The 62375-nt window shown below is 42.9% G+C and overlaps 1 protein-coding gene and 1 pseudogene across 2 annotated transcripts; both read left to right on the forward strand.

The window, feature by feature from the left end:
- The first annotated feature begins 4202 nt into the window (after window positions 1-4202).
- LOC142433807 (glyceraldehyde-3-phosphate dehydrogenase-like) lies at window positions 4203-5164 on the forward strand (annotated as a pseudogene).
- A 6785-nt stretch (window positions 5165-11949) lies between these two features.
- F9 (coagulation factor IX) lies at window positions 11950-54726 on the forward strand. Of its 2 annotated transcripts, XM_075539099.1 has the most exons (8): window positions 11950-12037; window positions 18694-18857; window positions 19082-19106; window positions 23521-23634; window positions 33591-33719; window positions 36119-36324; window positions 51475-51589; window positions 54179-54726. In XM_075539099.1, the coding sequence occupies exons 1-8, from the start codon at window positions 11950-11952 to the stop codon at window positions 54724-54726; spliced, it is 1389 nt and encodes a 462-aa protein (XP_075395214.1). The 2 variants fall into 2 exon arrangements, with proteins under 2 accessions (XP_075395214.1, XP_075395215.1); XM_075539100.1 differs by lacking the exon at window positions 23521-23634.
- Window positions 54727-62375: the final 7649 nt, after the last annotated feature.

The raw sequence follows: 62375 nt of genomic DNA on the forward strand, positions 1-62375 counted from the left end.
CATCTACAAATATCAAATTACAAGGAAAGAAATCTGTCTCTATATGCATTTGATAAGATCTTATAATATGGAAATGCAAAGGGATCCCAAAAAATCTATTAGAATAACAGCATTGGCAAGATTGCAGAAGACAAGATATGCATACACAAAAAACAGCTGCATTACTGCACACTGGCATAAAATGAAATTAAGAACACAATTCCATTTAAATGACAGAAAAACAAAATAAATCTAAGCAAGAATAAAATATTAGAAACAGATCTTAAATATTGGGAAGAAATCTAACCAAGACGTACACACCGAAAACTACACAACTGTTGAAAGGAATCACTAAATAAATGAAAGCTGTCCCATGTACATGGATCAGAGCACTGCTTAACTCATAAAATGGGATTAGAATTCTAATACCAGGCAGGGAATTGAACCTGGGTCTCCTGAATGGAAGGTGGGAATTCTACCTCTTTATGTTCATTCTGCCTAAGGGCTGGTTAGGGCTGAAAACTAAGGCTGTCACTAGGCAGAAAGAATAAGGAAATATTTACTGAATAGAGGCTATTTTTTCCCTACAGAGTTTGGTGTGTGGGGACAGAGCAACACTATGACCTACTATTTTGCTCCTATACCATAAATTCATCTCATTACAATCACTGCTAAGACCGCTCTCCATGGTTCCATGGGGCTGCTTCTCTTAGAGACCTGCAAAAGGGTGTTTTAGGAGATGCCAACTGAGATAAGATGCTGGAGAGCTTTTTCCTCCCAGCAAGTGAGCAAACCCCAGGGAGAAGTGACAAGGATGAGATGAAATTCTGCCAGCAAAGCCTCTGGAGATCATTCTTGGGGGGAGACTCTGGTCCAGCTGGGCTCAGCCTGGTGCTTTGGGCTCTCGCTTTGTGGGTACTCTACCTTTTTTTGCTAGCCAAGAGGCCATTTCACAGGTATATTGCAACATGAGGGTTATTCATTTTGTGGATGGCTGAGCCAAGTCTGTGAGGATCAATCTAACATTGCTTCTCCCTAATAACTCAGTTTGTCCAATAGCCTTTTCAGAAATTGTTTTCTCAACCTTTAAAATATAGGGCACTTTGTTAATTTATTTTTTTATTCCTTGTACTTTTAATCACTATTCTCATTCCATTGGCTTGAGGGAAGGAAGGTAACCAGAGTTACCACCTGTTCTTCATCAAGAAATCTTCTTTATGCATTGATGAGAGCAGCTTCCCCTCTTGGCCCTCACTCTTCTAGTCTCTCAGTGATTTCTTTTTAAATTTTTTTATTTATTTAATAATTTTATTGGGGGCTCGCACAATTCTTATCACTATCCATATATACATCCATTGTGTCAAACGCATATGTACATTTGTTGCCATCATCATTCTCAACACATTTGCCTTCCACTTGAGCCGTAATAGCTGCTTGTTTTCCCCCTCCCTTCCCACTCCCCCCTACCTCATGAACCCTTCATAATTCATAAATGTTTCTTATTTTGTCATATATTACACTGTCCGACGTCTCTTCCTGCCCTCTTCTCTGCTGTCCATCCCCCAGGGTAGAGGCTATACATAGATTCTTGTAATCAGTTCCCCCTTTCTATTCCACATTCCCTCCACCCTACCAGTATTGCCACTCTTACCACTGGTCCCTAAGGGACTATTTTCCTGGATTCCCTGTGTTTCCAGTTCCTATCTGTGTACCAGGGTACATGCTCTGGTCTAGCCAGATTTGTAAGTTAGAATTGGAATCATGATAGTGGGTGTGGGGGAGAGAGAAAGTATTTAAGAACTAGAGGAAAGTTATGTGTTTCATTGTTGCTACCCTGCACCCTGACTGGCTCATCTCCTCCTCACAACTCTTCAGTAAGGGGGTGTCCGGTTGACTGCCGATGGGCTTTGAGTCTCCACTCTTCATTCACCCATTACCGATGGGCTTTGAGTATCCACTCTGCACTCACACATTTACAATGATATGATTTTTTGTTCCTTGATGCTTGATACCTGGTTCCTTCGACAGCTCGTGGTCACACAGGCTGGTGTTTTTCTTCCATGTGGGCTTTGTTACTTCTGAACTAGATGGCTACTTGTTTATTTTCAAGCCTCCAAGACCCCAGATGCTATATCTTTTGATAGCCAGGAACCATCAGCTTTCTTCACCACATTTGCTTATGCACACATTTGTCTGCATTGATCGCATCAGGAAGGTGGGCACCCACTGATATGATTTTTAGTTCTTTGATGTCTGATAACTGGTCCCTTCTACACCTCGTGGTCAGACAGGCTGGTGTTTTTCTTCCATGTGGGCTTTGATGCTTCTCAGCTAGATGGCCACAAGTTTATCTTCAAGCCTTTAAGACCCCAGATGCTTTATCTTTTGATAGCCGGCCACCATCCGCTGTCTTCACATTTGCTTATGCACACATTTTTCTTCAGCAATCGTGTTGGGAAGGTGTGCATCCTGGAATTCCAATTTAATAAAACAAACTGTTCTTGCATTGAGGAAGTGCTTGACTGGAGGCCCAATGCCCATCTGCTGCCTTAATACTAAACCTATAAATATATGTACATAGATCTGTTTCCCTACACTCTTATATAACTATATTTACATATGTACATTCCAGTCTTAGACCCCTGTGAATACTCTTTGTTGCTTAATTCTTTCCTCTAGTTCTTTAGTCTCTTAGTTATTTCAATTAAGAAATTTCAATGTGGAAATTTCTCGTGTCTACTTTTGGAGAAGTTGTGGGTGGCACACACGGTTTGCACTCAACTACGAACCCAAAGGTTGGGAGTTCAAGCCCATCTGGTGAACCCACAGAAGATAGACCTGGCTATCTGCTTGAGTAAAGATGATGCCCAAAAAAACCTGCTATGAGCCCTAGGCACCTTCTCAGAGCTGGAGCCACCAGAGCCAGATTAATGCATTCATGTTCCTTACATACCGATAACCTATAATGGGCCCCCCCCCCTGCTTGCTCATGTGTTCCAATGGAGTCTGTGTTTCATACCAAGAGCCTTCCAAAAGTTAGTGGAAAATGGCATTGAAAGGCAACAAATATTTCCAGGAATATTTTAACACTCCCTTTTGTGTGTATGTGCGTGTGTGTGTGTGTGTGTGTGTGTGCGCGCGCGCGCTTTCTGGGTATCCGTGATATGTTAACGAGATGGCACTCATCATTCCTTGTGTCCTGTCTGCTTGGCATATACGGGTCTTCACTTTGAACAACTAATGGCCCTCTTTGGGTGATACTCTAAATGCATGCTTACTTTCCGTGAGAGATAATTTCATGTCAACATGAAGATATATAAAAATGTAGGGATGGTATCCAACCTGTCAATCAGGTCACAGCCTAAGGATGCCTCCTTGGGGTTATGACCTTCTCATAACGAGGGCCCTGGGAACCTCCTCCTCTCTCTACCTTTCCCCTCCTGCTTGCTGGCCACCTTGAGAGCTGCCAGAACCCCACCATGTTTCTACTGACCTTGGATCCATGAGACTTTGAACATACCGGCCTGTAATATTCCTGAATTTGGCATCATTGCCTGTGGCTGTGTGCGTCTGAAGAGGTATTTATGGGCTAGTCCTGGGCTTATGGGCTTGAAGTGGTCTGGACTGGGATGTTTGCTTGATATATAATTATTCCTTGATATACAGCTCTGCCTTACACATAGCTGAGAGTCACTGGATATGTTTCTCTAGTCAACCTGGCCTAACACACTCCGTTTATTGGGTAATCCATCGCTGGGACCTACCTTAAATTCTAGACTATACTTGGATCCCAGTTTGCCGCCACACACATCAGAATTGGTGATGGACAAAGACTTAATTAGAGCGATGAATTCTTCCAGTTTTCCACCAATTAATTATATCACTTTGGAGAAAAATGGAATTAATCCATTTGACTGGAAGTTTTTGAGCTTCATTGTAATGTGCAACCACAGCCCAAACTGCTGGAATGGGAACCCTGCAGGGATGTGTAAGCCCTGTGGACATGATTTCTACCAGACAACATGTGGGTGAGGGCAGTCCCAAAATAACCTCATTGATTCCATCTGAAAACTACAAGCAGGTAGGCAGGCTCATAGCATGCAGAAAGCATAGCTTGAGGAGGCTGATAAACATTGAGTCTGGCTCTCAGCTCTTCCTTGAGCGATAGACAGACAACCACCTCTCCCATTCCTGTTTAGTCCCAGCTTCATCCCCAAGACACAATGGTGAAGGTTGGAGTGAACAGATTCAGCTGCATTGGGCACCTGGTCACCAGGGCTTGTTTAATTTCTGGCAAAGTGGATGTTGTTGCCATCAATGACCCCTTCATTGATCTGAACTACATGGTCTACATGTTCCAGTATGATCCTACCCATAGCAAGTTCAATGGCACTGCCAAGGCTGAGGATGGGAAGCTTATGGTCAATGGGAAGGCCATCTCCATATTCCAGGAGCGAGATCCCGAGTATGTCGTGGAGTCCACTGGTGTCTTCACCACCCTAGGGAAGGCTGGGGCTCACTTGAAGGGTGGTGCCAAAAGGGTGGTCATCTCTGCCCCTTCTGCCGATGCCCCCATGTTTGTGATGGGCACGAACCACGAGAAGTATGACAACTCCCTCAAGATTATCGGCAGTGCTTCATGCACTACCAACTGCTTAGTCCCCCTGGCCAAGGTCATCCATGACAATGTTGGCATCGTGGAAGGACTCATGACTACAGTCCATGCCATCACTGCCACCCAGAAGACCGTGGACGGCCCCTCTGGGAAACTCTGGCGTGATGGCCGTGGGGCTGCCCAGAACATCATCCCTGCATCTACTGGCACTGCCAAGGCTGTGGGCAAGGTCATCCTGGAGCAGAATGGGAAACTGACTGGCATGGCCTTCCGTGTCCCCACCCCAATGTGTCCATCGTGGATCTCACCTGCCGTCTGGAGAAAGCTGCCAAGTACAATGACATCAAGAAGGTGGTGAAGCAGGCAGCCAATGGTCCCCTAAAGGGCATCCTGGGCTACACTGAGGACCAGGTTGTCTCCTGTGACTGCAAAAGTGACACCCACTCTTCCACCTTCGATGCTGGGGCTGGCAATGCCCTCCACGACCACTTTGTCAAGCTCATTTCCTGGTATGACAATGAATTCGGCTACATCAACAGAGTGCTGGTCCACATGGCCTCCAAGGAGTGAGAGCTCCCTGGACCAGCAGCCCCAGCAACAGCACTGGAGGGAGAGAGGCCCTCACCTGCTGGGGAGTCTTTGCCCCCAATTCAATCTCCCAACACACTGAGAATATTCCATCCAGACCCCCTGAAGGAAGGGGAGGGGCTTAGAGAGCCCGACCTTGTCATATACCATCAATAAAGTGTACTGTACCCAGCAAAAAAAAAAAAAAGTTGAGTCCAAGTTCTGATACTGCCATTTCCTCACTGTGACTCCATGTGGCCTTCTAGAATGTCAGAATAACAGACTTCCCCACCTGCACGTGCTAAGGCAAACAAGAGATTAAGTATGAAAAACGCATATGTGCCACATTCAATAAATGAGCCCCACTCAGATGGCGACAAATATTAAAGAAGACAGGTCTGATAATAACTCTATGGGGTAGGTGAAAACATAGAAGCTAACCACATGGGTTGTGTTAACAGAAAGGTCTGAATTTGCCTTGTGGCTCCCCATTTAATCAGTGTGGGGCGTTCAAGAGGTTAGGTTCTTGTTAGATACCATCAAGCCAGCCCCCGACTCAAAGGGGACCCTGTGCACAAGAGGTTTGGACTATTGTGATTCATAGAGCTGTCCATGGGCTGATTTGGGGGAAACAGATCATCAAGGCTTCCTACCTAGTCTGTCTTCATCTGAAAGCGCCACTGAAACCTGTTGAGTATCATAGCAACACACAAACTTCTACTGAAAGACAGGTGATGACTGTGTCTGAGGTGCACAGGCCAGTAATGAACCCTGAGAATTGTATCACAGAGGAGCCGATGCCCCACTCGGCAAGCTATGGAATCTCTCTTAGCCATGAAGTATTCACTTGCCATCTATAAGAAAAATAGATTTGCTCTTTCTTGTAAGGATGGAAGGAGGTCGTGTTTGTAATGTCCCTGGTATATAACAACTATTTGATAGTTTTAGAGCAGCATCTTCCCCCTTCATAATTGAATTTGGGCAAATCAATGGGTTTGTATATTCATTACCACTCTGCAAGCCTAAAAAACAAAGGAAGAGCTGTAGGTGCGATGTAGTAGAGAAAAAAGAATGAATAATCAGCCATCATGGAAGAAGTAAGGGGGTGTATACAAAGCTGAAAGATGGATTATCTTGGCTTTTACACTGTGCCCAAAATAGTGCTTTCTTTACTTGAACCTGGTGTTGTTTCTCAAATTATTCACTTGAAAAGTGGCTTCATTTAGTCAGTCTTCATTGGGGTCATGTTTAATAGAAGTAAATGAACTAGGACATTTGATTACACTGATTTTGGAGGCTTCATTTTGGCCAAATATAGCTGCTGTCGATGCCAAGCAAGCCAACTCAGCAACCTTCCTAGTAGTGGCTAAATTCAGCATCATGGTAACAAGCCTCAACTGGTAATTTCCTGAAACTTTCCAACTGGCCTCCTTTCCTCGACGATGTGCCATGACTCCCTACTGCTTCCTCGCTCTGACATCTTTCACCGATGGCCCCTGCCCACTGCAACTTCCAATCATCCCCTCAACTGGACAGATAATGGAGTCCCTCTAGACTTCCACCCTTGCTTTCCCCCCTGGGTTGACTGTGTCGTTCCTCTCCCCACCTGGCCCTTGATGACGGCACTCAGCATAGGAGCTTTCTTGGTACAACCCGACTCCGGAGAAAATGCCTGCTCCTTCACTGCCCCTGCGTGCTGCTTCCCAAATCTGTGAGAGCATGCCATTGTGCACAGACCAGAACTGGCTGACAAAGAGGGAGCAGCAACCCAAAAAACCAAAACCCAAACGTCAACGCTATAGTCACTGAGTCGATTCCAACTCAGAGTGACCATGTCCAGAGTTTCACGGCTGAACATCTTCTAGAGAGAGAGGTGGTTTGAACTGCTACCTTGCAATGTACAGTCTGTAGCAAGCTTGAACTGGAGGGCAACTCCGATTCCTGGAGAATAGACCCTCTTCCTCAAAGGTCTGCCCCTCCGTCTCTCCTTCAGTGTTCTCCCTTGCATTTTCCCACTTCCCATGTCTTTGAAGATCAATCCTCATGATCACCCCAATTTTACCACTCCTCCCTTTTCTTTGCAGCACCTCACCTCACAATTTGGATCAGTTGAAAAGGCAAATAACTGCAGCCAAAGAAATTCCTTTTTCAGCCACTGTTGGACACAGTCAAAAAGAAAAATGCTTTGCAATTTCAGTAGCATTCAAACGAGCCATTAGTTATTCCTACCAAAAGCCTTTTAAGGCATCCTATTATAAGAAAGGATAGGCTGCTTTCCCAAACATAATGTCCATCTCCAGGTACTGGTTTCTCCTGACCACATGTCCAAAATATGTGAGGTGAAGGTTCACCATCCCCTAAAGAAAAGTTGGGCTGTAGTGCTTCCAAGACAATTCAGTTTGTCCTTTCAGCAGTCCGTGCTACTTTCAATATTCTTCTCCAGCACCACAATTCAAATGATCATTGATTCTTCTTTGGTTTTCCTAATTCAATGTCCAACTTTCACCTGGGCAAGGCAATTGAGAATACCATGCTGGCTTTTCGTCAGTTTAAAGAGGTGTTGTGCAGCAGATTTACCTATTGCAAGGCGTCATTTGATTTCTTGACTGCTGCCTCCATGGGTGTCAATTGTGGATCCAAGAAAGATGAAATCCTTAACAACTGTACATTGATTAGTATGGTTAGTACCGTAAAACACCTAGTGAAAGTCTGGAGCACTTGCCATTGGCAAGCCTTATGAGTGGTTGGTGTGAAGGAAGAGAAGTAGGGACAAGAATGATAGTGCCTATAGGAAGTAAGCCAAGCAAGAGAAGCACAAGCATTCTGGGTACTTAGACCAGAAATCTCATCACAGTATCTACAGCAACACATTGCATTATAGGCTGATGGCTTCATGCCAAAGCACAATCCAACCAATGTCCATCTACAAAGAGCCAGAGTGATAGGATCCAGGCAAACAGCTCTCCACACATCTGGCTAATATGAGAAAGAGATTTTAGAAATTTTGTAGAACTGGGTAGGTTGTGATTCTCCATAAATGAGATTCCCACGCCTGAGTTTCACTATTTAGCACTAACAAGCCCCAGGAAATGGGCCCTGACAAGTCAGTAAGGTGGAGCTCTTTTAGGCTACCAGCTCAGCACAGAGCCATACACATTAGAAGTGAATGCAGCAGTGTGATGGATCTACTCCTGAAGGTCATTACAAACCATGCTGACCAGTCACACGACGTCTAATACAGAATAAGCGAACTTCCTGGTATATCTTCAAGATTAAGTGACAACGATGGCTACAAAGACACTCAGGTGGCCTCCATGATGTCCACCTTCTTTCTGGTGTCTTCAGTCTTTGGCAGAACCTGTGACATGTGGCTAACCAATATTGAACCAAATTTCAAAAAGTTTGCAGAAAATGTTCATTACCTTTTCCTTACATTTTTTCTATGTACTTCTGGAAGCTCCTGGTATATGGCACAAGTGATGGGGTACATCGTTCCTGTGGTTAAATGATGTTGTATAAGGCACTCTCTTGCTAGTCGGTGGCTCATTCTGGAACTGCTTCCCAAAGTGGTTGATACAGCCCCTGGAGGATGCTAGAACAATCCAGGGGATTGAAAGAGCAGATACCTACATTTTATCCAAATTATGAGCTATAGTACAAATGTTTGTAATTGTCAGGGGGTGCTGAGTCATTGTTTATTCTTTCTGATATTCTCCTTGCTGACTTGATGGAGCATCAGAGCCATGGCCCTCAGTCCTAAAAACCCAAGAGAAGGAATAGTGAAAGAAAAAAAAGAGAAAACCAAGTGAGCTTGGAAGTATATTCTTCCCTAATTGAGTCTCCAAAGTAATACACAACCTAACTAACTGTTGGCTTGACTGTAAGCCTTGTAAGGCCTTACTCAGCTTAATGCACTGGAATCCTGGCCCACCAAAAATGAGAAGATAAAAGTATTCTTTCAAACCACTAAATTAGTGGTAATTTGTTGTGCAGAAATACATAACCAAAACAAGATAGATGTGCCCTGAAAAAAAATCAGCCAGTTCAAAGGTGGGCACCACCTACCAAAAGTGAAACCTTTCATTTGAAAGCAAAATAGCTATAAATAATCTTTCTAGCTACGAATAGATAGCAGGGCTGGCTGATTATGAAATTCTATCCTGATATCTGCCTATGCAACTATTTTCTCTGCATTGGCGGTGTCCTTGTGATGTGCCAAGTACAATTATAGGCTCTAGGAGAGCAAGAATAAGGATAAAAGCCAAGATCCCATTGCCTGAAAATACTGGCAAGCTGGGCAGGGACACAACACACAGAGGTGTGAAACAACTTAGGAGCCAATGGAAAATAACACCCTCTTGTAGTGGTACAAACGCAAAAAAGATGTAGGGAAATCAATCTGGAAGACAACAGTCACTTTTAAATGTGTTTCAAGTCAACTTTGAATGTTTAGGGTGACGCAGGACCAGAAGTGTTTCCTTCTGGTGTACATATAGTTGCTATGAGTTGGAACCAACTTGACGGCACTTAGCAACATTCTTGCTGCTCTCGGTGTTCACCTCAAAACGAGCAAGTCAACCACAGGATGCCCTGCTCCTCCCCCCTCAACCCACCCTTGCCAGCCCCATTCTCTGACTGAGCACTAGGAAAGGAGGCTCCTTTTGTCCTATCTAATGATGAAAGCTTTGTCTCCTGCATATCTGCTCCGGAGCAGATATGCAGGTAGGTGGGGTAAGGTTAAGGTTAACGAACTTTTCCTCATCTTCAGTACTACTACTGTACCTGAGTACATAAGCTGGAGTATTTTTATTCTTCATTTAAGCAAATTATATGCTCACTACAAAACATAAGGAGATTGTCAACAAGGGAAAAATGGAAATAAAAACATGTATGCCGATCTCAGAAAAATATTTTGAGAATGTTGGGTAAATGTTACTGTACATATTTACAGTTAACATGATAGTCTAAATGTTCTAAGCACTCTAAAAAGAAAAATTAACAGTCCTACAATTAAGAACTGAGTTCAGCATTTAAAAACACAATGACTGATATATCCCAAAACATGAACCATTTTGGAATGCACTTGCCAATACACACATAGGGGCTGTATGATGAAATTTACAAAGTACTGATGAGAGAAATCAGAGGCATAAATCAATAGAGGGATGCTGAGTTTGTACATTGGAACACTGAGCATCGTGAAGATGTCAAATCTCCCCAAATGGACATGCAGGTTAAATTCAACTCCTATCAATCAAACTTCAACAAGATATTTTACAGATGCAGACAAACTTGTTTTTAAATATGCAAGGAAAGGTACATGACCTAAAATAGTTCATTTGATTGAATGAAAGAATAACAAAGTGGGAGAAATCACCCTCCCTGAGCTAAAGGCTTATGTGCATTGGGCTGCAATATCAGCCGTTGGAGCCACCAGCCTCTCCAGAGAAGGCAGCAGCTTCTGTAAAGATTTACAGTTTCCGAAACCCCAGGAGGCCATTCTATTCTGTTCTACAGGGTCACCGTGAGTCAGAATCGATTCAAGGTGGTGGGTTTGGTTTTTGGGTTTATTTATTGACAGCCCACCTAGTGACTCCACAGGAGTCGGCTCCCATGATTTTCTGCATATGAAATCCAGGAAGGATAGGTAAATCTATAGAGACCGTAAATGGATTAATAATTACCCAGGGGCATGGCAGGGGAGCTAACAACAATGAGTACAGCAAGAAGAAAGTGTTCTGAAATTGATTGTGGTGATGACTGCACAACTCATCTTAACATGACTGGACAATTCAGTTGTATGATAGGGGAATTATATGGCAATACAACTATTTTAGATAGAAAAATAACTAAATAAATAACCTTTAGAAAAGTGCATAAAATAATAATAAAAATTATTCTAGCCTAGAAACCCTTTTGGGGCAGTTCTCTTCTGTTCCATGGGGCCACTGTGACGCAAATGTTGACTTGACAACACCTAGCAACAACACCCTGCTGCAGTAGTGGAACAGAGCAAAAATCCCACTAATAGATCCAAACAACAGGTTCCGCTGTGTTTCTTATAAAACTGTGCAAGAAATTCCATGGAGGAACAGTAGTCACCTTTTCAGCAAATGGTGCTGGAGGAAGCAGGAATCCATGCAGCAGCTCAGCTCTCTGCTGCAGAGCAAGTCTTCAGGGTAGAGGGGTTTGCAAGGCTGTCAATATTGATGGGCAGAGCAAACCTCATTGTTCTCCCCTGGAACAGCTGGTGGGTTTGAACGATCAACCTTGAAGTTAACAGCCCATTTCATAACCACTATGCCACCAGAGCTCCTAAATACCATATCTTCTATAAAAATTAACTCAAAATGGATCATAGACATAAATGAAAATCTACATATAATTTAGTGCCAGGATAGAATAAAAAAGGGGGGTTGGGAAATAGGGTGGAGGCATGCCTGACCTCTGCCTTGAGCTATAGAAATGTTTGGTGCTATCAGCTATGACCCCCATGCCATTTCCACACCTAGTCACTGTAACTATCACTGCCTCCGCCTCCTCCTGTTCTAAAGATGTGTCAGCTCCTGCTTCATCCTCAACGTGGCAGAAGCCCATGGCATCAGACGCAAAGGTGAATGATGGCCAATGCTCATTCTCTTCACTCGACTCAAGAGGTAGATGGCAGTAACCCTAAAGAAAGAGCCACTACGGGAGATGGCTACTGTTTACCAGAAGTAAATACAGCTCAGCTTGTACTTTGGAACAACCAGTCAGCCTTGCCACTTGCACAACCTCTAGCAAAGGTTATGCAGTGCCTGAGCAAGATCATGGCAGAATCACGGGCCCTCATCACCGTCTGTCTTTTAGGATATCTACTCAGTGCTGACTGTACAGGTTTGTTTCCTTCTTGAAAATGCAGTATACATGTTTGTCTGATAGACGGAAATGTCTAGGGCTACCTTTGTCAGTAAATGATGTGCCTTTGGTTTGCCAGCTCTATTGTAGGTTCAAGTGGCTGTCATGGGGGTTAGTGCGTACTGGCTCTCTGGCAGTGGGGTGTTCTTCTTTTTCTCTTTCTTAACTAAATAGATTGTTGATCTTGACATTATTTTTCTTTTAATGAAGACAGCAGAATTTATGATTAGGCAAAGAAATTCCTTTGCAAAAAGAGTCATAGACTTAGTTTAAAAAATTAAAAGTGGGAAAACGTGTTAACAAGGACGCAGCAGACAATGGAACAAAGATTAATTGCTATTTTTGCTTTGGGGAGCTCCCCACTGTGAAATTAAAAACAAAAAACATTCAAACGCCAAACAATGGTTTTATTTATGTACAGACTTCCATTTTAAGATCTATAATATAATATTTTGGAAGCGTGGAACTCTAGTATGTGGTATGTTCAATTTTTCAAATCTGTGACATTCGTCTATCACTAAGGTTTTTTTTAAGATTAGGAAGAAACTATCTTGCCTCGGTTTCCTCACAGCTCCGAGTTGCTGTTTGGGGAAGGTCAGTGGGCAGTTGAGGCCCCTAGGTGAGTAAAGCGAGTCTGAGTGCAAGACTGAAGAGCAGAGTAGGTGCTTACTGCCTCCATGGACAAGGCTATGTTTTCCATAACCTCAATGGTTTCGGCACTCCCCTGAGAGGAAGGTAAAGAGGGCCGACGACATGAGCACATTTGGACAAGACAGCCTGTTCTCGCAGGAAGCATTTATTACACTTCCTTGTCAACCTACTAGAATGAAATCCAGAAGCCGACGGTGCCAGGATCAGGGGTGGCAACCTCAAGCATCCCCAGAAAGCAGACTGGCACTATAGTTCCCACTCCAGACATGATGTCAGCTATGGAATCGGACTGGACGGCAGAAATGATGATGTGAGCATGCAAAGGTTCAATGGAACTAGCAGAGTCAAGGGAGAGATCAGATCGGTGTGAAATCACACAAAGCAGGAAATACAGCCAGGCCATGAAACTGAGCTAGCTCATCAGCGATATCAGGAAAGTCAAGGGCCTCAAGCCCTCCCTTAAAGGAAAGAAGGAAAATGGAGGAGGTGGTAGGAAGGCAGCTGACCCACCTGGAGTCTTTCAAAGCTCGTAAAAGGATAGGGTTTAGGGCATGAAAGAGAGACAAGGAAATCAGAGCTTGGGAAATTATGCCAAAAAAGAATATGTTCCCAAGAAGGTTAAAAAAACGAGAGGGCTTCAAACAAAAATGGCGGGGGCGGGGGGGGGGCGGGGCGGCATAGACTTGAAAGAACAAACTTTTTGAAGCCCTCTCATATATAACCCCTGATAATACAGAAGGGGGGAAAGGCAGTATGATGCTGAGGTCAAATAACAGGCCAATGGGTGGTGCAACCAGTTAAGCAACGCATTATTAATGTAAAGGTTGGCAGTTCGAACCCACCCAGAAGCACCTCAGAAGTAAGCATTGGCAATCTGGGTTGGAAAGGTCACAGCCTTGAAAACCCTATGGAGTAGGTCTCCTTGAAAGCACCAGGATCAACATGAATTAGGATGCCCTGGACAGCCACTGAGGAGCACTACCGGCGTAGTGGTTACATGTTGGTTGGGCTGCTAACCGTAAGGTCGGCAGTTCGAAGCCACCAGCAGCTCCAAAGGAGAAAGATGGGCTTTCTACTCGAAAAAACAGTTATGGTCTCAGAAATCCAGAGGTAGTTGTACCCTGTCCTATAGGATCACTATGTGTGGGCAACGACTCAATGGTGGTGAGTTTGGGAGTTTGAGACAAACACTTCCAACAAGAGGGTAGGGCCAAAGGAACTTTCAGTAAGGAGGGCACTCTCTTCTGAAGAGAGTGCCCCTCTTCTGCTGTGTTTGAAGTGGCATTGGTTCCCAGAAGGAGTTGTATTTTTTAAAATCATTTTACTAGGAGCTCATACAGCTCTTAACACATTCCATACGTATATCCAGTGTGTCCATTCGTTGCCCTCATCATCTTCAAAACATTTTCTTTCTACCTGAGACCTTGGTCTCAGATCCTCATTCTTCATCTCCCTCCCCCACCCTCCCTCCCTCATGAACCCAAGATTATTTAGAAATTATTATTAGTTATTCATGTCTTACATGGACCGATGTTTGTAGCTGAGTATTATCTATGTTGACTGAGTAACACCTAACAACTCCAACAACTGTAGAGACAGCCATGAATGTGTGAGCATCCAGGGAGGGAGCAGGGACATGGCGGTACATTGGGTTCATCACTGTACAGGTGGCTATTCAAGTCTACCAGCAGCTCCACAGGATAAAGAGGACTCTGTCCGCTCCCATAAAGAGTGACACTCTCAGAAACCCACAGGGGCAGGTTCAGGATGAGCCAGGGTTGCCCTGAATCAGAATCAGACTAGACAACACTGGAAAGCGCAGTGTCTGGAATCCCTGGGTGGGCCAAACAGTTATCGTGCTCACTTGATAATGGAAAAGTTGGAAGCTTTGTGCTTGGGAAGAAAAGCCAGACCATCTGAAATATCTGCCATTAAAAATCCTATGGAACACGGTTTCACTCCGACACACTCGCAATTGCCCCAAGTCAAAGCTGACTTGGAAAGCACCTGTTTTTGTTGGGAGCAGGTGAAGAGCTAGACAAGAGCACATCAGAGAGCAAAGGGAATTGAGAAGATCATGAGAGATTGAGCAGGGAAGAGACAACCAGCATTCCCCAGCCCACACATCCTGTCAATCAATACTCTCGAAGCAGATTTTATTATCGCCATATTGTCATCCCCATTGTACGTTGGACAAAATTAAGATTCAGAGAGTATGGAACTTGCCCAAAGTCACCTATGTTCTTCAAACTCATTTTTTCTTCACCCTCAAACCCCTGCTACCAAGTCAATTCGGACCCCTGGTGACCCCTGCATTACAGAGTAGAGCTGCTTCATAGCGCTTTCTGGGTTGTAACCAAAAATGGAAGGACATTGTCAGGCCTTTCCTCTATGGTATTGTGGGGTGATTGCAACTGCCACCCTTGGGGTGACTGGTTAAAAGCAAACCATTCCTGCCACCTCGAGACTTTTTTGTACTGCACCATGCTGTAAATAGGTCCCACTGCATGAGAACCTGGAGTCAAGTCAGTGGGTTGCGGATCACAAAGGAGGGCCTGGTGCAACTGGGAGGCAATGGGTGCTGATTTTTGCCCCCACAATGATTGGCCTCCTTGGAAGAGAAGAGAGAAGGCAGATGGCTGTGTTCTAGGATTGTCGGGTAGGCTTAGCCCTGAGGAATTGAGGATGGTAGCAAGTGAAGTGTTGAAGGAGGAAAAGTCTAGGCAAAAATCAGAGGAAAATGAATGCCCAGAAGGGAATTGCAGAGGAAGAGGAAAATCAGGCTGTGGAAGTACTCACTGAAGTTTGCCTTTTCGTTGCTGTTGTTTGGGTCCTTAACGAGAAGGCAATCCCCAAATGCCCTGCTAGTTCATCTGATAACCCACACATCATTCTGCTTGATGGCACCAGATACATTGCTCCGCTATCTGTTTTACTTTTTCAGGTCATATTTAAACATTTTTAATGTTGTTGTTAATGTCCAAAGCATATCATACACCCCTTCAACAGTTCTCACTCGGACAATTCAAGATGTGCAACCATTCTCACCCCCTTTGTCACATAGTTCCACTTTAGTCTTTTGAAGAAAAGCATGCCAGGTGACTTCTGATATTCCTGATAGCAAACTATATACACAAACGCACACACATAGGACTTTGCAAGTCATATAATGACCATATATGGGGAAAGGGGTAGCCCCCCAAAACTGGAATTGTCTTTTCTTAAAAGCTATGTATTTACATGTTTTTAACAAAACAACCATATCACTTTCAAAGTACATACCATTACACTTAATACATTTGTCAAATCTGTGATTCCATCCTTGGAAACATTTTTCAAATTCATCTGCTTGCATGGCTGACAGCACCTCCCTCGCTTTTAACTTCACCTCTTCTATGACATCAAATCACTGTCCTTGCATGTCCTTCTTTATTCATGGAAACAAAAAGAAGTTTCACAGAACAATGTCAGGTGAGTAAGGTACATGGGGCAAGAGAGGCATGATGGGGTTTTTTGTTTGTTTGTTTGTTTGTTTGCCAAAAACTGGTACATTGAGGATGGCTACTTGAGCAGGTGCATGGCTGTGGTGGCAAAAAACAGTCCCCCGTCTGCCACAAATCAGGCCTTTTTTGTCACACGGTGCTATGAAATCTTTTCAGAACCTCTAAATAGAAAGCTTGATTAACAGTCTGACCTGGTAGAACAAACTCCAACTGCACTATGAGACGAAATTTTCATCCATTCATGAGTTGACGGATATCCAGAACAAGGTTTGTCATCAACTGACATTTCACCTTATCTGAAACAAGAAAACCACTCATGCCCATGAGTTTTTCCCATAGTGCTGTCCTTGTAAGCTGTGTTCAACATCACAATATTTCCTGCAGCAATTTTTCCCGAGCATGAAACAAAAATTCACAGCCACACGCTGTTTTATTAAATTGGCCATCACAAAAAAGCGATGTTTGAGTGAAACTACTTTTATGAAAAAATCCACTGTGACCAGAGAGAACCTTCCCAAGCGATACCACTGAATACACCAACTCAGAGCGAGTCACCTCTCAGGAAAAATGCATACTACAAAATCTTCACTCCATCCAGTGCAATTCTGGGTTTGGGGGAGTACCTCCTCATATATGCATCCCAAACCTAGCTCACTGTCATCAAGTCAATTCCAACTCATAAGACTCATAGTGACCCCATAGGACAGAATAGACCTGCTCCTTTGGGTTTCCAAGTAGAAAGCTTCATCTTAGTGCCTCAGTGGTTGGTGTTTTCAAAGTGTTGAACTTGTGGTTAGCAATCCAATGCATATCCACTCTACCACCAGAGTAGGGATATATATGTGTGTTTATATTTATATATATTCAAATACATACAGAGAGAAAATAGGCAAAGTTATAGTTGCTATTAGGTGCCATCCACTCAACTGTTGTTGTGTCTGAACCCTCTGTTGCAGCCATTGTCAATCCACGTAGTCAAAGGTCTTCTACTTTTTCATTGCTCTTCGCTTTACCAAGCACGATGTCCTTTTCCAGGGACTGGAGTCTACTAGTCTACTAATAATAGATCCAAAGTACATGAGATGAAGTCTCCCCTACGCACTTTTAAGGAGCATTCTGGCTGTACTTCTTCCAAGACAGATTTGTTTGCCCTTCTGTCAGCCCATGGCACTTGTAACATTCTCCCTGAACACCATAATTCAAATGCATCTATTTTTCCATGGTCTTCCTTATGCATTGTCCAACTTTCACATACATAATAGGTGACTGGAAATACCATGAAGTAGAAGCCTCAGTTCTCCAGAATTCAGGAGTATTCCAAAAGGCTGGACAATTAGAACAACAATAAAACACATTCTGAGTGCATTGTAAAGAGGATTATGGCAGATGTAATTAGGTTAAAATTTAACACCTTATCATTTGCTCCCCTTTTTGACTCATTTTAACATTTTTCTAGTTTTTAATATTTTCTACTTTCTTTTCAATTGAAGTTTCTCTCTATTTGATTTTTGTTGTTAGTTATTTTTGTGTGTGTGTTCAGAGGGTTGTATGTTTTTTCTGTATATGAAATCCAATCTATAGGGACAATAACTAGATTAATGGTTTCTTGGGGGTATGGCAGGGAAAGCTGGGGGGAAATGGGGAGTAATAATAAGTACAGAAAAGAAAATGTTCTACAATTTATTATGGTAACGATTGTACAATTCTTCTTGATATGATTGAACTATTAACTTGTAAGATTTATGGATCATATGCCAATAAAATGGTTTTATAAAAAGCAAAACACCCTGAAGATGGCTATAAGATGCCAACTGAAGGTGTTGTAAGTCTAAAGCAGCATCTCTCAACCTGTGGGTCACAACCTCTTTGGGGGTCAAATGACCCTTACAATTCATAACAGCAGCAAAATGACAGTGATGAAGTAGCAACAAAAATAATTTTATGGTTGGGGGGGTCACCACCACATGAGGAACTGTATGAAAGGGGTGCTGCATTAGGAAGGTTGAGAACCACTGGTCTAAAGAGAAATAAATGAATCCTGTTCTTCCTGAAGAAACCTGAGGCCAAGTCATTGGGGTAGCTGCATCCTACACACATCCTAGTCAAGCTCATGGAGCACCTGACAAGGATTTGCAATTGGCTTTTTTCAAATGATAACAAAGTGTGATGTTAACTGCTTATTTGAGAACTTTCTTTTTCATCCAAAGTAAATTCAAATACGATTGAAAATCTGACCTTTTATTACTAGAGCTCTCCTGACTAAAAGTAAAATTGAATTTTAATTCCTAAATCTCCATGTGTCTACAGTGCCTTGGGAACATCGTGGATCTGGGCGCCATGCCCCACAGAGAAATTGGCTTTGGGATTACTTGAATTAAAAACAAAGCCTTTCATCAGAGATGTGTTTCATTTTCAGGATGTTTTCTTTTGTCCTTTTTTTTTACCCTAAATCTAAAGAACAGTTCTTTTTTTTAATTTCAGTTTTTCTTGATCGTGAAAATGCCACCAAAATTCTGAACCGCCTAAAGAGATATAACTCAGGGAAATTGGAAGAGTTTGTTCAAGGAAACCTTGAGAGAGAATGCATTGAAGAAAAGTGTAGTTTTGAAGAAGCACGAGAAGTTTTTGAAAACACAGAACAAACTGTGAGTATTTCCAAATAATATTCCTCAGATGTAGAACAAAAAGTAGAAACCCTTAACGAAAATGAAAGAGAGAGGGAAAACGAGAGAAACTTCTTTTGGAATTTTAATATATCTATGTGTGTGTGCGTATGTTAAAAATATTATGGAAGAGAAGCAATTGATCCCTAAGCGCTTTAAATACTACCGTTTATTTGTCCTTTTTTTTTCTTTCTCTCTCTCTCTAGACTGAATTTTGGAAGCAATATGTTGGTAAGCAATTCATTTCATCTTCTTGTGGGTAAAGGAAACATTTGGGACTTATGTATTTCTGTTTTGTCTGTAAATAGATATTATTAAACTCGGGCAGAAACACTCAGCTAAACCAGTGTAACTCTTTCCCCAAGATTGAATGCTGACACCCTACAGGTTTAGGCTGCCGTGGGAGACGGCAGCTGCTGGAGAAGGGTCTTCCTCTCAGGGCTACAGAAGAACAGCATTCCATCCCAGGAGGCTGGAAGGAAGAAACTGAGACAGTTTTATCTTTGGACTGAATGAGAGTCGACAGTCCTCAGTTGATTTATTATTTGTTGCTGAACCCTTGCAAGACCAAAGTATTTTCTGATTTGGTTTATGGTTCTTATGGTTGTTGCTGTTGTTATTGTTGTTGAAATGGTTGTATTTTCATAAATGGAAGGTATTTTTCATGAAATGAAAAAAAATGTTTGCAATTATAAGGTTTTTGATACAATAAGTGGGACTTATATGTCCTGGGGGAATGTCTCTTGTACTGCGGTTGATGGGATGAGCCCCATTTCTTTATATTCTCAGTATATAGGCTCCCACCAAATGACAGCGCATACAAAAAGTGGGATAACAGTTTTCCACGAAACATCAGAGGCAGAAAATATTGGTGGGCACTTTATATCCCATAGGTCACAAAAGGGTTGAAAGTCCTTATGGTGGCTTCCATGATTTCCCTCTGATCTCTCCTCCTCACATGCTGGACTCCAGCCACCCTGGCCTCCCTGCTTTATGGTGAATACTCTAAAAATGCTCCCCCTTCTTCAACCTGGAAAGCCATTCCACCAGGCATCACTGGCTCACTCCCTCACCTCCTTCAGGTTTCCTCCCAAAGGTTCCCATCTCAATGCAACTGACCTTGCTTATACTACTCAACACCTCAGCCTGCATCTCCGGTAGCCCCACCACTCCAGACACCTCTATCCCGCTTGAGTCTATTTCCATAGTGCTTTTTGCCATATAACATATCATAGGATTTCCTTCTTTAGAACATGGCATAATATTTATTCTAGATGGCATAGAAAGCACATTGTTTTCTTTACTAATGTATTCCTGGTGGACCTACAACCTCTGGTCCAGAGGAACTCAACCACTCAGGATTGAGTGGGTTGACCAAAAGAAGGAAAATCCCAAACAATACTGCCAACGAATTTTAGACTAGTGATGCAAATTGTTCATGGGCTTGGTTGCTAACCAAATGGAAAATGGGAAGAAAGGTCTGGCCATCTGTTTCCAAAAGGTCACAGACTTGGAAAACCGTATAGAACACAGTTCTATTCTGACGTACACAAGGTGGCCAGGAGTTAGACTCGACTCGAAGCCAACGGGGTAATTAGTTGAATTTTAAAGTTAACTGAGAATCCCGCAACAGAATTTCGAGGGAGTTTATAGGACCCCAGGTGATGCAGTGGTTACATGTTGGGCTGAAATCCATATGGTCAGCAGTTCAAAACCAGCAGCTCCTCCCGAGAAAAATTGGGCTTTCTACTCCCTTATGCAGTTAGTCTTGGCAACCTACAGGGAGTCACTATGAGTCAGCATTGACTGGACGGCAGTGAATTTGGTTTGGTTTTTGGATAAGACTGTTTACATGAACCGGTACAATTAACCAAAACCAGATTCCTCAAGTTCCATCTTTTTGAGATGCACTTCTGTTTTATACAGTTCCTGTCTTGCAGGCAGTGTTGGATATTGTCACAGCTTCACAACTCATCATTGGGGCACCTTTGTTTTTAAATCCTGAGAGAAAAAGAGGCCTGGTCCACTAGATTGCCTTTCTGTACATTGGCAATTCTCTACTGGGGCAGTCCAACACAGTCTTTTTATTCCCTATTCCTGTTGAATTTAAAAAATCCAAACTTGTGGTGTCATTTTAAAAGCAAAACAAGTTGTACATACTTTTTTCTAAGAAGAATCTTCTTGACTGCATTTAGGCTCCTTTGATCCTTCACTGCCTCTCTGACTTTTGACGCACCATATTTTTCATTTGAGCTCCTGCCTTCTAGGTCACATAGGCTGAGCTGTGTGCTCTGTCCCTGGCATAGAAACATGGGAAACATGAGAAACACCCACCAAGAAGATGATTCAGTCTTTGCTATGTTTTCTAAACTGAAGTAAAAAAGAAGAATGAAACATATTTTTAAAGGAGCCCCAAGCCTCACTCCCCTTGCAGCTGAGCTTGCTAGTCAACACAAAAGTAGCCTATGCTGTTTCTCATCACCACCTGCCTAACTTTTGCCCTATTGTCTGCCATCAGTTTGCTGCAGGAAGATCCTGAGGGAAGGAAAACCATTGCCCAAGCGCATTAACTAGCATCCATCCAGCACTTTGTACAGCGCCCATCACATTTAACCCTCACATCATCCCTGTGAGCAAAGCATTCTTAGCTCGATTTTACAGAACAGGAAACGGAGGCTTAAGGGGGTTGAAGGACTTGCCAAAATTCACGCCGCTGGGAAGTCATGAAGTCCAGAACCAAACCCAAGTTCTTTCATTTCCAATCCCTTGCTATCACCATCATACCTCCTGGTCTTCCCACTTAGATATAGTTATTCATTAAACAACCACCCAAAGAGGACTGTCCCACTTGGAAAAGGTCTTAACCCTGCTGTCTTTGACCCCTACCATCTATGGCTTTGCCTCGGCCCAAAGTACACAGACCAGTGGCTAAAGGAGGGACAAAATGTATGAGAAAATGACACTCATTCTAGAGAAATGTCTCAGCAAATGAGTTGCTGTGTAGCTGGCGGCAAGCCCAGACCCTTTCAGTGAAGCATCCTAAATAATTCAGATTCGTTGGTCTATAATATAAAGTACAAAGTACAAATGTAGCTCATTTTTTAGACCTGTTTGGAACATCGATAATAATAAACCAGAGATAACGTGTTTTGTTTTCAGAGAATTGGAACAAATTGCAGTGTTTGTGCAAAAGCACATTGGATCAAGGGGCAGAGGGGACAAGGTCTAATTTTTATAGCAATCATCCTCTCTAAGAGGAGTGATTTCTGGGAAAGGGTTATTAATCCCTTAGTGACTGCAACCTACATACATGCTTCTGAGAGGGGGGAGCGTGCGTGAGCAAGGACAATACAAATGTTGAGTAATTTTACTTGAAAGGTTGACTAACAAGTAGAAACTTCTCTTAGATTTTCCATTTTCTCTCATCCTCTCTTACTGATCTAGTTCCCATTATTTTCCCCTTGTTTCTCTCTATTCGTCGCTTGGTTGGTTGGTTGGTTGGTTCTAAGTGTGCACCCGTCTCTCTTTTGCTTCTACTCCTTCTTTTCTCCAGACCCTCCCTTAGACATCTGGAATGAGGCACAACACTAAGAAGGCAAGCTTAAGGTTCCCTCCTTATCCTGACCCACCCCTTCTTGCCTCTTTCTTCCTCCTTATGTCTTCAAAGGTTTCCAAGGGCTCTGTATTCGTGGACTCTTCAGAAAAAAGTAGAATGGAAATCTAGACAATGTATACATAAATAAAGCACATTTACAGAATCATTTTTAAATATCATTTTATTGGGGACTCTTACAGCTCTTATAACAATCCATACATCAATTATATCAAGCATATTGGTACATATGTTGCCATCATTCTTTTCTAAATATTTACATTCTATTTGCATACTTGGTAGCAGCTCCTCTTTTATCCCTCCACCCTCCCACCTTCATGACCCCTTGATAAATTATAAACTATTATTATTTTCAGCTTACATCAACTGCCATCTCCCTTTTCCATGGTTTCTGTTGTTGACCCCCCTGGAAGGGGTGTGGGGGGTTGATTATTGTGATTGATTTTTGGGTGGGGTGGGGGATAGTTCTATATGGCATGTTGAACTTTTTTCCTCATGCTACCTAGAAAAATTAGGATCTAACTACTATATGGCAATCTATCTTTAAGGAAATGCTATGGCATCTTTCTTACTGTCTTGGGCCATTACTGCCTACTATACTTACAAGAGGGAAACGACATTACAGGGAAGCAGATCAGCTTACTCTGCAGGACCTATGGGAAAGCAGGTCATGTATGACATCTAGATAACAGGTCTACAAATGTTATCAGATCTTCCATGATTCCTAATACATCACATTTCTATACCCAGATGTTCTTCCCCTTCTCATTCTTCCCTTACATTCTGCATAGACTATGTGTAAGACATCCTCCCGGCAATTTCCTAGGGAAATACTAACTTTAGGAATATTTGCTTAAGTGACTTTTAGAAACGTAGGAAGACAGGGACATCACATGTCTCTAGGCATGGCTTCCATGTCAGCAGTTCTGTTGCTCCCATAATCAGGTTGCCCTCCCCCACGAGTCTGTGCTGGGTGGACTGGGCATTCTTAGCTGCTGACCTGCTAATTCAATTTTTTTACCTGTTTCAAAGATGGAGACCAATGTGAGTCCAATCCATGTTTAAATGGTGGCATGTGCAAGGATGACATTAATGCTTATGAATGCTGGTGTCAAGTTGGATTTGAAGGAAAGAACTGTGAGTTGGGTAAGTAACTTTGTTTTAATACTCATTATTCCAAAATTTGCCTTCAAAATCAGAGGAAACTAGAAAAGGCAATATCCATACAGCATAATTTTCTCATAAAGATATAAACATTAAAAGCTTATGAATATTTCATCTATAACCATAGTTTACAAAATTGCTCTCACTCACTCACTGTTCTCAAGTCCATTCTAATTCATAGCAACCCTATAGGACAGGGTAGAACTGCCCCAGGGCTGTTTCTGAAACTATAAGTATTTACAGGAATAGAAAGCTTCATCCTGGTGGTTTCAAACTGCTGACTTTGAATTTATCAGCTCACCACTATGCTACCATGGCTCCTTGGTTTTCAAGGTAGTAAGTAGCTCAAGAAACTATATTAAGAAAATTATATGTTGTAGCTAATATTAAGTCATACATGAGTCCTGATAGTAAAGCAGATTGCTCACAGGACTGCTATCAGCAAGGTGAGCAGTTTGAACCTAACAGCCACTCATCGGAAGAAATATGAGGCTTTGTACTCCCATTAAAGATTTACAGCCTTGCGGAAGGACCTTGGGCCTCTACTCAAGCACTCCCTCAATGCATGAATACTTTCTTCTATTAAATTGGCATTCTATGATGCTCACCCTCCCGACACAACTGCTGAAGCCAAAGCGGGTAAACAAGCAAATGTGGTGAAGAAAGCCAATGGTGCCCGGCTATCAAAAGAGATAGTGTCTGGGGACTTAAAGTCTTGGAGATAAACAAGCGGCCATCTAGCTCAGAAGCAACAAAGCCCACATGGAAGAACACAGCAGCCTGTGTGATCAAGTGGTCCCGAAGGGATCAGTTATCAGGCATCAAAGAACAAAAAAACATATCATTGGCTGCACACCTCCATTATATGATCGCCGAGGACAAACGGGTGCATAAGCAAATGTGATGAAGAAAGCTGATGGTGCCCGGCTATCAAAAGAGATAGTGTCTGGGGTCTTAAAGGCTTGAAGGTAAACAAGCGGCTATCTAGCTCAGAAGCAACAAAGCCCACATGGAAGAAGCACACCAGCCTGTGTGATCACGAGGTGCCAAAGGGATCAGGTATAAGGCATCATCAAAAAATATATATCTTACCATAGTGAATTAAGGGGGAAGTGCAGAGTGGAGACCCAAAGCCCATTTGTCGGCCACTGGAGATCCCCTCACAGAGGGTCCTAGGGGAGGAGATGAGTCAGTCAGGGTACGACGTAGCAACGATGAAGAATACAGCTTTTCCCCATATCCTAAATGCTTCCTTCCTCCCCCCCACACCCCCAACTACCATGATCCGAATTCTACCTTGCAAGTCTGGATAGAGCAGAGGTTGTACACTGGTGCATAGGGGAGCTGGAGGCACAGGGAATCCAGGGTGGATGATACCTTCAGGACCAGGGGTGTGAGGGGCGATACTAGGAGAGTAGAGGGTGAGTGGGTTGGAAAGGGGGAACCGATTACAAGGATCTACGTGTGACCTCCTCCCTGGGGGAGGGACAACAGAAAAGGGGGCGAAGGGAGATGCTGGATAGGGCAAGATATGACAAAATAATAATCTATAAATTATCAAGGGCTCATGAGGAAGGGGGGAGCGAGTAGGGAGGGGGAAAAATAAGAGGACCTGATGCAAAGGGCTTAAGTGGAGAGCAAATGCTTTGAAAATGATTAGGGCAAAGAATGTACAGATGTGCTTTATACAATCGATGTAGTGTATGTATGGATTGTGATAAGAGTTGTATGAGCGCCTAATAAAATGTAAAAGAAAAGATTTACAACCTTGGAAATTCTGTCCTACAGGGTTGATAATTGACTCATAATTGACTGACGCAATAGCAGTGAGTTTGGCTTGGGTTAAGTGGTTTGGAATTTTCAGTCACTTTAAGAGAGCAGTGCTATTATGATTCCCATTCTACAGAGATGTGAGAATGCAGCTTAACCAGCTCAGGATCCCAGAGGCAGTCAATTGCAGAAGTAGGTCTTGAACCTCAATGTGTGGGGCTTCAAGTCCCAACATTTCTATCCCTCATACTCTTTATTTCCACACTCAGAGAGCAGAGGTTTCAGTGGAGCTTTCAGACTAAAACAGATGAGGAAGAAAGATCTGTCAATCTCCTACCCAAAATCAGTCCATGGAAACTGCATGGATCAAAGTAGAATACTGCCCAATAGAGTGCTGGAAGAGAAGTCCCCTAAGAGGGAAGGCACTCAAAGTACACTGAGGCTGCAGCAAGGGACTCCAACAGACCAACGATCACAGAGACAACACAGAAGCAGACAACGTTTCATTGCATTGTACACCGGGTTGCCATGAATCAGAGGCTACTCCATGCCCACCAACCACCAGCACCTCAAGTACAAAGCACGTCCCGGGTGAAATCTGTTGACAGAAATCAGAGCTCGTTCCTGAATTGGACTATACTGATTAATTGCATCAAGGAAGCTCCATAGCAAACTTAGAATCAGCATGTAGCTTAACGCCGAGAATACAAAGGGCTTCCAAACTTCATGGAAAATGGGATGAAAAGACAATGGAGCTCTTCCAGTGGTTTTTGAACATTTTTTCTGAGGGTTTAGAAATTGAAGCTGCCCACACCCCAAATCATTTATCTCCTTGTTTATTATCTCCAGCCACAATACAATTGGCATTATGCTTCTAAAAAGCCCGCAGTGCTGATGAAGGATTCTTTCTACTCAGAAACACCAGAAGAACAGAGATATGATCCAACAGAAAGGATTTAACACCCCAGGCTACATGAGTAAGGGCAAAGAGTACAAATTAGCAGGATTCTATTAGAGTGCTGCAGCAACCTGCCGGATAGATGGATAAAGGAGGCCTAACCCCACACGAAATGTAAAAGATCCCCTGGCATTTGGGGGAAAAGAAGCAAAGCCACCTTTCAAGTTGCTCAGCAATTCTTTCCGCATGGAAAAGAAAGCCATTGATCACCTTCCTTTGAGATCTAAATGATTGTTTTAAATAGCAAAGAAAGAGAGTGAATGGTGGATGAAGTGTACACCTGGCTTGGACACCCCACCCCCACCATCCCCACCACTTCCCTCATGTTTCGCAAGACAAAACTCCATATCCCCAGCCAGTAAGAACAGACAGATGCCAGGGTTGCCTTGCCTGTGGGCGTCGTAATCACTCCAAGGTGCTGAAAGGTTATAATTTCAGATTCAGATTTACCTGGATTAAGTTGATCCTGCTACTATAAAAACCCACGGAAATCTGTGGAGTAGTTACTCATTAGCAACTTAAATAATATGACTATAGGAGCTGAGGGAATGAATAACCCAATTAGTCCCTGCTAAGACAGAGGAGCACATGGGGGAAAGTATAATTGAGGGCAGCGCTCAGCATTAAACATTCCTGAATGCCTTTATCTAGCTTCAAAATGAAAACACTTGAAAGAAGGAGGCCAGCCACCCTGAGGAACGTAAATATAAGCCTAAGTCGTTTTGCTGCAAATGAAAGGTGCTCTCCATAGCTGGCACCATATCGGTTCCTCTTAAGTCCCCACACTGTAATTGGTTCAGGTCCCTGCAGTTGTACTGTAGCCCATGTGACCATTGTCGTCACACCTAAGGTGCATGGCTCTTCCCAGCCATCCTCCTAAAGCCTCTCCAAGCTCCATTCCACTCAGTTCATCCAGAAACAATGTATGTATCCTCCTGCAATGGCTGTTGAGTGTAGACAACTCTTGTAAGAAATTTGGCAAAGTACCAAAAGTACCAGTGGGAGGATAAGTTGGTACAACTTTTTGGAATGGTAAGTGGGCAGAATTTATGAACATTTCAAACACACATATGTGAACCCCCAAACAATCTACTTCTAAGAAATTCTCCAATTAATAGGCCTCACAAGTTCACAGAAAGGATGTTCATAGACTCACTCACTGCCATGGTGTCTATGCTGACGCATAGCGACCCCCTGTGGGTTCCTGAGACTGTCACTGTTTACGGGCGTAGAACACCCAGTCATTCTCCCATGGAGCTACTGACCATAGGGATGGATCACAGCCCAATGCATACCCACGACCACCAGGGCTCCTCTATGTTCATTGAGGTGTTTTCTAAATAGCCAAAGTAGAGAGCCCTGTGCTCTACTCTGCAAACCATGTTGTTACAAGAAGTTGGAAGCAACTCCATGCTAACTGGCTTTGCAGCAAGTGGAATACAACTTGCTGGCTCATCAAACATGAACGGCAGCACGGCCAGACAGTGGAATGGTGTGCTGTCATTACGACATGGGACCAATCTCTAAGTAATGAAATGGATCACTGACCCAAACTGGATGTGTTCAGAGAAAAGCTTAGCCTGTGTGTGCTTGAGCAAATGCACAGAAATCTCTTTCAAAAGGATACCCAAGAAAGTCTTCCTTGTAGCTATCTGTGTGCCAGAGACATGGTCACAATAAGAATCAGTTCGCTTTGCAGTGTATGTAGTTTTAGAAAAAAAATCTGCTAGGATTTGTATTATAAGCAGAGCTTTGTATAGTAGAATTGTATGGTAGAGTTTTGAAATATAATTTATTTAGTTTTAATTTGAAGAGTTTTAAAAGTTTATTGAAATATAATTTACATATCATACAAGTTAGTAGTTTTTTATTTTATTTATTTTTTTAAACAAATATCTTTGTCACAGACACTAGAAAAAAAAAGCACAGACAAGGCTTCCATTTCATCTTCCTACTTCAAACCGAACTCCAGTCTAATCTCAAACTTGATACAGGAGCCCAGTTGATGAAGCAGCTCCGATTTAAGTGGCTGGTCTCCCCCTGCCAGGGAGGTGGGGGGGGGGGGGAGGAGAGACTTCCAGTGGGAAAGTGTTTTGGTTTTCCTTTCTTCCTCGGGCTTCTTTCTCTCCAGGGGAGAGAAGTGCAAACAGTCAAGATCTGCTTTCTAGTGGGAATAGTGGTTTAGTGCCTACTGAGTCCCTTTGGAAGGAGCCCTGGCAGGATGGTCATCAGTTAAGTAGTGGACTGCTAACGAATGAGTCAGTCGTTCAAATCCACCAGCTGCTCCAAGGAAGAAAGACAAGGCTCTCTGTCCCATGGAGTTTTAGAGTCTCGGAAACCCTATGGAACAGTTCTATTTTGTCCTACAGAGAGTCCCCATGAGGCAGAATTGACTCAATCATAGTGGGTTCGCTAAAATAAAGGCCACTATATGGGCACAGCTGCATATGACATCAGAATTCCTTTCAGGTGGAACTTCATCTTTCCTGCCCCTTCTAAAGTACATACGGTTATCTTCCCACAGCAAAGTCAAGAGGGAAGAAAATAAAATTCACCACAAGCATATACACACTATTTTTTCCCTCCCTCTGTTCCTCTCTGTTCCTCCCTACCTCTTTTGTTCTTTCTATCTTTTTCCCAGCATGGTACAGACACTACTGTCTTATTTATAATGATGGGGGGCGGTAGAAAAGGGCAGAGACATTGAACTTGGGCAAAATAATAGCATATTTGTGATAAATTTATAAAATACAGCATGTTCTGGACAAACTTCTGTTTACACATCAGAACACCACCCTATATATTCCTAGAAAACTCTACCCTGGAAGTCTTTGTGCTATGATTCTATTTTAGAAATCTTAACTCCTTTATCTGTGAGCAAAAGACTTCTTATAGGGCAACAATATTTCCCATCATGTCCGCAAACCAAGTGAGGGGCCATTGGGGCAATGGCAGACATGGAGAATGAGAGACAGATCTGGTTACTCCGCGAAGGATGTAAGATCAGCACTGGGTTCCTGAATTCCTGTTGTCCGTGCCTCTTCCACACACCTCATTTCCCCAATCTCAAGCTCATATTGACTGAACACTGTTTCGCAGCTGGTATTTGATTTGGCTGAACACTGTATTGCTTTGTAGCAACAAAATGATAGCTAGTAGCATGAAAGAAGCCAGGGCTGTTGTCATTGGTAAGCAGAAAAGTCCTAAAACAGTAAATATATAAAAATGGACCTAATGGCCCCTTTGTGGGTCACGTACTTAGTGGATTATTAGTCACAAAGGTTCAAATTCGGACTTTGGCAATAGTTACTTTGTTTTGCTCTGTTCATGGAATGGGAGAAAGCTAAAGCGTTCTACTCCTGTAACCAGTTAGAATCTTACAAGCCCACAGGGGCTGTTCAACTCTGTCCTACAAGGCCCCTGGGAGTCAGACTCAACTCCATGGCATTGAGTCCTAGCTTTATTCACGGAATTGTCACTATACGTAACACAAATTGATTTCATTAGTCTATGGAAGACACACACACACACAACCCAAACCCACTGCCATCACATCGATTCAGGAAACAGTCTCATATCTCTCCTGTGGAATGGCTTGTGGATTTGAACCACCAACATTGAGATTAGCAGTCCAATGTTTACCCAACAGAGCCCATTGGGGCTCCATAGCCTGTGAGAGTAGACATAAAAAAAAATCAAAGGATTATATTTGCTGAAAAATTTCTGATATATTCCAAAGCCATATAGTCACTTTCTTGACCTGAATTCCTCAGGGGAGGGGAAGGAGCCTGGGACAAAGGCATATATATTAGGAGGGGCAATCCTAAGAAGCAAGAGTAAGGGGCAGAGGAGCATTACAGTGAGGAGAACCAATTGGATGAACTTTTCAGCTGCTGCTGGGGGCGGTGGCGGTGGTGGCGGCGGTGGCGATAGTGGTGGCGGTGGTGGTGGTGGTGGTAGTGGAGTTAGATGGTATAGAGTAGGTTCTGCTGCATAGCCACCTCATGTACAACAGAACAACATGCTTCACCAGACCATCCTCACAAGCATCCTTCTCCAGAGACAGGCCCTTCTGATGACGTGTCCCAATCACATGAAGCTGCATTCAGAGCACCAACTATAGGAGAAGGTCCTGGGAAAGATTCTTGCTGTCAATCTTCCCCTGGGTCTAGGAGTTCCTCGGCACAGAGACCCCACTCCCAGTTTCTCTTTCTTGTTGGCAATCAGGTCCATCAGCTATCTGCTCACTTGTTTAACACCTTGTATATCTCAAAAGAGGTTGACTTAAAATACAACCTAATCTTATGGATTTCATCCTGGTTCATTAACACAATTCCCTCTCATCCTGCCTCATTAACAGCATAGAGGTGAGAATTTATAAAGCAGAATAACAACATTAGGTCACAAAATAGAAAAGAATTACATGGACGACCAAGGAAGACAAAATGCTCAGCAAAATTAGTCAATCTCACAAGGACAAATACCGTATGAGACAACTATTGTAAAAAAAAAAAAGAGAGAGAGAGGGAGAGAGAGAGATCACAAGAATGAGTTTCACACCAAAAGAAGCAGACTTTGAAAGGAGAGGAACAGGAAAGCAAGATGAGGAGGAAAAAAGCTTTTAAGAGGTAGATGGGATCTTGTCATGCTTGGTAGAGTAGAGGGGTGACATGATGGATTGACACGGTGGCTTCAACAAGGGGTTCAAACATGGGAACAATTGTGAGGGTGGCACAGGACTGGGCAGTGCTTCGTTCTGTTGTACGTAGGGTCGCTGTGAGTTGGAACCAACTTGATGACACCTAACAACAACATAACTGTTTTGACAACTGAACGTCCCTGTAGAAAGTTGTGGTGTTGAGCATGTATGTTGAGCATCCAGACAAAGGAAAGGTGTCATATACATATTAGGCTCCTGTGTTGCTCTAGAGATAGAAATAGCCAAAGAATATAACATATTTCTCTTAACCAAACAGGTCCCAGTCAAGAAGCAAACAATCATACCACTTCCTGTTATTGAGATTACATATGAATAAACAGAAATGTCACTTTGCTGCAAAAGACAATGGCTGGGTTTTCAATAAAAACAGGTGATGGTTCAATTAGATATCCATATGGAAAAAGTACATTTGGCTCCCTACCTCACACCATATACCATAATCAATTACAAGTGGACTAAATATTTAAATATGAAATGCAGGAAAATAAACTTCTGAAAGACTGTATCGGAGGATACATTAATGATCCTAGTTTAAGAAGAGACTTCTTTAAAAGGATACAAATGGTGCTCACTATAAATCAAAAGATGGATAAACTGAACAATATTAAAACTACATATTGATGCATTTAAAATATGGTGTTGGGGAAGATAAGGAAAGTTACCATGTACCACCAGGAAAACATAAAATGCTCCTTAGAAGGAAGATTGATGGGACTTCATCTGTGGTACTTTAAACATGTTATTAGGAAGGTCCAGTTCCTGGGGAAAGACACGTATGCTTGGTAAAGCAGAAGGTCATCAAAAAAGAATCCCCTTGATGAGATGGATTGACACGGTGGCTGTAACAGTGGGCTTAATTAAGCATAGCAACAATTATGAAGATACTACAGAATTGGAAAATGTTTTGTTCTGCTGTACACAAGGTTGATATGAGTTGGAGCCAATAAGATAGCTCCTAACAACCACATACTCTAAATAAAGGTTTCTCTTTCACAAAAGGAATTATGAGTGAACAAGCAAGTCACAGAGTAGAAGAAGGTACCTGAAATCCATAAATATAACAAATGGAACTTTCATGTACTGACAGGGGAAAGACAAATTTGTACAATAATTTTGGAAGCCTTCTTGGCACTTTCTACTAAATCTAAACATATGATCCAATAATTCTACTCATAAGCAAAAAACGCATGCCCATAACCGAAAGATAGGGTCAAGACTACTCATTACAGCATTATACATAAGAACTAAAAACCAGAAGCAACCAAACATTCATTAATAGTTATTAGGTGCCATGAAGCCGGTTCTGACACATATTAACAGTAGAATGGATGGATGAAGGCAATTATAGTCATACAATAGAATACTACACAATAATACAAATGAACTACTGCTCCCAAAAAAAACATGGGAGAACCCCACAGATAAGATACTAAATGAAAAGCAGAATAAACATCAGGTGAGTCACAGGCAGGCAAAAGTAAACCATTTTGTTTAAAGTTAGGATCATGGTTACCTTTGGGAAGGAAGAAAGATGGAATGATATGGAAGGTGCGCTGGGTGAGCTCCAGGTGTAGGTAATGTCATATGTATCGATCTGCTTAGTGTTCACACAGGTTATCTTAGTTTCCCAGAGTTGTCATAACAAAATAACACTAAGCAGTGGTTTTGAAGGACAAAAATTTATTTTCTTAAAGTTGAGGCAATGGTAAGTCTATAGTGAGAAACTATCTCTAGAAAGGCCTTCTTTGTCTCTATCCGAGTTCCTGGGCCTGTAGGTATATGTGTCTGTCACCACATAGAATCTATCTTCCCCCTCTGGGTGGAGGTCTCTCTCCAGTCTACTCTTTGTATAAGGGACCTCTCAAAAGAGATGAGGTTTAGAATCCCTCCCTAATTGAATAACCTAACACACACAAAAAGCCCCTATTCCCAAACAGGGTCACATTCACAGGTACAGGGGTTAGACCTCAACATGTTTTTTATGGGGAAGATAAATTGTGATCCACAAAAGCAAGCATTCACTTTATGAAACATTCAACAATCCACTGCCATTAGGTCGATTCTGACTCTAAATTGTGTATCTTCACGAGAGCAGACAGCCTCCTCTTTATCCTATGGAGTGGCTGGTGGGTTTGAAGTACCAGCCTTGAAGTTAACAACCCAATGCTTACCTAACAGCACCACCAGGGCTCCTTAGTAACAGCACAAAGCCAACATATTCATTTTAACTTCCAGCCAAGTACATTATTGCCATCACATTTAGGCCACATTGAGAATTTTATTTGTCCTGCCGAGGGTCGCTCTGAGTCAGAAGCAACTCAATGGCAATGAGTTTGGTTTGGTTTTCTCCTCTCAACTGAAGGCTGTCAAGTTTCCCACAATGCATGCCCCCAGCTTCTCTGGAACCTATGCATGAGGCAGTAGGATGCACCCACTTTTTAGAAATGCATGGGAGGTGATGCTATTGCTATTGACTCTGCTTTCTTTCAGATGCAACATGCAACATTAAGAATGGCAGGTGCCGGCAGTTTTGCAACAAAGGTGCTGACAACAAGGTTCTTTGTTCCTGTACTACAGGATATCAACTTGCAGAAGACCAAAAGTCTTGTGAACCAACAGGTCAACATTGAAAGCTTTTAAACCCTTTAAAGACGCATCCTTCATATATATATTTACACCTTCAACATTTCAACTAGCCAACAGAATTTTAATCCACTTCCCTTTGAAATCATAGAAAAGCTTTGTTGCTTGAATTAGACAAACTAATCTCCCAAATTGCAGCTTCATTTTCTAGATAAATTCTGGAAATGTCTACAGCCTGAATTCTTTTAAGCCTAGCCAGCTTGTTTTTTTTTCTTCCTGCCTTTGATATCACAAATAAAAAGATAATGGATTTTCCCCATGAACTTTTTGAAGCCGCCCCCCTTACTTATCTGTAATTTATTAAGTCTAATTAATATAGGGATATTGTACCATCAAAGATCCATACATGATTGATGGAATGATACGCTGCTTGTTCAAGGATGGTGAATTTTAAGCCTGATCCACTCAGGATCTGGCTGGTTTACTCTGATAAGAATTCTTTCATCTCCTTGAGTTGCAGGCTGAGCTTATATGCTTGGTGGCAGATTGGTGTCAACAATGATCAAGTTGTTTTAAGTTCTGCCAGACTGATCAACCCCATCAATCTACCCAGCAAAGGAAACAGGAATATTTCCCAATCCTGTCAACTATAGCAGCACATGGGCAACTGACTGGTGTGTCCAGAACATCTCCACTCTACACTCATATTTCCCTTCTCTCAAAATGAAAGTGGTAGAAATTTATATATATATATATATATATATATATATATATATATATATATATATATATATTTACATGCTGCATGATCAATTATGTTTGTTAAATGAGAGGCCTGTTAGATGTTAAAACCTCTCACTGCCACTGAATCAATTTGGAACCATTGTAACCCTATAGAACAGGGCAGAACTGCCCCTATGGGTTTCTGAAACTAGAGCTCTTCATGGGCGTAGAAGGCCTTGTCTTTCTCCCATGAAGCAGCTGGTGGTTTTGAACTGTTAACCTTGTGGTCACCAGCCCAACTCATAACCCATGACACCACTAGGGCTCCCTCTGTTTTATGTAAGCCAGATGTAATTTCTTTTTACATCCCCAAAGCCTGATAGCTTATTAAATTGGTACATGAGTTCCATACCTATCTCAGCATTGCACCAGGCAGAGGAAATTAAGGAAAGGACTTGAAGGCAGGAGTGCAGATGCTGCAAGCACAAGGAAAAGGCTTTAATGTTTTCAGTTCACCGACTGCCCTTCTGACCTCTTTCTGCACACACACTTCCTGAAAACTAGCCTACCTTGGGAAGAGGGAAAATAAAGGTTTTATCTTTTGAAACCAACCAGCCAGTTTAGGCAGAATATCACAGTGGTTAAACCCTTACAACCCTTTCTAAGGGAAATATACACCATTACAAACCTTTCTAAGGAAAACATATACATACTTTTATAGAAAGACCTGCCCTCCAAATACTGTGCTATATTGTGTTAGCAAATTAAGTAGGCCAAACCCCAAATAAGCTTATCTGCCTTCAATAATAATGGTCCCTTTTCTCCAGCTATAGTTGATGATTTATACTTATACATAAGAATTTTTCAATAATTTCCTGTTTTCCCAACCACATGCTGTCTTCACGATACTTTGCTGTGGCTGGTTGCTATAGAAATATCTGTTATAAGAAATGTGGCTAGGGGAAAAAAGTAAGAAATGAAAATGAAATATGAGGTGGCTTGACTTGACTATAAATTTCCTTTCGGATAGATCCCAATGGATCCGTAGGTTCTTCCTTTCTTCAGGAAATAAACCCACCAAAGATGAAAATGAGACCAGGTCTTGGGGGGATGCAGTTATACTAATCATATTAGGAATGCATTTGGTTACTATTTTACAGTAAGGTAACTAAATCACCATGACTTATCCCCAACAGACACCGGAAAGGTCTGTTTAGGTATCTGGAAGACATTCTGGTCTACCGAAGAAAGCCTGCTAAAAATGAAGCCGGAGGCATTCCATTTACCTATTTAGAGTTGCCAGTTGTCTTCGAACAGACTGTAATTCACATGTGACTTGGCGCCAATCATCAGAGCCCCATTCAGGGAGAGCACTTGGGACTAGAAGTGTTTTTAGGAAGATAACTAAAGAGAAAGTCCTTAGACTTTATGAAAGTCGTACCAAATTTGGTTCTGGGACACTTTTTCTATTTCCAATAAGATATGGATTCCTGGGCCAAAAGTTCTTTTCATGAAAAGTTTGAAAACTTCCCATAAAAATAACACAACCAACCTTTAGGTTCAGACCCTATTTCTGGATGCAATTGTGTGACTGTTGATGGCCCTGTTTCTCAGAAATGACAAGGATGGAACTGACGCTCAATTTTCATAATCCATGTTCTGTTTGCCAGTGAGGATATCAGAATACTAATTTTTTCCCCCTATTCTTTTAGTGCCGTTTCCATGTGGAAGAACTTCTGTCTCAAACGCTCCTCCAAAGCACAGTCGTTCTCAGGATTTTCTTCAAAATCTAGACTACGTAAATTCTACTGACGCTGAATTAATGTTCGATAATGTCACTGGGACTGCTTCATCAAGTTCAGATTTCAATCGTGTTGTTGGTGGACAAAGCGCCACACCAGGTCAAATCCCCTGGCAGGTACTCTATATTTTTGGTGTGTTATCCCTGGAGCTCAGCTGGCAAAGGACCAGCCCAGGTGGGAGGGTGAGGATAGCACACTGGAGTGAAAGAAGTATTTGGCAAGTTGTAGCATTAAGTAATATGAGGAGGTCCCCAGTGGTGGTCACTGGGGAGAAATTGAAGGACAGGTACCATACAAGGTGAGAAGAATTGTGACATTGAGGAAATAGCACTGCAGGATTTCAGAAATAGGGAGTAATTTTGAGTTTCAGTTGGAAGCGACGTCACAGGTGCTTGGGGTCAGGGTTTTACTTTAGGCTCAACTGCTGGCTGAATTGCTGGCAGTCAAAGTCTCTTGGCCAAAATAAGCCAGATTACTTTGAGGGACAGAGAAAAAGAGGAAGATGCTTGATGAAATGAACTGCCACAGTGCCTGCAAAAATGGGCTCAAACACAGCAACAACTGTGAGGACAGTGCAGGGCCCGGCAGTATTTCATTCTGCTGTGCGTCGGATCACTATGAGTTGGAAGCGACTCAACAACATAGAACAACAGCAACAGACTACATTTTGAATGGGATACAGGAAAGGACCCACGTATGAAGGCTTCGGACAAGAACTGAGTTTCTGAAATTAGCCTATAAGATAAGAGCTTGCTCCCAAGCTGTGGTTCGCAAAGCATGGTAGGTGGCATTAGAACAGCTCTGCAGTACATACGATGTTCGTTCTGCCTTTCTGTCTGTCTGTCTGTCTTTCTACATGTTTTGCTGTGTTTCGGAAGTAATCCATGGCCTTCATGCTAGCATTCCTCTCAGGGCCTTCCTTGGCCTTGGTCATGTTGTGCTGACTTCCTCCAATTTGTGCATTGCCATTCCCCTCACCATGCACTCATGTCATTGATCGAGTTAGTCATTTTTCCTACCTCCCATCAAATGTTTTATTTTTTCCTGTGTGCAATCTTTTCTTGTTTTTATTTTTCATAAGGGTCTCATACAATACTTGTCTTTTACAATTAACATGTTCACTCAGCATCATGTCCCCCAAATTCATGCATTTTGTGATATGGTTCGTGGATTCATCATTATTCTTTCCTGGTGTGTAGTATTCCATTATGTGCATGTACCAGAGTTTGTTCATCCATCGATGGGCACTCAACCTTATTTTCCACTTTTTTCTATTGTGAACAATGCTGCAATGAACATGGGCGTGTTTATGTCTATGCAAGTCAAGGTTCTTTTTTGCGGGGAGGTATATAACTAAGAGTGGCATTATTGGATCAAATGCCTGTTTTAGTTTTTTAAGGAAACATCATATATTTTTCCATAGTGGTTGCACTATTCTACATTCATACTAATGGTGCATAAGAGCTCTAATCTCTTTACAATTTTTCCAATATTTGCTTTGTTTTGTTTTTATTAGTTCCATTACTTTCACAATTGGATTTATATCTGGGTTCTCAATTCTTTTTCACAGGTTCAATGAGATGGCATCTCATTGTAGTTTGATTTACATATCTCTAATATAGGTTGGACTACTCACCATGAGGTTAGCAGTTCAAAACCACCAGCTGCTCCTTGGGAGAAAGATGCGGCTTTCTACTCCCATAAAGAGTTACAGTCTCAGAAATCCACTGGGGCAGTTCTAACCAGGACTACAGAGTCACTGTGAGTTAGCCTTAATTCAAGGGTAGTAAATTTGAGTTTAATGATACCCCAAGGAGCCCTGGTGATGTAGTGGTTTATGTATTGTAGTGCTAAGCACAAGGTAAGCAGTTTGAAACTACAAGCCACTCAGGGGGAGGGGGCAAGATGAGGCTTTCTACTCCTATAAAGAGTTATAGTCCTGGAAACCCACAGGGGGTAGTTCTACCCTGTCCTATAGGGCAGTGGTTCTCAACCTTCCTAGTACCTGGACCCTTTAATAGAGTTCCTCATGTTGTGGTGACCCCATATGTGGGCGTATCTGCATGTGGGTGGACCCACCTAGACATGGATAGAGGAGCAGTGTCTCTGTTCCCAAGACCGTCAGAAATACAGTCTTTGTCGAGCCCTGTGAAAACGGTCATGCGACACCCAAAGGGGTTGTAACCCACAGGTTGAGAACCACTGCTATAGGGTCACTATGCACCGGGAATGGATTTGATGGTTGTGAGTTTAGTTTTCTTGAGTTAATGATGCCCTTGTGATGCTGTTGGGTAAGCAATGGACTGCTAACCACATGGTGAGAAGTGCAAAACCACCTGCTACTTGGGGGGGGGGTGTATCCTCCTGTAAATATTTACAACCTCAGAAATCCAAAGCACTATAAGTCAGATTATTATGACAGTGTGTTGGTTTGTTGACTGAAAGGGCTAATGATGGCAAGCATTTGTCCATGAGTTGGTTAGTCACTTGAATATATTGTTTGCTGAGAAGTTTCTGTTTGTATCCTTTGTATGCTTTTAAATTGAATTGTGTTTCAGTTGTTAAAGTGTTGAAATATTATTTAAATTTTAGAGATTAGACCCTTTTGGAATATGTCATAGCCAAAAACTTTCCCGCAATCTGTAAGTTCTCTTTTTACTTTCCTGAAGAAGTCTTTTGATGAGCATAAAAATAGGTCCCATTTATCTAGTTTATCTTCTATTGTTTGTGCATGTTTAATTGTTTGGTATTCTATTTATGCTAGAATTAGCATGAAGGTCTTTGATTTAGGTCTTTAATCCACTTTTAGTTTACTGTTGTATATGGTGTGAGGTATGGTCATATTTTCATTTTTCTCTAGATAAATATCCAGTTTTCCTAACATCATTTTATGAAGAGATGGTCTCCTCCCTCATTTCAAATACTTTTTCTTAAGCAATGAAGTCCCCAAGGAATTCCAAAAATAGACTTCGGAATCAGTGGGCAGGGCATGGTACTTCACCAGATCCAATTGGGAAACATTCAGATGGGTCAGCAGAAAGATCTGGAACTATTTATAGGTCTTTTTCTTTTCTTTTTTTCTCTTTCTCATGTCTAGCCATATAAGATAGACAGGATAACCAATCCTGAGTAGAAAATAATGGCGCTCCGGCAGGACATGGGAAAGGAGGAGGTAGAAGAAAGGGATGGGGAGCCAACAAACCCAGGAACAAGAGAAAAATAAGAGATACAAAACCAATGGCAAGGAGGGCATAGAATGTTTAGTGGGGGGGGGGGGTTGATTAAGTGCAATGTAGCCAAGAGAAAGTACTGAGAGTGGAATGAAGATCAAACAGGATAGTGAGACAGGAGGAAAGTAAAAAGAAATAGAGGAAATAATTAGGAGGGAAAAGATATATCTGAATACAGGCATGCACACATGTAAATATATTAATACATAATATAGGGATATAGGTCTATGTACAGATATTTAAATGTTAAGTATTAAGGTACCACACTGGGTCTCTACTCAATTATTCCCTCAATGAAAGAACACTTTGTTCTAATAACACGGCATTCTGTGATGCTCAGCTTCCTGACACAATCACTGACGACAAAATGGGTACATAAGCAAATGTGGTGAATAAAGCTGATGGCGCCCAACAGATATAGCATCTGGGGTCTTAAAGGCTGAAGTTAAACAAGCAGCCATCTAGCAGGAAATCAACAAAGCCCACATGGAAGAAGCACACCAGCCTGTATGATCACGAGGTGGTCAATGAGATCAGGTATCAGGCATCGGAAGACCCCAAACAAACAAATATATCGATGCAAATGATGGGGATAGGAGTGGAGACCCAAAGCCCATCTGTACACAATTGGACATTCCCTCACAGAAGCGTCGCATGGAAGGAAAGAGTCAGCCAGGGTGCAGCATAACACCAACCAAACATACACCATTCCTGTCATTTTTTAATGCTTCCTCCCACCCACCCACCCTTTCATGACACAGTTCTACCTTACAAATCCAGCTAGACTGGAACATGTACACTGGTACAAATAAGAGCTCTACACGCGGAATCCAGGACAGATCAACCCCTCAGGAACAGTAATGGGAGTAGCAATACCATGAGGGAGGGGAAGGTGGGGGGAGAAGGGGGAGAAACTGGGAACCCACTACAACGATAAATGTATAACTCCACCTCCCTCAGAGGGATGAACAACAGAATGTGGGTGAAAGGAGACAGCGGATGGTGTAAGACATAAAAATATTAATAATTTATAATTTATTATGGATCCACAAGGGCTAGGGAAGGGTCTGGTGGGGGAGGGAAGGAAAAAAGAGGAGCTGATACCAAGGGCTCAAGCAGAAATATGTTTTGAAAATGATGATGTTAACATATGTACAAATATGTTTGATAAATTGATGTATGGATTATTATAACAGCTGTAAAAGTCCCTAATAATATTATTTATTACTTTTAATAAATAAATCAATCAAAGTCTTTGCCTTATGTTAAATATCAGCTGACCATAGATAGATAGAGTTAGGCCTGGGATCTCACCTCTTTTCTACAAGTTCATGTGCCTGCTCTTGTACCAGTACCAGGCTGGTTTGACTATTGTGGCTGTAAAGTATGTTCTGAGATCATTTAGTGTACAGCCTTCTATTACATTGTTGTTCATCGATAATGCTTTACTTATTATATAGGACCCCTTTCCTTTCCATATAATGTTGGTAGTTAGTTTTTTTCCCATGCCCCTAAATAATGCTATTGGAATTTGGATAGGGATTTCATTATATCTATATATCACTTTGAATAAAATTGATATTTTCAAGATGTTAAATCTTCCTATCCATTAGCATAATACTTTCTTCCATTTACATAGGTCTCTTTGGTCTCTTTCAGTAATGTTTTGTAGTTTTCTTTATGTAGACTTTTATATCCTTGGTTATATTTATTCATAAGTATTTTGTCTTTGGGGGAGCCATTGTAAAAGGTATTGATTTTCTTCTTAATATTCTCTTTGTTGTAGAGGAATCCAGCTGTTTTTGTATGTTGATCTTGTATACTGCTACCTTTCCTGTATACTCCCACCTTCCCCCTACCCTCATGGTATCACTACTCCCATTTTCAAATAGGGTTAGCTTTACTTCTTCTTTGCCAATTTGAGTGCCTTTTAATGCCTTATTGAATTTATAATACAATATTGAATAGGAGTGGTAATAAGAGGCATCTATGTCTCGTTCTCATTTCCAAAGGAATGTTTTCAGCCTTTCTGCTGAGAATAATATTGGCTATTTGTTTTGTACACACTCTCTTTATTATTAATTCCCCTTCTATTCCTATTTTTCTCAGAGGTCATATTGGCATATAATTCACATATAATACAATAGTTCAATCTTATTGAAAAAGAGTTGTACAATCATCACCACAAAAATGTTATAACATTTTATGTATTGTATTCATTGTTATTAGCTCCCCATTTCCCCCCCCCCAATCTCCCCTGCCATAACTCCAAGAATCCATTAATCCAATTACTGTACCTATAGATTTACCTATCCTGGACTTCATACACAGAACAACATACAAAAAACAATAACAAAATGAAACAGAGAAAAACCTCAATCAGAAAGAAAACAGGAACGAATAAACTAAAACATTTAAAATGAGTCGAAAGGGATATCAAATGATAAGGTATTGAATTTTAACCTACCTGCATCTGCAATAATCTACTTTAAAATGCACTCTGCATGATTGCAAAGCTACTCACATCCCTGGTCTATGGTCAGAGGAGATTGATGGAAGGCTTAAACCATGTGTTTCCCTTATTTATTTATTTTTAATCAGAAATGAGTACTGGGCTTTATCAAAAGCTTTTTCTGCATCAATTAAGATGAGCGTGTTATTTTATTTTGTTTAATTTATGTGGTGGAATATGTTGATTGATTTTATGTTGAATCATAATTACATAATGGGTATGAATCCCACTTGGTGATGACACATTATTTTTGATATACTGCTGATTTGTCGGCTATAACTCTTTTGATAGTTTTTGCATCGATATTCATGAGGGATATTGATGCATAATATTTTTGTGGTATCTGTACCTAGCTATTGCATCAGTGTAATTTGCCAGTGTTCCTTCTTTTCTGCACTCTGAAATACTATGAGTAGTTTTGAGGTGAACTCTACCAGGAATATTTGGTAGAATTCTCCAGTGAAGCCAATGAACCAAGGCTTTTAGGTAAGTGGATGTTGGAAGTAGGGGGTTGTTATTATCTTTTCAATGTTTTCTTTTGTAATGGGTCTGTTTTCATTGGGTGATACTTTGGAAGTTGGTTATCAGGAATTTCTTCTGAGGTACCTCTGGGTGGACTTGAACCACAAAACTTTAGGTTAACAGTTGAGCTTTTTAGGGATACAAAACCCTGGAACTCATCCCAGACTTACTGAATCATAATCTTGGGGAGTGGGACCCAACCATCTGCATTCTAACAGCCCTCCAGGTGGCTCTAATGTACATAAGATGAGCCAAATTGTTACAGAAGCCAATGGCCAAGTCACCAAATAGCAGAATCAGAGTACCTAGTTCCACATTTCTCCAAATGTGATCTGCAAATGACCTAAATGAAAGCACATTGCTCTCTTTACTGATGGACGACAATTACCAATGGGCATTACTGAAGTGGCAACCACTGGCCCAAGAACTAGATTTTTAGCAAAGTTGGGGTGACAGGTATAGCCTGAGTATTCTGTCAGAAGGAGTGGTCCCTGAGACATGGAGTTGTGCTCTCCATTAAGACGATCACTAGCCACATGCAACTACTTACATTACATTACATTACATTGCCATGAAATAAAATCAAAATTCCACAATAGCCTCATTTCGAGTACACAATAGCCACGTGTTACTGGTAGCTGCTGTGTTTGAACAGATAGAATATTTCCATCACTGCAGAAAGTTCCACTAGGTTAAACCCGAATCACTTTAACATCACTAGAATTTTCAGAGACCTGATTGTCTTCCATCATCTCTCCAATAAAACAGATGTTGAGCATATATCTAGGGCAAGGGTTGGCAGACTTTTCAGATGGAAGAGCCAATTCTGTCCCTCACAACAATTTAAAAATTGCTCAAGTACCATAAATATATTTTTACAAACAAGTGAAATCACCATTATCTCAATCCTATCCTTTAATTTTTTTTTTTCAATTTTACTTCAGAGCCATGTGTCTGGACTGAAAGAGATCCTGGCTGGGTAGAGAAGGCTCTTTCCAAACACTGGATCAGTCATGGTCACAGGACCAAGTGGCTCTCCAAGTGTCTCTTGAGGTGTGAACTTGAAAAATTGCCCTACCCCTGGGAGTTAGGTCATGATCACTTCTTACCTTATTCCACGGTGTTCCCCTGCATATGCTAGGACATCAGAAGAAGCTTCCCAGAAGCTCCTAGAGTTCCGGCAGCTGTGCCCTCTTTACTGAGACAAAAGACTTAAGGAGAGATGGGGACCAACCAAAGGATGCTATTTCTTGTTTACCCTCCACAAACCCAGCAGGGGACCTAAGGAGCCCCAGGAAAACTTGGGCAGAGGAGCAAAACTCTGGGTGCAGTGAGGGGCAAAGGGGTGCACTGGACAGGAACAGCTGCGTTTCCTAGTCAGCCCATCTCTAGGAGTTCCTGGGTGGCACAAACGGTGTATGCGCAAGTGACTGCTAGCTGCAAAAATGGGTGATTCCAAGCTACCCTGAGCCACCTGGGAAGACAATGATCAGCTTCTGAAAGGTTACCCTCAAACCCACTGCCACCAAGTTGAGTCTAATTCATGAGCACACTTTAGAGCAGAGTAGAACTATTTCATAGGGTTTCTAGAACTATAAGTCTATACCGAGATGGTTCTCAACCTTCCTAATGCCGCAACCCTTTAATACAGTTCCTCATGTTGTGGTGACACCCCCAACCATAAAGTTACTTTTGTTGCTACTTCATCACTGTCATTTTGCTACTGTTATGACCCCTGTGAAAGGGTTGGTCCACCCCCAAAGGAGTCACAAACCACCGGTTGAGAACCACCGCTTTAAGGCAACAGAAAGCTTCATCTTTCTCCCAGTAGCTGCTTGTGGCTTTGAACCACCAATGTCAGAGCTTGCAGCCCAACATGTTAACCCGGTGTACTTCCTGGTTACAAGCTTAAATATCCTATGAACATATGGGGTCGGTGCAAAACAGAATCGACTCTATGGCCACCACCAGTAAAAGTATTGGACATCAGATAGAAGGAAAATCAAAGCACCAATACTAAGGGATCAAATAGAGTCGTGGTAGCATTGTCCAGCAAGCACAGTACTGCTAATCTATTCTGACTCGTAGCGAGCTCTGGTAGGGGAATCTGTTACACATTGGGCTGCTAACCACAAGGCCAGCAGTTTGAAACCACCAGGTGCTCCGCAGGAGGAGGATGAAGCAATCTGCTCCTGTAAGTACTTACAGCCTCAGCAACCATAATTAGGGGTCAGGAATGGATTGGAATTCTGACTCATAGTCACCCTGCAGAGCAGAATAGAAGTGTCCCTGTGGGTTTGAGGCTATAAACCTTTACAAAGAGTAGAAAGCCTCATCTTTCTCCTGGAGAGGCTGCTGCAGACTTTGTGGTTAGCAGCCCTGTGTGTAGCCTGTTCCCCAGCAGAGCTCGCTATGAGTCAGAATGGATTAGCGGTGCAGTGCTACCAAGGCTCCTACTGTGTGACCTGCTATGAGTCAGAATCCACTTGGGGGCAGTGAGGAGTTGGCATTGTCTTGATGGCAGTGGTTTGGTGTTATTCTACCAGAGCACCTCTATGAATAGCTGAAAAGGGAGCGATTTGAAAAAAAAGTTCTGACTAGGTGCCCCCAACCCTGCCACCTGACAATTCTGAGCACACACAAACTAAGAGCTTTAGTCTGTTTTTTGCTTTGGATTAAGATCTGTCTGGTCTTGTACGTGAAGTAGCCTGTCTTTTTGCTTTCTGTCTTATCACGAGCCTCAGTTCTGTGGTGGCCACATGTATTCTACATTTAATAATGGGAAGATCCGTACATTAGATTGAAAACAAAAACAAGCCCAGAAGCCAAATAGTTGAGCACTTTAGCTTTTGTATTAGGTTGTATCATGCGCAATTTCCAATATTTGTTCCTTTTTAACCTACAGAAAATGTCTAGGGAAGCAGTCGGTCTATTCCTTATTCTATTCTTGGCCTCAACCGTCTTTAAACGTCTTAGCATTTTCCCAAGTCTTGGCCTCCCTTCCTTCAGCTTTGGCCTGAAGCTATCCTTAAAGGGGCCTACTGCCCTTTATCCTGTATCTACCTTCTCAAACCCAACCCTTTCCCTTCAATGGGGACACACATCAGTGGCAGACGGCATTTAACATTGCCATATGAATGAACTAGCATTTTCTCTTTCCTTTTTATGGGGCTTGTGGGGAAGTATACCTGAAGGTCTTAAGACTGTAGATCTTCACTTGGAACTGATAACTCTCTAGTATGTCTAGCTCTGATAACCAAGTCCCAAGCAAGAGACAAAAAAGCCTAGTCTGCGTCATCTCCATTTGCCCTGCACAGCTCATTCAGACCAAAGACATACACTACTTTTCTGTATGTTCTAAGAATCCTTGATGAAATCTATTCTAAGGACTCATGTAGTTAATGACTGAAAACCAAAAGTGAACAATCCCCAAGGAAAGCTCAGCACCTGTGGACGTCTAACAAGCTAGCAGCATACTTCTGTGCACATACGCATCATGCAGAAACAGGTTTGATTCGTATGAAGGATAGACTGTGTGCAAAGAGAGGAAAACTGGGGAGGAGAGGGAGAATGAGGTTTGGTCAAAATCCCAAGGAAGGACCAGGTTCAAGTTTAAATATTCAGAAGAGAATAGGACAACAGCAATTGTTGTGTGTTGTCTTTAGTCGATGACGAACATCAAGAACAGATGTGTGAACCTATGTTTGTTTTGGTTTGGGTTTTGCCCTGTCCTGGTTGGGGATTGGACCTTCATGATACGAAGCGTTTTGTTCTGTTATTGTTGTTGTTTCCTTCCCCTTTGCCCAAGTTGAATTAGTGCCTCCCCTTGAATTTACAAAGGGTTTTTTTGTGTGTGTAAATGTATGTTTAATGAGTACATATGGATATGTTTGTGTGAGAAAGAGAGAGCACAGGCTCTTGTTAGGATGTGGCAACCATGAAGCTTTCGGACAGATGAGGACTCAACCTCCTTGCTGGGAACACAGGCTTTCCCATTTCCCCAGCATTCACCAAAATGATGTCTTACAGGAACTTGTCCTTGGCCCAGTAAGCAGCTCATCCCCACAAACAGCTAATATTTAGAGAGCTGTGATCCTTAGGGAGCCAAGCAAACATTCCCAAAGCAAGTAATTTTTAATATCTTCAAATGTAAATATATTTTACAGCTTTTGCTAAGCAAAGGTGTTTACTAAAACGTCTAATACTAAGCAGGAATTGGACAAGAATGCTATCCAGGGTCCACAGCACACAACCATATTTCTCACCCATCCACCAGAAAGTACCAGAAGCCCCAGGTGGAAAAGCTTGGGCAGAAGTCAGATGAGCTATATCAGGCTGGCCTCTGTGCCCAGGGGCTGTGGAGGGCAGGCTGGCCTAACTCACTAAGCTGAGGGATGATCGTACCCAGCGGCCAAAAGAACAGTACCATCACGTGCTGGCCCCAGCATTCCATTGTAATCATCAGGATCAGGGCAAAGCCAAACCCACTGCCATCATGTCAGTTCCTGGTCTTTTTCCCTTGGAGCCAACTAGTTGGTTCAAACCACTAACCTTTTGGTTAGTGGCTCTGTGCTTAATCCAAGGCACCACCAAAGTCCCTTAGTAGAAAAAAAAACCAAATCCACTTCCACTGAGTTGCTTCTTACTCATAGCAACCCTATAAAGGGGTTCCAAGGCTTTGCCCATCGCGACAGATGCAGACAGCCTTACCTTTCTCCTGTGGAGCACCTGGTAGATGTGACTCTCTGGCCCACTAGTTCCCAGTCCAACACATACCCCCAACCCATACCCAACATGCCATCGGGACTCCTTTAGTATAAAGCCAGACTCACGGCCATCCAGTTGATGCTGCCTCATTGCGACCCTATAGGCTAGGACAGAAGTGTCCCCTGTGGGTTTCAGAGACTAACTCTTTACAGGCAGCGTTGCCCAAAACTGCTTCATGATGAACATTACCTGGGATTAGGGTCGTCCTCATGGATTTACGCTCTGTGGTTACCATCTGAAAAGCATTCTCAGGATAGGGTTCTATATATTTTATTATATTTCACATGAAAGTTTACATCATAAATTATATGCCCATCTAACAAATTCTATACAACTTGTTCCACGACATTGGTTACGGTTTTCATAGTGTCAACACTCTCATCATTTCCATTCTGTTTGCTCTATTTCCATTCACGTCGCATCCCTGTCCCTCTTTAACGGCGCACCTATGTTTTAGGGTAAATGTTGATTATTTGGCCTCATCTGGTTGCTATTGGAGGAAGCGCATTCCTTGTGAATATTGCTGTTTATTTCATAAGCCAATCTGATTTGGGGATAAAAGGTGACCACTGGGAGTTGCTTCGGATCCCAGTGGAAAGGGTATTTTAAGGGTGATAGTCTCAAAAACTCCTCTAGTGCCCATCGGTCCGGGGAGTCTGACCCTTTCCAGGAATTTTCGTTTTCCACTGTATTTTGCTCCCTTTCTATCCAGGACCTTCTATTGTGTCCCTTGCCCAGAACTTAGGTAGTGAAGCTGGGCACCATCTCATTCTTTTGGTCGAGGGCTAGATGAGGCCATGACTCATGTGGCCTTTTAGTTCTGTGGACTAGTTTCACCTTTGGGTGTTTTAGTTCCTTCATTCACTTCTTTTCCAGATGAGTAGAGATCGATGATGGTTTCTTACATAGCTGCTCACAAGCTTCAAAGACCCTCCTCTCTAAACTAGGAGGTCTTTGTGAACTAAGTTGTGTCAGTTAGCCAGGTTGTCCCCCAAGACTACAGTCCCGAGCCTTCAAAGAACTTAGTTTTGCCTATGTAGTCTGTAACTGGGTCTCCCATGGGGTTTGTTATACTTATGATATATGAGGGGTGGTCGAAAGGTTCATAGGGAAGGGGGATTGGAAAACAATGTAAGTTTTCGACAAAGCCTCTTCATCTATAGGATGCATGTAGACTAGCATGTACATGACACCAACAGACACACATGTACCTACACACCCATGTACTTCCAGGTACCTGCCCATCTGTCTTACGAGGCTTAAGCATCTCATCTTGGCATTTTCATTTTATGAATAAAGTCAAGTGGGACTGTTGAAAATGAACATAGGTTCTCCGTCTCCCCATTCCTCTGGCCCCTGGGACCTCCTCCCTACCCAGCCTTTCCTTTCCCCATGTCTGCCCAGCAGCCACTGCCACTTGCCGCTTTCTGACATGGCAGACCCTACCCGTACCCTGCCTCCTCACCTCCACCCATTCACTACCACTGCTCCCCTCCCTCAGAGGGGGCCTGAGCACAGGCACAGGAAGGGATGGCCTTGGGAGCACACTCCCCCAGAGCATCTTGGGACAAACTATGGCATTTGGGGACAATGGATGTGCCACAGCACATTTAGAGGGAACGTGGGTAGGGGGAGAGGCCAGCCTCAGTTGTAGCTAAGGCGTTTGTCCTGGCAGGGAGTCTCCCCTCTGCCCCTCTGGTTGCTGCAATAAGCCAGGAGGAAGGGAAGCTTGCCTGTTCTCTGCTGCTCAGGCCATGTCTCAGTCCAACGATGCTATAAAGCTGAGTAAAATGGTCCCCATGGGTTTCTGAGAAGTTGATGGTTTCAAACTGCTGACCTCAGGTTAGTCACCCAACATGTAACCCACTAAAACGCCAGGGCTCCTGGTAAAGAATATGTATTCATGATGATAAATATTAAAAGCACAACACACAATTTTAGGAAGATTCTTGATTCTGGGCGGTACTTATTATCTTATCTTCTAGAGTCGCATATATGTTTTAAGACTGCTCAAAGTTCAAACCAACAAGTAGAGTGGAGGGAGGAGGGAGCAAGAGTCTGGAGAAAGAAGTGGAAGGGGGTGGAATGAGTCAGCCCCATTGTCACACGTAGGAGGCAAGGGTGTGTCAAGGATACAATAGGTATGCAGTAAGTTGAATTCAGAATTAAAAGAACCTTCCAAAGAACCTGCAAGGATGTCATCTGACCCACACTCTGAGGGCTTGATCACTCCCGGTCCCTTTTTCCGTGCCCAGGGCAAAATCAGTACACAAAGAACAAGTCAACACTAGCAAGAGTTTACCAAATGTTAAGCGCGCCCTCTAGTGTTTACACTTCTCCACGATCGTCCCGAAGAAGTGAAGTCCCTTACCCACAGGAAAACTGAAATTTCCCAGGCGGAGCTAGACATTGCGGTGGTGAAAATAGTCATCGTCCACTGAGGTTATGCAAATGAATATACCAAGAGAAAAATGGATTTGTCTCTTATCTAATAATGCCCACGCTCAACGCAGCAGCTAGATGCCTTTGTCCCCTTTACTCAAGAAAGAAGTGCAGCTAACATAGACCCTTTAGGGCCAGGCCAGCTTACCTACCCTGAGGGAGGACGAGGGGAAGCATGGACAGAGTTCCTGCGTCCTGGCGTTTCTCACCATTTGGAGATCTTAGGTCTCGTATCATGGTCTTCCAGTTTGGAAAGGACTCAAGGAGGCCACCCAGAAAAGAAAAGAAGAAAGTAGTTCCTGGGTGATCCATTGAGTAACATGCTCGGCTGTTAAACCGAAAGGGTTTAACATTCCGGTTCATCCAGAGACCATTGGCCCAAAACAGGAGCCATTGAAAAAAAGCCTTTGAAGTACACTTCTGCTCGACCACACAAGGGGTCGCCAGAGTCAAGATCGAATCTATGGCAGCTGGTTGGCTTTTTTGGTGCGTCTTGCGTTTCAATTCTCTCTTCAAGTGACAGGCAGCAGGGCAATTTCCTCATGCAGGGACAGAGGGCTCAATATTCAATAATCACTGACCTGGAGCAGTCAAGTCTGTGTGTCTCCTAAAGTACAGTAGAACCTCGGACCTCGACGCTAATCCGTTCTAGAAGGAGCATGGAGCGTGGAGATGCGACGCAGCCGAGTTCCGTATCAATTTTTTCCATAAGAAATAACTGAAAACTGATTAATCCGTTCTTGACCACCAAGTTTTTACCTGAATCTTGCCTTTTTATACAAAACATGACACAGACATTTCAAAGTAAATAAGTTCAGAGTTAAATAATACAATTTAAAGAAGACAGCATTTTAAAAAAAAGTTTTTAACAGCTACAGTATGGCCCATACCTTGAGATTGATGAGGATCTGGCTCAGTGGACCCGGATGTGGAGAGGAGGTAGGAGAGAGAGTCGCTGTTTGGAAGGGGAAGCCCCTTCCATCAAATTAACTGGCAGCTGCTTTTCAGGAGTTTTTCCCTTTCTTTGCCTTTTTTCACTAGGCTCTGGCTGGCTTTCTCTAAAAAAAAAAAAAATGTGTAATGTAGTCTGCTGATGTTTCCTTAACTGTTTTCTGAAAGAGTTTACTTAATTATCATTAACAATAACGATAACATGGTGAACCAGTTCCTTATCATGATGGTTCTTTCATAAAACTCTTTCTTAAGACCCAGGTTCTTTATCTAAAAAGCCACAAAAACTAAGAAAGTTATAGCAAAACGCTTAGTAACCCAGCCACAAAAGATTTAAACATATGCTAATAACGCCAATTAACACAGCATGACCAAAACAGGAAGTGCTTTTGTTAACAAGAATCACGTGTGTCCGGTCAGATTCCGATGTTTTGTTCGCGCTCCAATGCAAACTTTTCTCGACGTTTTGCATCGAAATGCAATTATGTCAAGTGCTGGGGCCTGGCCGTCAAGGGCGGGGCGCTACTCTAGGTCATACCATCAGAAAACCTGATTCACCTGGAACAGGAAGCCCAGGCCCCAAATCCCTGACAAAAGTGGGATCCTCACATTGTGCCTCGGATGGGCCTCCCGCTGGCTCTCATCCAGCAGGAGCCCAGAGCGCAGTTACAGAGATGGCTTTGGGGATGGGGCTCTGGGCACACTCATTCATGTGTAAAGCTGACACTTTTCAGAAAACTCTCCTTTCTGCCAGCATGGCGCCCACTCCTTTAAAGGGCAAACATTGTTCCTTTGTTCTAGATCACAGCTCTTTCTACCTAACAGCCTTTGTGTTCCTACAGGTCCTTTTGAAGTGGGGAGATTTACCGATATGTGGTGGCACCATCGTTAATGAGAAATGGGTCGTAACTGCAGCTCACTGTCTCAAGCCCGGTGCTGACATTACAGTAATTGCAGGTAACCACCAATGAAAACAGTATGCGAATCCTCAGCGTCCTGGAGCTCATCTACCACCTCATAGTCTACTATGGTCTAATGAGGATCCTTGGTGAATACATTAGGTTCCTAACACAGGGGCCAGACTTCCCAAACTTAATTTTCTCCAACCCCACGCCCCCATAGTCAGTTCTGTGGCACTTTTCAGTGGGGTATAGGTATTTATTGGCATGTCTCACACCAGGCTGAGCCTGCCTTAAAGCAGGTACCTGTGGAGTCAGGCACAACCTGTAGCAGGCCCTGAGGCGACATTTGAAAGCATGATCAAATGAATTGATTATATGCGATCAGAACAGGGGTCTGGATACTTGAAATTTGGGGAATCTATGAGAGTTCATGAACTAGGTTCATCTTCAGGAGCCCCGGGGTGTAGTCGTTACCAGTTGGTCTGCAGTCTGAAAGGGCATCCATTCATTGGAAACCACCAGTCGTTGCTTGGGGAAAAGACAGCTTTCTACTCCAGGACATTCTCAGAAACTCACAGGGGGCAGTTTCTACCCTGTTCTATAGGGTTGCTATGAGTCGGCATTGACTCAATGGCAGTGAGTTTTATTTTGTTGGGTTTCTTTGAAGGGGGTGGAGGGCAGGTGGCGAGATTCATTATCACCTGTGACCAAGGTAAAACTCAGAACAGCATGGACAAATGGAATGAATTCTTGGTGTGAAAAGTGTGTATTAACCCTCATTACACACTACCAACATCAGAACAGTGTACGATTCAGACCCTTCAAAGCCCAGCCCGTGTAGTTAAAAACACCCAGTGGGAACCTACAAGATTAGCTGCTGTTTAAAAAGGGCCATGACAAGACCAAAGGATATACACTGGTTCAGATAGGAACTGGAAACACAGGGAATCCAGGGCAGATGATCCCTTCAGGACCAGTGGTGAGAGTGGTGATACCAGAGGGTGGAGGGAAGGTGAAGTAGGAAGGGAGAACTGATTACAAGGACCTACATATCACCTCCCCGGGTGACGGACAACAGAAAAATGAGTGAAGGGGGATGTCGGACAGTGTAAGACATGACAAAATAATAATAATTTATAAATTACCAAGGGTTCATGAGGGAGGGGGAAGCGGGAACGGAGGAGGGAAATGAGGAGCTGATACCAAGGACTTAAGTAGAAAGCAAATGTTTTGAGAATGATGAGGGTAATGAATGTACAAATGTGCATGACATACAACTGATCAATGTATGGATTGTGATAAGAGTTGACTGAGCCCCCAATAAAATTATTTTTTAAATAATAATAAAAAACATTTTAAAGGGCCGTGAACCTCTTTTTTTTAAAACATTTTATTAGGGGCTCATACATTCTTTGCCCTAATCATTTTCTTTTTATTTTCCGTTTCGTTTTTTACATTTTACTAGGGGCTCATACAACTCTTATCACAATCCATACATATACATACATCAATTGTATAAAGCACATCCGCACATTCCCTGCCCCAATCCTTTTGAACCTCTTTTTAAAGGTGATTTAACTTTGAAAATGTCTGATATGTTTATGTTGTATCAAGAAAACTACTAAAGAAAAGAAATTTGACTAATGGTTACCATGGGTGAAGGAGGAAGAGTTTTTGCTTAGTAGGCATTGAGTTTAAGTTTATGGCGGTAGACTAATTTGGAAAAAAATATATCAATAATGATTGTAGAACACAAAGAGTATAAGCAATGACAGAAATTATACCACGGAGAAGTTGTTGAATTTGGAAACTGTTTTGTTGTATATATTTTTGCCATAATTAAAAGAAAATTACACGAAGAACAGTGAGTACAAGGAAGAAAAAAATTTTCTGAAATTGATTGTGGTGGTGATTGTAAAACTCTTCGTGATATGACTGAATTGTTGAGTTATATGGTGTGTGGCTGAAGTACCGATAAAAGTTTTAAAATGAAATTATGATATTTTACACAAATAAAGGACCACATGAGCACAAAATGACAAAAAAAAAGGCATGACTAAAATAAATATTCCTTTCTTTTTTTAAAAAACTTTTATTGGGGGCTCTTACATCACTTATCATAACCCATACACTCTTCCACTACGTCAAGTACATTTGCACATATGCCGCCACCATCATTTTCAAAGCATTCTCTTCCCACTTGAGCCCCTGATATCAGCTCCCCATTTCTTCCACCTTTCTCCCATGCCCACTCACCCTCACAACCCTTGATAAGTTATAGATTATTTTTTTCATATCTTACATTATTCTGTCACCCCTCACCTATTTTTCCATTGTTTGTCCCCCTGGGAGGGGGTTCTAAGTTGATCCTTGTGATTTCCCCTTTCTCCCCCTACCCTCCACTAGTCTTCCTGCTATCCCTACACTCATTGTTGGCCCTGGGGAGTTTATCTTTCCTGGATTCCCTGTGTTACGGACTCTTATCTGTAGCAATGTGCATGCTCTGGTCTACTCCGATTTGTAAGGTAGCATTGAGGTGATAATAGTGGGGGGAAGGAAGCACCTAAGAGCTAAAGGAAAGTTATGTGTTTCATCAGTGCTAGACTGCATCTCTTCCCTGTGACCCCTCTGTTCTTTTCAACAGGTGAACATGACACAGAGAAAGACGAACCCACCGAGCAAAAGCGAAATGTGATTCGCGCAATTCCTCATCACAACTACAACGCAACGGAGAATGAGTACAACAATGACATCGCCCTGCTGGAACTTGATGCACCCTTAACGCTGAACAGCTACGTGACACCCATCTGCATTGCCAATAAGGAATACACAAACATCTTCCTCAAATTTGGGTCTGCCTATGTGAGCGGCTGGGGAAAAGTGTTCAACAAAGGGAGACCAGCTTCAATTCTCCAGTACCTCTATGTGCCCCTCGTGGATCGAGCCATGTGCCTGCGGTCCACCAAGTCTACCATCTATAAAAACATGTTCTGTGCCGGTTACCACGAGGGAGAGAAAGATTCATGCCAAGGAGATAGTGGGGGACCCCATGTTACTGAAGTGGAAGGGACCAGTTTCTTAACGGGGATTATTAGCTGGGGGGAAGAATGTGCCATGAAAGGCAAATATGGAATTTATACCAAGGTCTCCAGGTATATCAACTGGATTCAAGCAAAAACAAAGCTGACTTAAGCCAGCATTTCTTTCCAAGGTGGGCTTCTTAGGTGGAACTGAAAATGGGCAGGATCCCTTAGTAACTAATCATCACCTCACACCCCACCCCAGCTTGTTAGATTTCAAAAACACTGCCTGTTCTCCTTACCAGGGAGCGTGTTGCCTACAGTACCTATTTCATGAGAGGAAGTTGAATAGAAAATGTACCTTCTAATCTAGGGAAATAGTCAAGGAGGCAAGATCCCGATAGCTGACAAGATTGTGAAGTTAAGCTGCTCCCTCCCCTGCCCTTCAGCCGCCATGGCATGTGGCCTGAGTCTTCCCTCCAGTTATTTCTTTTCTTTCCTATCAATAATTGCTATGTCTGTGCCCAGTGTTCTTATGTAGTCACTCATGAGGATGAAGGAAGCACCACTCTGATGAAGGAAGAAATGTGATGGGTATCATAGGCAGAGCCCATGCCCTGAACACAGCAGCTGGGGACAGACTAACACCCATCAGAAGCATTGCTTCTCGAGCTGTACCCAATTCTTGAATCTTGTCTCTTTTCCACCTCCCAACTCACCAATCACTTTCTCTCTCCCTCCCCACTCACTGGAGGAAGAGAGGGGCTTAGCTTACCTTTGGACTATACTTGAACTCACTTACACTTATCTACCAAGACCTGGCTTGATTTCAATGTCGTCTCAGACTGGCGTTTTAGAACATAGGCATGAAGTAGGGTGCATGGGAAATTTGAGGGAAAAGCTCCTTTTAGTAACATTATTAAAATCCATATACAATGGAAGCAATGCACCCATCGGTAAGGCTCCTTTAAGACCTTGCAATTGTGTGAGAGCAGAGGGCAAGACTGGCATATGATCATAGCTAAGAAATGGACTCAGCTGTATTGTCCCTATCTGGAAAAAAAGTGAACGGAAAGAGACTAGTTCAAAGCCTAGAACTAGTAGCATCTTCATGGAAAATGAGATCAGCAAATCTGGCTTGAAACACTGGCCAAGTTCAACGAAATTGCCCAGAGAACATAATCATCATGTCCCCTGGCCATACGAAAGGGAGCTTCGAAAGTTCTCCAGGAAAATTCCATTATCTTTTCATTCTATTTTTCTGTGAACTTTTTGAAGCCCCTTCATAGATTCCTACAGTAAGTCCATCAGGCTGAATGGCATGAATCAGTATCACCAGTCAACTAACCCCCCTCTTTTCTGTTTCATCGAACATTTTGATTACACCTAAGTCTTCTGTATCGACTTTTCTGGAGGGAGAGAATCTGTTGACCGACCAATACAAGCACATCAATTTGTCAAATAGCCATACTTCTCTTTGTGAATGAATACAATTATATTCTTGTTCATAGCTCAGCCTTTTGTGAATTTGCTTAATGCGAATCAGTCATTGCCTATTTGATTGCAAATGGAACAACTGACAAACCCGTGGTTGGGATGACTTTCTCAGGTGGAGCAGCTGGGGGGTTCAGATCACTGTCCTTCTTGGTCAGTAGCTGAGTGCTTTCACCACCACAATCACCAGGGTTCCTTACTGTATGCCAAACATCAGTAAATGTTCATTGAATCAGCACCCATGTCTATTTTGTGAATATCAATAATGTATGGAAATGGCTTTGGTATTACTTATGCAAATGGCGAACATCCTTTGCCTGCTAACTGTGAGCTTGGCCCTTTGAATCCACCCAGAGGCATGTCTGAAGATACTCCCGACAGACTCACAAGTCTCTACAGAGCCCAGTTCTACTCTTGCATGCCCAGGAGCTCTGCGTGGGAGTTGACCCCAACTCATGTACAACATGATGACTCAGTGGGGGCTCAACAAATGTCAGCTGAATCCAAATCCAAGTTTATTCCTAAGAGCGGTTAGTTTTGTACTGAGGATTTCGAAAGGAGATCTACATGAAGAAAAACAGCCCCAGGATTGAGATTTCACGAATAACCAAAGCTCTTCCTGGTTCCTGGAGGTTGGCGAGGCTGCTTAATGCAGGCATGGAAACAAGCTATTGCGCATTTGAATGACAAGAGGTCTGGAGCCTCTGTGCTTGGCAGATGGAAAAAGTGAAGTGCTCTGGCCTTGTTGCCATAGAGACCACCCCTTCCAAAGATGGCCAAGAGGAGGTTCACACTACTGGGGGTTGACCCTCCTGGTGACTGAGGGTGGAGCTCCTGGGCTGCAAATTCCCAAGCCAGTGTGACATTTTTGCCCAAGTTTCAGAGCGACTGAATTCCTCCACAGCCACACGCCAGTCTCTACCAGCTGGCAGCTTCCCAGCCAGACCCTCGCTGGGTTCTGCCGAAGGCACAGACCGTCTCTACACAGGAAGCGTGAGTGCTTTCAAACTCACGGTCTTCTACTTGGCCTAACCGGCAGAAGCACGCGTGACATGTGAACACAGAACTGCTGTTGTTGCCGAGGGAAGAAAAGCATGTCAAGGGAGGGCCCTCACTTTAACTTGCTGTTTCAGCCTGACTTTTGGTTCCTTCATGGCGACAGGCACCAAAATCAAATCCACTGCCCTCTAGTTGGTGGACCCACAGCCAGCCTATGGACAGAATAGGGTTGGGAGGCTGTCATTTCTATAGAAGTAGACTGCATCCTTTGGCTCCTGCCAAGCAGCTGGTGGCTTCCAATTTCTGCTCTTGAGGTTAGCAGGCTACATGTAGCCTCTCTATCACCAGGACCCAAAGGAATGTTTCCATTTCTCTGCCCAGGGAACAAAAGAAAGGGTTTCCTTTCCTACTCTCTTGACCCATGACAGAACAGTCCACAAGACCAGTTTTGCATTAAAAAAAAAATCCTGTCAGCCTCTAGTTCCATCTAGGGATGCCAAAGCTATGTCTCCTTACAGTTATCATCCACTCTAGCCCACCCACTTCACTAATGAAATTGAGGCTCCGATAAGGCCAGGCTCATAGCAGCACAATGGCAGAGCCAGGACTAGAAATCAGGACCTCCACACCACAGTCTATAGTGCTTGCAACTCGGCCATATTTTTTAAATCATTTTTGGGGGTTCATACAAGTCTTATCACAATCCATCCATCCATCCATCCATCCATCCATCCATCCACTGTGTTATACATTTGTTGCCATTTGAGCCCTTGGTACTACCTCATTATTTCCCCCTCTGTCTCTCCCAAACCCTTGATAATTTATAATTTTTTTTCATGTCTTACACTGACTGATGTCTCCCTTCACCCACTTTCCTGTTGTCCATCCCCCAGGGAGGGGGTTTCTTATAGATCATTGTGATCGGTTCCTCCTTTCTCCCCCACCTTTCTCTTCCCTCATGGTATCACTACTCTCATTATTGGTCCTGAGGGGTTTATCTGTCTTTATTCCCTGTGTTTCCAGCTCTTATCTGTATCAGTGTATATCTGGTGATCTAGCCAGATTTGTAAGGTAGAATTGAGATCATGATGGTGCGGGGGGAGCATTAAAGAACTAGAGGATGAGGGGGGAGTGGCAGGCCTGGTAGGGAATGATCAAAGGTAAGGTAACATAAAGAAGAGGTATAGCTGTAACCCAGGTGGGGACGGAGCATGATAGTGGGGCAGGAGGAAAGTCAAGGGAAATAGAGGGAAGAGCTAGGAGGCAAAGGGCATTTATAGAGGTCTAGACAAAGACATGTACATGTAAATACATATATGAGGATGGGGAAATAGATCTATGTGCCTATATTTATAGGTTTAGTATTAAGGTGGCGGAAGGACTTTGGGCCTCTACTCAAGCACTCCCTCAATGCATGAATACTCTCTTTTATTAAATTTGCACTCTATGATGCTCATTCTCCCGAAACAACTGCTGAAGCCAAAGTGGGTGAACAAGCAAATGTGGTGAAGACAGCTGATGGTGCCCGGCTATCAAAAGAGATAGTGACTGGGGTCTTAAAGGCTTGGAGATAAACAAGCGGCCATCTAGCTCAGAAGCAAAAAAGCCCACATGGAAGAAGCACACCAGCCTGTGCGATCACGAGGTGTCGAAGGGATCAGGTATAAGGCATCATCATAAAAAAAAACATCTTACCATAGTGAATGAAGGGGGATGTGCAGAGTGGAGACCCAAAGCCCATTTGTCAGCCAATGGAGATCCCCTCCCAGAGGGGTCTAGAGGAGGAGATGAGTCAGTCAGGGTGTGATGTAGCACCGATGAAGAATACAGCTTTCCTCCAGTTCCTTAATGCTTCCTTCCCCTCCCCCCCCCCCACCATGATCTGAATTCTACCTTGCAAGCCTGGATAGAGCAGAGGTTGTACACTGGTGCAGATAGGAGCTGGGGGCACAGGGAATCCATGGTCGAAGATACCTTCAGAACCAAGGGTGTAAGCGGCGATACTGGGAGGGTAGAAGGTGAGTAGGTTGGAAAGGGGGAAGCGATTACAAGGATCTACATGTGACCTCCTCCCTGGGAGACGGACATCAGAAAAGGGGTTGAAGGGAGAGTCCAGATAGGGCAAGATATGACAAAATAATAATTTATAAATTATCAGGGGCTCATGAGGGAGGGGGAGTAGGAAGGGAGGGGAAAAAGAGGACTTGATGCAAAGGGCTTAAGTGGAGAGCAAATGCTTTGAAAATGATGAGGGCAAAGAATGTACGGATGTGCTTTATAGAACTGATGTATGTATATGTATGGATTGTGATAAGAGTTGTATGAGTCCCTAATAAAATGTTAAAAAAAATTTTTTTAAAGAACTAGAGGAAAGTTGTATGGGCTTTGGGTCTCCATTCCACACTCCCCTCATTCACAATGATATGCTTTCTTGCTCTTTGATGCCTGATACCTGATCCTATGGACACCTCGTGATCGCACAGGCTGGTGTGCTTCTTCCATGTGGGCTTTGTTGCTTCTCAGCTAGATGGCTGCTTGTTTATCTTCAAGCCTTTAAGACCCCAGATACCACATCTTCTGATAGCCGGGCACCATCAGCTTTCTTCACCACATTTCTTATGCACCCATTTTGTCTTCAAAGATCATATAGGGAAGGTAAGCATCATGGAATGCCAGGTTAATAAAACAAAATGTCTGGCATTGAGGGAGTACTTGAGTGGCAGCCCAATGTCCCTCTGCTACCTTAATATTAAACCCATAAATATATGTACATAAATCTATTTCTCCATCCTCATATATAAATATATTTACATATATACAAGCCTTTATTTAGACCTCTATAAACGCCCTTTGCCTCCTGGTTCTTTCCTCTAGTTTCTTTTAATTTCCTCTTGTCCCACTATCATGTTCAGCCTTCATTTGGGCTTCTGTAATCCCTCTTGGTTACATTGCCATTAATCAAGCTCTACCAGGCTTCCTATACCCTTCTTCCCATCGATTTCAGATCATTTGTTGTTCCCTTGTCCCTGGATTTGTTAACACCCACTTCTTTTCCATGCCTGCCCCTCTTCCATGTCCCTCTGAAACCATTGGTCCATTGTTCTCTCCTCCAGATTGTTTATTCCACCTATCTTATCTAGATTGAAGTGCAGAGGCAATAATATGCACAAAATCCAAGACAGAGCAAAAGAAAACAAATCAACAACAACAAAAACAATGACAAATAAAGCCTATAAATAGTTCAGGGTGTGTTTGTAGACCTTTAGGATTGTTTTCCAGTCGTTATCTGGACCACAGTAAACATTCACTCTCATCTACACAAAAACCAGTCTCCTAGCCATGGAGTTGATTCCAACTCATAGTAGCCCTGACGGGCAGGGTGGATCTGCTCTTCTGGGTTTCCAAGGCTGTAAATCTTTATAGAAGTGGAAAGCCTCATTATTCTCCCGCTGATTGTTTCAAACTCCTGCCCTTGAGGTTCACAATGCAACACATAATCCCCTACACCACCAGGGCTCCTCTGTCTTGAAGAAGCCCCTTTGTATTCTCAGGCAAGCAGGGAATTCTGAAAATTCAGACTTGGAAAGCTGCCTGGAGTTTTGACTTTTTGCTGTTGGTTGCTCTAAAGTTGTCTCTGACTCATGGCGACCTGACGCACACCATAACAAAATGGTTCCCTGATCCTGTACCTCCTCCTGAGCTTTGGCATATTGGCTTCTGTGCGATCTCTAGGATTTCCCTTTCAACTGCATCTGTTCTTAGACTGGAAGCACCTCTGAACTCTGTTCCCTATGGGTGACCCTGTAGCTATTTTAAATACCAATGACAGCACTTCCACCACAGTCCAACACATGAGCAACCATGCTGTCATTGGCTCTCAGGTGATGAAAGCAATGAGGCACCAGCCTCAAAGAGGCCACCTGGCAGTCAGATTAAAAGCCCACACTGCAGCCCTTACTCACAGCAAGCACTTAGTGAATACAAGTGGAACGAAGCTGCGGTGCTGGCATTGGGCTTTTCTAGCCCAGCTGTGAGCACCAGGCATTCCAGATGGGACATTTGATCTCTCGAGCTGGGAAAGACACCCAGAGCAGCCGGAGGTCAGCAGGCAACTTCAGCAGCTGTGGTTGGCGAAAAGGTTGAAGGAGAGCTTCAGAAGCTTAGTGCACCTGGTATTCCAACTGGGTAGTGCAGCTGGGGAAGTTGGGAAATCAGAGCTAAGCCAAACCCACTATTGCTGAATCTGAATTAAAGGGATCTTTCTGCTAAGAAGATGCTGGGGAGTTGGGGCTCCATTGGCTGAGTATAGACATTAGGACTAGGAAGCGGGGCTCTTTCAGAGCCAGAGACTAACACCAGCTAAGCATGGCATATTCTGCCAATCATGAAGGCTATCGAAAAGTCACAGCAGGTAGGGCGTCCTGTGCATTTTAGCCAAGCCAGAGACCTACATCTTGGTTCATTTGCTCCAATAGCACCTTCAAGGCAGACCTTTCCTTCCTGGTCTTGGGGCTTGGACTGCACGAGATCTCCAGAGAACATGGCTACCTGCCGTGCAGGTAAACGTATCCCAGGAGAAAGGAGCCTGGGTGGCACAGCCCTTGCATGTTCAGCTGCATACCGAAAGGTGGGCAATATGAATCCACCCAGCAGCTATGCAGCAGAACAAAAAAAATCAGATTCCCTGCCATCAAGGCAATTGCAACTTCTGGCAACCCTATAGGACAGGGTAGACGCCCCCCGCCCCCCCCCCCGCCACCCTGTGAGTTCACAAGGCCATCAGTCTTGATGGGAGCAGACAGCCTCATCTTTTTCCCATGTAGTGGTCTCTGGTTTCAAACTGCTGACCTTACAATTAGCAGCCCAACACACAACCTGCTGTGATACCAGGACTCCTCTACAGGACAAAGGCTTGGTGATTTGTTTCTGTGCAGACCACAGCGTATTAAGTGCTCCAGGACAGTTCTGTGTCCCATGGGGTCAAGGCAATTTGGAGTTAATTCAATGACACTCCAAAACAATATCAGACGAGAAGAACAGTAGGTGGGACGTTTCTCATATAGACAAAAAAGGTCCTTCTGAAACAAGGTCAAGACTTTTTCTCCGCACTCACTCTCAGAGTGCCACAGACGTGTTTCCATTCCCAAGCGCGAGCATTTCACTCTGGTAGGAGAGCCACCCCCTGGTGGAGAGAAAGCTGGACTATATATAGAACTGAGGCAATATTTCCGATTCTAATGATCTCGGTTCCAGTCAGTGTCACATATGCCATAGAAATCTACAAAAAATATGCTGACCACAGTAAATCTCCCTGATGCTGTCACTCTT

The sequence above is a fragment of the Tenrec ecaudatus genome, chromosome X (genome assembly GCF_050624435.1).
Source record: "Tenrec ecaudatus isolate mTenEca1 chromosome X, mTenEca1.hap1, whole genome shotgun sequence".
Lineage (NCBI taxonomy): Eukaryota > Metazoa > Chordata > Mammalia > Afrosoricida > Tenrecidae > Tenrec > Tenrec ecaudatus.

Coding starts and splice junctions, on each gene's coding strand:
- F9 (XM_075539099.1), top strand. CDS start 11,950: ATGCAGTGCCTGAGCAAGATCATGGCAGAATCACGGGCCCTCATCACC. Junction 18,858..19,081: donor TTGAAAACACAGAACAAACT/GTGAGTATTTCC, acceptor CTCTCTCTCTAG/ACTGAATTTTGGAAGCAATA. Junction 23,635..33,590: donor AGGAAAGAACTGTGAGTTGG/GTAAGTAACTTT, acceptor GCTTTCTTTCAG/ATGCAACATGCAACATTAAG.